We start from the raw sequence: 72089 nt of genomic DNA, 5'->3' as shown, positions 1-72089 counted from the left end.
GTCTCGGTTAGGATATCTGGCTCAGATATCACACCCTGGAAGCTGATGAGGCTGGGGTGGGGTGTTACTCTGATATCCAGGTCTGCCATGCGGGTTTGGCTCATGAGAGTTGTGGCTTGCTGCCGCGTATTGACCTCAACTAGTTTTTTGGCATTGTATCTCTTGCCAAGGATAGCTTCAAGAAACTTGGATACAAGGAATACGGATTGTGAAGAAAGCGGCTTGGATTTGTCAACAGATTCAACTATAAGAAGGCGGGGGTGGTTGTCGGGTATCTGGGGGTTGATGGCAGGAAGAGGTGGAAAAGCTACTTCGGTGCGGACCCTTTTCAGGTTACGATGATGTTTGGATGGGGGGTTTCGATTTACCATATGGCCTAAAAACAGCAGGGGACGCGGGTACTCCCTTCGCTCGGATTACCGTGATACCGAGAGAGGTCCCGGAGCCCATCCGCTCGGAGGACACGGAACCCATCCGCCGGAGCTTGACCTAGGCTCCGGCGGCCACCGTTTGAGGTTTCTACCCTTCACCTTAAAACACATCCCGACGATTCGTTCCAGCTTATGTTTGGGGCCTCGGAGTCCGCGGTGTCGCCAATACCGTCACCAATATTACTCAAGGTACCCCGTGCGAGGGACGGCTACTCTGGCTTTCTGTAGCACACGCGACCACCAAGTGTGGTGCGGCCAGTTCCTAGGCGCAGGCACTTCGCAGCAGGTGGCGGGCTGGAGGATTCAGGATAAATTGGGAACCATACTGTTTCGTGCACAGCTGCGTACTGTCCAAGCTTTTTGTTTTGTCTTAGATAGCGCGCGAACGCTTATTGCAAAGCATGCGCAGTTTGTCCTTGAAGTTTTTCCTGCAGGCATCCAATACCCGTCGCACGATACAAAGTTTCATTTCGATGCGTGCACATTCGAGGACACGCGACGAAACAAGTAAAATAGAGCGTGTCGAGTCGTGTTATGGAGGCACGTATTTAATAAGATAAAGAAATTGGCTAAGTTACCAAGCTTCCAATTTTGTCAGCTTTGCCTAAATTGCAGAATAAAATGCTACCGGAAACTCCAGTGTTGTTATGCAACAAAGCAAAATTTCCGCTGCAGAAAATATGTAGGTGATGATACAAAGGCTTGGCATAATCAACAATCTATACTTTCCTTTTTGTATTGTGTGGAGTTTGGCGCCCCTTCCCAGTCTTGACAGATAACTAATGAAACTTAGTCTAGGGTATAACAAATAACTTTAAACAATACCGAAATTTTCTGCAATGGTCGACTCATTTAGGGTTACCAGGTTATTTTCAGTGGAAGCCTATTCTGACCATACAGGATTCGACAGTGTGTCGGGTGTAACAATGTACAGTATGCTACATGGTAAAATAAATGGCTTAATAAAATGGTCATTTTATTCATTTACAGTTGTATCAATCGAGCAAAAACACCTTAACACCCTTTCATTTTATTCTTGGAAGTATTACGGGATATGTGCAGTTGCAGGAGCAACACACTGGGTAGCAGCAGTGGCGGGCAGCCGTCATCCCGGCTCCAGCAAGAACGTTTGTTTTTTTAATGCAAACCTGTGCGACGAAGATTATAATGACTCACCCGGAGCACATGAAGCAACCAGGAGCCCTGAAGAAGAACTTGTTTTGCCAAGGAGCCCCAGGGGTACATCAACCCAGCGACATAAACAAGGCGACCACCAAGCCTTACAACTTAATTTGAAGCGATTACGGTACCAAACTGGCTTCCATCGAAAATTGCGCTTTCGAACTACGCATTGGAACTTAAGAAGAACTGAAGGACGCAAAAAACCGCATCGAAATCGACAAGGAATTTCCCCAAAACGGGAAAAACATACCGATAGCTTTTTTTTCTTGATTTTTTTACCCCTGGGCGCAGCCATCGTGAAGACCAGAGTTGCCAGCACAGGTTTGCGCTTTCGCTAGGTCTGGTGAAGCTTGTTCTTTTACGTTTCCTGTGTGCTACCCGCATCCCTGCTGTCTGCGACGAAAACGTTTCCCGGCACAGGGGCGGAGTTTTCTGTTTCTGAGCCGGTCAACTCCACGACGTGCCTACAAGTGCAGGGTGTGTGTGTGCCTAACATCTCGACACTCCCGTGTTACAACAGGCCTGTGCACCGCGCCCAGGAATTCAGGTCCACTGCTCGCTTGACTGCGCATTGTCGCGGAACACAGTCATCGTGTGGAAGGAATCAGCGCCGGCAGACTGGTTCAACGCTGTGTAGCTGCCACCCGCACTGGTGACCAGACTGGATCGTCGCACGTGCCGGCACGGTCAACGATCTCATCGGGCTGCGACCAGGGGAGCGCGATCGGAAGCTGGCGACGTGCAACTGCGGTGCCTCCGCATCGCTGGGGCCTAGTGGAACAGCCTGCACCGCCCACCGTTTCACTTGGCCGTGGCAACGGCATTTTGCGGACATCGTCTAAGTGTTCTCCCGCCACAACGTCGGCGCTACGCAATTCGGCAGCGGTGCACAAACCGGCCACTCTGCTTTTGCAGGTGAGAAATACTATAAGTGATTTAATTTGGCTGTTGTTGTGCACTGCTGCCGAAGAAAGCGTAAATTGTTTTTCTGGTGATGGGGAAAAATAGTGGCAAGGGTGCTTGCAAGGATGCTAACAAGGGTACTGGCAAGGATGCTGAAAAGGAGGTGACAGATGTAAAAGAATTGCGGGACGTGCTTAAGATGTTTAAGGATTTTAAGAAGGATTTTCGTGCGTAGATGCGTGAACTTAAAGACGGTATGTCTTTCTGCACTGATATTTGCAATGACGTCAAGGACACTGCCACAGATATAAAGAACCTGAGGCTGGAAATGCAAGAGATGCTCAGGCAGAACATAGAGCTGAGAGAGGAGAACAAAAGGCTATCCGAAATATGTGATGAACTGGAGCAATATCAGCGCCTGAACAATCTCGAGGTAAAGGGCGCGCCCGCGGAAAGCGACCCCGTGACCGTCCTGCAGAAAATAGGACATACAGTGGGCGAGAGCATAGACGCTACTGACATCGATATATGTCACTCGGTTAGCACCCCAAAGCGGGGCGTGAAAAACATCGTTGTGCGTTTTGTTCAACGGAGCAAGCGCCATGACATGCTGGCAAAGTGCAGAAAAAAAGAGAGTGGACTGCTCTATCCTTGGATGCGCGCAAAAAACGCCGGTCTTTGTGAACGTACATCTGACCCAAAAAAACAAAGCTTTGCTCTCGGCTGCCATTCAAGAAAAGAAGAAGTGGGGTGGAAATTTGCATGGACAACTAATGGAAGGGTACTGGTGCGAAAGGACGAAGACGCGCCTGTGATTCACATAGCTCATGAAGGGAACCTGGCCCAAATCCGCAACTACATTGGTCGCATGAAAATGACAATTGCAACTACATTTCGCTCTGATGGACTCGAATGACTCTTGCAAGTATTACACTGTCTCGGAATTCAACTCTAAAATATCATCGCCAAAGAAGTCGTTCTCCATGCTACATGTAAACTGTAGAAGTATAAGAAGAAAAGGTGATAACATCACCATTTTCTTGCAGTCAGTATCAATATATTTTGATGTAATAACTTTCTCTGAAACCTGGATTAGGGATAAAGCCGATGCACCTTATTTTCTGGGCTACCGTTTCGAACTTCTCTGTCGACAAAAAAAGAAAGGTGGAGGGCTCGCTATTTATTTTAAAGATAGTCTAAACTATGAATTAGTAGAAAATTTTTTTCTTATCAATTAAGACATTGAAATCTTGCCGATGCGTTTTGGAAAGACCACAATCAGTCTGGTGTACAGATCACCGCACGGACATAAAACCAAGTTTCTACAATTTTTAGACAAAACGCTAGCATCGGTCACTTTCTGCAACGCTCCCTACATGATTATTGGCGACATAAACATCGATATGAGGTCGGGTGACCCGTACAGCCAAGAATTTCGGACAGTTCTATCAGCTTATGGGTTTACAAATCATATAACTTTACCTACTAGGCTCTCCAATCTAAATGCCAGTCTCCTTGATATTTGTGCAACAAATATAAGCTCGGATAGCGTTACAAGCGGAATAATTTCGTATGAGTTAAGTGACCACCTTCCGGTATTCTGTGTTCTACCCGTCAGCGCCTAATCAAAGTAAAGTCCGAACTCGGACCCGCCTTGGACGCAAAAAAAATACCGAAGCCCAGGAACACTTTTATAGATTAGTAGAAGCGCATGACTGGAGCTACGTTTATAACCAAACCGATCCTGATGATGCATATGATACGTTTCTCGGGTTCTTGCGTACAAGCTACACTGAAGCTTTCCCTTTACGGAGGCTCTCCCACAGGAGCATTAGAAGTTGCCGAAAGCCATGGATAACCACTTGTCTTTACGAGAGAATTATATCTAAAAATAAGTTATTTCATGCCTTTGTACGTTCACGAGAAACTGCAGCATTTTTGAAGTATAAAAAATACAGAAATACGCTGAAGTCGGACCTGAAAAAGGCAAAGCAAGATTATTACCAAAATACATTTGAAAGGATCTACCATAACCAACGCAAAATCTGGGAGGTAAAGAACGCCCTGACTGGCAAAAGTACAACTAGTGGATGTACCGAAGAATTAACAGTAAACGATGAAACTCTTGCAGTAAAGAGATTAGCCGATACTTTCAATGCCCACTTTATAAATGCGGGCTCCTACAAAATATTTAGCAATAGCGTAGACAACGCGTTAACAGATGGCCCCGGTGTGCCTCTGTCCATCTTTGGGCGACCAACAGACGCAGTTGAGATTGGAAACTTAACCCGCAAGCTTAAACCGATGTAGCATCTGGCATAGATTAAATAGGGCCCGCAGAGTTAAAACTGTTATCACCATTGATATGCGAAGTTTTATCCTTCAATATTAACCTCACCTTGGCCATAGGCATTTTTCCCAGACATTTAAAACTGGCCAAAGTCACTGCTATATTCAAAGGTGGGGAACGTAACAACCTGTCCAAAAATCGTCCTATATCGGTGCTTCCAACTCTATCTAAAATATTCGAAGGCGTAATCCATGAGCGACTCATTTCTTTTTTCGACAAGCATCAAATAATAGCAGCCAACCAATACGGCTTCCAAAAGCATAGGTCAACTGAGCAAGCTCTGGCATATATCAAGGAAAAGATAATCGTAAATATGGAAAACAGAAAATACACACTCGGTCTTTTCTTAGATATTCAAAAGGCATTTGATTCAATACATTTTGATTTGCTGTTAAAAAATTATCTAGCTGTGGAATTTGTGGGATCGCATTACAAAATTCTGGAAAACTACTTGCATGATCGATATCAAATAGTTGGCATCAATGACATATTATCTGCCGAAATGAAATTGAAACAAGGTGTCGCACAAGGATCCCTACTTGGCCCGTTATTATTTCTTGTGTACATAAATGATATTGTTAAAATACCAGGTTCTTCTGATATTATGTATGCAGATGACACGAATATTTTTTTCTCATCAAACAGTTTAGCATTTCTGGAATCTATTGTAAACGAATATCTTGGGCATCTTTCAAATTGGTTACAACAAAACAAGCTGTGATTAAATGACACAAAGACAACCTATATAATTTTCCGCCCAATCAATAAGCCCTTAAACGAAGATATCAATCCCAAATACGAAGGTCATGTTATTGCATGGGTACATGAGCAAAAGTTCCTTGGTGTTTAGTTCCAAGAACAGATAAATTGGACGGTACACGTAAATCATTTAGTTCCGGCTCTGGCACGAACAGTTGGATGCGTTTATAAATATCACACTTAGTACCGCTATGGCTAAAAAGAAACATGTATTATTCTCTATTCTATTGAAAACTAACGTACGGAATCTTGGTGTGGGGAACAACCTCACGAAATAATTAAAATAAGCTTGTTGTCCTGCAAAAAAAAAAAAAGATATTACGATGTTTCCAAAATTTTCAAGGGATTTCCAAGACCTGTCAACTTCACCTTTGTTTTCAAAACACTCAATACTTAGAGCTGACCAGCTGTATTTCTTTAGACTTCTGCAGATGGTACAGAAAAACAAGTTATATGTAGATGGTGACGCAGAAAACCGTCATTACTGGGTACGGCGTCCAATAAGACGTACACCTAAAACTAGGACTAATTACGGCAAACAATCGGCCACTTATCAAGCACCGCATGACTTGAACATCCTAGCGGATAATTTAAAATTTAGCAGCAGTGCGACCGTATTTTAGACTGAAACCAAGGTGTTGTTTATAGAAAAGAAAGGGAGATATGACAATCACTAGGCGTGTCTCACTCTAAGGAATTTAAACTGTATTGTGTGAAGACGTGATGTTTCATAGACATGAGGAACAATCAGTTCAAGTTCAAGTTCAAGTTTATTTCACTTTTTTGCATAACATAAGCGAGTACAATGACAAAGGAGGTCCCGAAGTTGAGAACTGTCGGGGGGACCTCGTTACATAACGTAATTTTAATAGAACAAAACGCAGCAAGCATTGAGCAGGTTTTAGAACATCCTAAAATATAATTAAGACAAGCAAAAAACAATATATCGAACAGGAACCATGCAATAACGCTTCATTGAGAATTAGCACACAAATATTCTGGAAAATCAATTATACAAAGCAAAAATACTTATAGTTTACTAGATATGTAGTTCTCTAAGAAGATATAATTTAAATAATTTACGAAAAGAATGTAATGCATAACTTGACTTAATTTCATCAGGTATATTGTTCCAAGTCGACACACCAGCAAATTTTGCGGTCTGTTTGCCGTAGTTCGTACGCACTTTTGTCGTCAAGAAATTGTTTTGGGCAGAGAATCGTGTGTTATTTGTGTTAATGAGATGCTCCCGGGGCAATCCATCAATGGATATGTGATTATGGACAAGGCGATACATAAATGAAGCCAGATTTAAAATAAATAAGTCGTTTACCGGAAGCACGCCTAGGTTAATGTAGAGAGGCATGGAATGAGACTGATAAGGAGCAAATGTAATGATTCGGAGAGCCTGATTTTGAAGGATTTGAAGAGGTTCGATATGGGTAGCATATGTATTGCCCCATGATGAAATGCAGTACGAAAAATTACTATGAATATATGCATAGTATAACGAAAGAACAATGCGTGGGTGAAAATAAGGGCGCGCTTTGATAAGAACATGAATTCCGAAAGCTACCTTTTTAAGCAATGATTGCACGTGATGATTAAACTTCAAATTTCTGTCTAAGACAACGCCGAGAAACTTCGTAGTATCAGATAAAGAGATAACATGGTTGTCGAGAGTTAGAAACGCGCGCGAGGTAGGGGTTTGGGGGGAAGAAAATATCATAAATGTAGTTTTTGTTGGGTTTATTTGAAGACTGTTTATGGCGCACCAACGATGAACGTTTAATAAGTCTGAATTCAATCTTTGCTGAATCTCATAGGCTGATTTATCTGATGTAAAGATGGTAGTATCATCGGCATAAATGAGGCTGTTTGAATGGGTAAGAATAGCAGGAAGGTCATTAATAAATAACAGAAATAGTAGAGGACCTAGTATGGAGCCTTGTGGAACTCCAGTGTTGATTGATTTAGAAGTGGAAGGTGTACCGTTAATGAAAACAATCTGACAGGGGTTCGTTAAATAACTACGAAGGAATTCCAATGCAGGCCCTGATATGCCATATGCTTCAAGCTTATGTAACAAAATATGGTGGTTAATTTTATCAAACGCCTTAGTTAGGTCAATGAAAACTGCTCCAACGAGTAAACCTTCGTCGATAGCCTTTTTAATTTGGTCAATAAAACTAAGTACTGCTAGTTCCGTAGAGTAGCCAGGCCTGAAACCGAATTGGTGTGAAGAGAGTAGGTTAAATTTCAGGAGGTAAGACATTAATCGGGTGTAACAAAGTTTTTCAATTACTTTACTAAAGAACGGAAGAATACAGATCGGGCGGTAGTTATTGATACATAACCGGTCTCCTTTTTTGAAAACAGGAGTTATTTTACCAACTTTAAGACAATCGGGAAATTTGCCAGCTTTAAACAACTTGTTAATGATTTCGGCTGAAATAGGCGATAATTCAAGACACACCAGTTTTATCTTAGATGGGTGAATATAGTCTAGGCCGGGTCCGGTCGTTTTAAGAGATGAAATAACATTGTAAACTTCTGCCGCCGAAGTAGGACGTAAATAAAAAGAATGAGGACAACGTGACAGAACGGGTAAAGAAGGATTAATCTGGGAGCTATCACATTTGGCAAAGTGTTCACTGAAAGCTTCTGCAATGTCACTGGGATCGGAAATAGAACAGTCATGAACTAATATTTTTGATAAATGTGGCGGGGTACAGTTGTTTAAAAATCTGTTGATTAATTGCCAGTTCTTTCGGGTATCATTGCCATTCTTTTGAATTTCTTTTTCATAGTATTCACGTTTGGCCTGCTTCAACAACATTAATAGCACGTTAGAATACTTCTTGAACCGATTTTTCAGGTTAATATTAGAAGATTGGGCTTTTAATTTTTTTCTGAGATTTTCCTTCTTAGATATGGAACGTAGCAATCCCGGAGTAATCCATGGATTCCTAGGGGAGCGATACCACTTCGTGATATGGGTTACAGATGTACATTCAGTGATGCACGCGCTTATTTTCATGGAAAAATCACGAAACGCTTTTTCTGCGCATTGCTCTACCGCTACAGAACCCCAGTCAGTACCACGTATCAGTTCTACAAATTTTGTGGAATTAAATACGGACTTCGTATGGACACTCGTTTGAAGGGGAGCATGTGCTCCTAGGCACAAAAAAACTGGGTAATGATCAGTGAATAAGTAGTCAATAACACCAGAATTCAAAATGCAGTCGATATTACACAGGATATGATCGATTAACGATGATGAGCCACTTGCATCGCATCTGGTAGGATAATTGATGAGAGAAGTCATTCCATAGCCAAGGTAACAATTCACATATTCAGCACAGGTCGTACTATTTGTGTCAATAATGTTTATATCTCCACAGATTATAATATTTTTGTGTTCATTTGTTAATCTATCTAAAATGGTTGTCAATTGGATGCAGAAATCTGAATATGAAGAAAAGGGTGACCGATAGATGGACGCGATTATTGTACTGCGATTATTCATTGGAAGGACGGCGGGTTCGAATTCTAGCCAGACAGATTCGCAATTGATGTTATTAAATGAGATGTCATTGCGACGCCTGTATGAAAGTGACGAAGTAATTAGTATAGCAGACCCTCCTGCACGATGGTTGTCCCGGTTACAGTATTCCGAAGCGTATCCTGGTAGCGCATACAAATTACCGTCACCGATAGACAACCATGTTTCAGAGAGACATACGATTGAAAATGTGTGGTCAACTATAGAAAGGAATGCTAGCAAGTCATCATAGTGTTTGCGAAGGCTTCGCATATTGAAGTGTATGAGTGATAATGCGGGTGATTGCTCACGGAGCAGTGCTTTGGCCTCCTGGCATGTGAATACACACGAGGCCATAAGGAAAAGAACAAATGGTCATCAAGAGTGCATGCCCAAGCCTAAGATATGAATCTGAGGTCTTCCACGCCAGAGATGCGACATACGCGGCTGTCATCAGTTTTCCTAGCCTTGATAGCACCATTGTCTGTCCAAAGGTGCTTCCAACTGTGTTCTTTCTTCAGTGATAGCGCCTGTGCGAAGAGGCGCTTTTTTTCTGGCGTGAGATGATCATTGACGAAGATAGGTTTATCTGTCTTAGATTGAATTCCGATGTCAGTAGTTGTTAGTCGGGCCTTCCTAGCTTTACTGGCGAACTCTATTTTTTTGGTCCTCGAAACAAACCGCGCTATGATGTGCTGCGTACCGTTCTTCGCAGGAACACGATGCACAACATCAATGTCCGTAGCCGTTACAGGGCATTCAACCTTGTTGCCAATCTCTTCGACAACTTGAAGGCAATTTTCGCCTTCAGAAAAGGGCACTCCTCGTATCTCTACATTGTTGATGCGCGAGTACTGTTCGAGATCGCCCATGCGCTTAGCCAGTACTTTGTTTTCGGCTTTCAGAAGCTTGTTTTCCTTTATCAGACCTTCATTTTCCGCCTTAACTTTTTCACATATCTCATTGAACATTTTGAGGCTCTCGCGCATTCCGGCAATTTCGGTACGGAGATCACCGACTTCCTTGGATAACTCAGCGTTAGTCACCATTTCAAAAGTTGCACAGACAACGTAAGGGCAGCAGTGAGGGCGGCAAAAACTCGCACAATTTCAGAAGCAAAGCAATTCGTGTACACACCTGCGTACGAAGAAACGACTGATTGAGTGCGATGCTCGTAGCCGCGCACACTGCTGCCACAGTGAACGACGATGCGCCGCGGCCCTTGACTTTATAGCCCTCTTGTCCGGATGAAGACAGGCGCAGTTGACCAGTTGTGCCGGCGAAGCCGTCAGCCGGTCATGCACAGCAGTTGACCACGGCAGGCGTGCGTCAGGAAGGAAATATGTCGCGTTGTATTGTATCTGCTGAAAAACGTTTAATGTATATTGTATAACTTGGGATTCTCGTTATTGGAAATATACGATTTTTTGTATTTTTCTTAATTTACTTATTTTTTCTCTCTGTATTGCTGGATCTTATTACTAAGCACGCATATTTGATTTGAACATGTCCTCTGCTGTGAACTCCAGAGGGTCAGGAGCCCTCGTCAGGCACTCAATGCCTTTAGCTCCGGCCCCTTCAGCAGGAATTGCAACAACGTCTGCTGAAAAATAAAGCCTTCTTCATTCTGCCTCTCAAACCAGCTTCAAACGACCGGCATCGAATGGTGCGAAGAGACCCTTTCAAGGATAGGTGTTTCGTATCTCGGTCACATAAAGTGAAGGCTCTAAGTTCACAGCGGCTATAATGACGATGTCCTCATCCATGGAAGTTGATGACAGTCTGCTGGACCTCGCTGCATGCGAGATTCTCTTTTTATCTTTGTACGCCCAAAAATTTATTTTACGTGCGCCCTGGCACAACCGATTTCGGCAGCAATTTCCCAACACGCCTACCCGCCTACGGCTAAGCCTATTATTCATAGCTAGTTCTCTTTACTTATTACTCGAATTACTCGATGGCTGAAGAAACTCGTCCGGATGGCTGCAGACGCCGCCGGGGTCCAAGGACTCCTGGCTTCCGCCTAAAATGGGGAAGAGGACCGAGGAGGATCTCCAACCACTTCCTTTTCCCACCGGGCAAACAATAAACTTGTTCTCTCTCTCTCCCGCATATACCTTCCTACTACTAAAGAAAATGAAACCCACCCGCTTTCTTGAGGATATATGGCCAAATACCCATCATACTACAACCCCATGGGCCGAAAGCGCAGTTGATCACACGCGCAAGGTATACGCGTCAGTTTCGCGTGCCAAAAGCATTCATGGTCTTCAGTGCCCGCTTTTACGTGGTTCGTTCATAAACAGCAGGTGGATTTAGAAGTGAAGCTTGCTCTAAATGCTGATACAGATGTGCGCTAAAAAAAGAAAGAAGCTTACACCAATGCGTAAGACTTCAATGTAGCGAAGCTCTACGCAATCGTCATGACCATCATGACGGTTCAAGCTCACGACTACAGCCGATTTGTTTCTTCTTTCTTGACGCAACGACCTTAACCCCATCATTGCTGCCATAGGTGTTAGCTTCGTTCACTTTTCTGGAAGTGATAATCATTGGGCGTCCTCTTGGAGGAGCGTATGCTATGACGTGGCTTTCTCGTTCCGAGCACGTGTTGCCACGATTACTGCGAATGCTGCAGTTTTTTTATGGGGGGGGGGGGGAGGTGGGGGGAGGCTAATTTTGGCCAATCTTCCTAAGTGGATATGTTCGGCTGGCCGAACGTGCGCTTGGGACGCTGCAGCGGTCACCGCGAGGCACGCACACACGAGCGCTCGTCATTTTCTTGGGCTTTTAACTGCCGGGTGGCGGCCGCAAGTTTGGCCACTCTCCCTAAATGTGTATGCTTGGCTTCACAAAATGCGAAGGGGACGCTGGGCGGTAATCGCGCGGCATCTATACACGAGTGCTAGCCATTTTCTTGATTTTGTTAACTGTCAGGCGGTCGGCGCGATGCCCGCGCTCACGTGATAGTGCTCAGAAATTTTTGGTATTTTTAACTGCGGACAGGAAAAATTACGATTTGCTAAAAAGCTTCGCTCTTAAAAATCGGCAGACAGGGAAAGACGGTAGGTGACGCAATCACAGTGAGTCCCGTCGATTGGAGGAAATTGGAAGGCAGTTTTCGTTTTATTTTAATAAAATTTTCAAACTTCAGCACCTCATTTTGTTTTTCGTTCGGAAACTAGCTGAGTTCAGAAAAACCTGTTTACTTTTCATGGAGTATTGTCGAATTACGAAATTTAACAAGTAGATCGAGTTATTTGCAGGGATTCTGAGGCCATACGCATTGCGAGTAGTCAACTGAGAAAACCACGAAATCGCAACAACGCGAAATCACCCAGCACAGCGTAATGAAATATTAATATGCTGTTATAATTATGCTGCGCGTGCATTATCACAGCCTTTCTTATTTATTTATGCTGTATTTATTTGCTGTAATATTGATGTTAGATTTTATGTAGTATATAGTTCAGGTAAATGTTTTCTTTCCTTCCTGTTATCGTCCGAAATTTGGTTTTGGCTTCTCCTGGTGTCTTGAAACGCGGACGTAATAAAAGGAATCTTCAGGGAAGGCAATTTTTTTATTATACGAGACAAACAGACCTCTATCTCAAAATGGTCAGCAATAATTCGGAGTTCTCAACTGATCTCAATCGCTCGTTTCATCTTCCCTCGCTAGGTTATGCGCCCTCTCCCCCTCCCTGATTCTACTTCAATACGAAGCACCGCGCTAAGTAAACCAACCGCCTATCCTAGCGCGACCACGTGCTCTCACGGTACGGGGCTCATTTGCTGTCATTTAAAGATTTTACTCTGTTCGCGGCATGAATCGGTCGGTCGAGTTCATTGTTGGGATGCTAAACCAAATTGACAAAAAAGCGCTGCCCGAAAGTGTGACATAGTCCTCGTATGCAGCCGTATTTCAATATTTTGTAATATATCTGAAGTGTAGCTGAACACGTGCTCACTAGCAACGACTGTTGGAGTGTAGGTTGAGCAGAGAGGTAGCCACAACATCGCTTCCTTGTAGGCAGAGACAAACGCTTACTGAACTTATAAATAAATTATCTATTCCTCCTTGTTTCCAAAGTACAGAGAACACCCAAGACTCGAGGCTGGTCCAAGAGTCGATTACCATTTCACTAAAGAAAAACATTTTATAACAGCCAGTAGCGGCATCATATCGACGTGGCAACAGAGGGGAACTTATCTGGCGGCACAACGCAACCATGCGCACCACGGAGGCCACTGCCCACGAAATCGTGTGAGCTTGTTTTGCTTTGATGTTAGATTCATGACGTAGGGATGAGGAAGAAAACCACCGAGAATCGTTAAAATTAAGGAGCCATCCTGCCACACACAGGTGTATGACCAGTGAAGCTCTTGGGAATAAAACCATTCACCGATTATTCACTCTGAACAGAATAATAACGTTAAATATTTGCAACTAATTTTTACGGTTAGGTTGCAAACACACTTCAAACTTTCAAATTTTTTAAGCACGACAGATGGCGGCTACCGCTGCCACACTACTTGTGAGGTTCCGCGGTGTTCATGGTCTATCCGCTGTATCTCGTTCGGCGGCTGGCTGTGCACGTGTTCCTGGTCGAGCCCTGGAAGCTTTCGAGTTTCAGATGTTCAATTTGTCATTTCCGGGAAACCCTACGCCTAGGCGTACTCATTGACCTTGAGGCGCGTGAGCGGCTGTGTCGCGAGCGGGCTCTAAACACCGGGGGAGCGCGTGGGGTATGGCAGTTAACGAGTTTGGAGAATGAGACAGAGAAACAAAACTTTCAACAATAAAGCTGTTTAGGCCGACACAAATCCATCTGGCGGAGTCAGAAAACCCCCAACGTACGTGAGTGCGTGCCTCGCGGGGACTGCCCGGCGTCGTCCAGTCTTGCGTGTGGGCTTATGGCATGTGAGGAGCTCGCGCCTTCGTCGTCGTTGTGTAGCGACCTGTGCGCCACGGGTCCACCACGCCGAAGACGATCATGACAATCTGTGAAGCCATTCCTGTACAATCCACACGTGGAGATGGCCACCGGACCAGTTTACAAAGAAGTGGAGGTCTACCGACGCGAGGACGCGCTACACGAACATTTGTTTTAAGTGGTTGAACCGCCGGTAAACGATGACGGAAAGTATGACAGGTATAGCTGCTGGATAAAATACTTTACGTACTTAATGGTCGTTGCTTTTCAGTGCCGTCACAAAGGGCTTTGCACTTCTGGAGTCAGGCTGCTCCCTCTCTCCTGGGATCCGCTGTCAGTGTGGAGAAAAGCTACGTCGAACTAAGTTCTGCTGTGTCTCTAGCCCGGCACCACTAGCGCAAGCTGCACCAATTTTTGTTCCCCCAAGGGCTAATTCTGGGCACGGGTGGTGTGCGTTCTCGCCGCCGCACGCACACTTCCCAGCTGCTCTGGCATTCCATCGGTGAGTGGAACCATCTGGATCTCTAGAGTATTTCTTTAATGCCTAGCTTCAATGTTATTGTTTTGGGCTACGGTTAATCTGTATGTAGTGTATTTGATTTGCACGCTGCAATAAATGCATCCCGTGATTGCCCTGTCGCCCCCGGCCTTTGTCTCCGCCAACACCAAGACCTTCAGCCCCGATAGCGCCGGGGTTGGGAATTGGTAGGGTGAACTACTTAACTCCACATTTGGTATTGGGTGCCCTGTTGTAGATCTGGGCCGAGACCACTACGGATTCTTCATTATCAGCGAGTACGATAACGCGATAGCCTTCCACGATTAAAGGCTAGGCTTGGGCGTCCCCGTGTGTTTCTTAAAGCGAACTTTCTAATCCGGACCGATGGCGTCTTATAAAAAACTAATGGATCTGCCCCTATACCAGTCGGTGGACCAAAAAGTCTCATAAGATCTCTGGACAAACGGCGCGGGCGTGAAACCGGGTTTTCTATTTTGTAAAGCGGTTACTCGAGAATCGCGAGAAAGGTACGGTTCTAAACTAGACAATGCACGCATCAATTCTGAAGAAGGAGCACAACCGTATACGCTTATTTCATAAACCACGTATCCGTATACATTTAAATCTTTCATAGATGCGTGTACTTAGTGGGTGACAAATCGCCGCATTTGTTCGTTCTTCGTTGGCGGTATAGCTATTCAAAGGTTTGACGATCGATAGGATGCACTTTAAGCGAACGTTGGACGCACTTTTAACGAAGGTTTTGGCGCACTTTTTATGCAGTTTTATATGAGCTTGCGCACTCCGATCACCTTTGCTTAGGCAGGGATGTTAAGGCTTACACTCAGCTCAAGGAAATTTTGATGACAGGCCCAGGCCATGATAATCTCCAAGCGCCATTTTCTGTGCTAATTCAGCCTTGTAATGCGGCGTGATGACCACACATCTAAACGTCGTGTCCCACTGAACTCATTAAAGACAAATTCTACCGAGACACACCTTTACAAGTTAGGGAAGTTAGAACACTCGCTGCAGAGATAGGAAAGAACAACTGTAATAATTGCGGCATCAGGAAGCTTAGAAAAAATGATAATGATGCAGGAAAAGAGTGGAGAGTAGAAAGAGAGCACACTAGAGGCCTTACCTCTTGTAACTAAGCTAGAATTTGACAAGGGAGTTTTGAATACGCTTAAACTCATACTCAGACCGAAAGAAGCATTGCTACATTGGGTGACAGTTCCAACAAGTCTTTTCCAACAGACAACAATTTTAATAATTCCAACAATTCCAACAATTCCAACAATTTTCCAACAATTCCAACAGAAAAATATTTCCCGTATTGATTTCATCCTGTTGAGGGTTTCATTGCTGCTTGAATTCTAAAAAGCTTGATGGGGGTCCGACAGTATAAATACAACACGGAAAGAATTTAAAAATTTGCGCTCAACTAAACTATATATATATATATATATATATATATATATATATATATATATATATATATATATATATATATATATATATATATATATATATATATATATATATATATATATATATATATATAAACCTGTCCTCTTTCGACGTGTTTCATTTTCTTCATTATACTTACCGGTGTCCAAGAAATTGTTTCCCGCTATATATATATATATATATATATATATATATATATATATATATATATATATATATATATATATATATATATATATATATATATATATATATATATATATATATATATCAATGGCAAAAGTCATGTAGACAACGCTACATTATTCATGCCTTCTAGTGCACATTTATGACGGTAAAAAGCCACACAAAAATATTCGAGGAAGCCTTCAGAATTTTGCAACCACTTTCTATAGATCTATAGCTGCTTCAAAATTTCACTATATGATTCCAGCAAAACAATGCAGTAGTCGCACGTCATATGCCGCGCGTGGAATTACGCCACTTTCAGCATGCGGCGTAGACCTCAAATATAAATTATCATGGCACAAAATAATAATTTGATAATGGGGCCCCCTTGTCATGCTTGGCTATGTTTCGTGTGGCTGACAGTTGCAGCGCGAAAGGACAAGTACAATCTTACGGGTAGATAGAAAAATATACTGTGCACCCACACAGCGCCAACTTTCTTAGCGCCAACTTTTTTTGTTCATTCCTACTTGTCTAAAACGTCTCGTAAATTTGGTTAGCAGTGTAATTTTCCTGTTTACTGTTTGTTACTAAAGTAACATAATTTAAAAGTATGCGTGGAATATTTGCGCCGCTGCTGGAGATCGCTGAAAACCCGCTTAGTGTAGGTTCATTCGAAGTAAGGAACAGTGGTTGTACCAGGCTATTGCACTTGGCCACGGCACAACGGGGGGATCGTGCTTGGCGAAACGTTTACGCCGGCTTCAATAGGAATTAGGTTTGAATTGAACCGCGATGTAAGAAAAGAAAACCTATGTTCCCCCCGGCAGTTTACAATCGTCGGTGGGTCTAAAAATTATTGCATAGTTTGAATCTTTTAAGGTAGCATACCTACTTGTGAGTGGCTTACTCTGCATCTCTTTTTATCTGCCAAGATATTGAACAGAACTATCCGTGAACAAATTCGCGTACAAGGCACAAGGTAGCACTACTGTTGTTAGGATGTGGGCCAGTCAGCTTTGAGTCCAAATAAGGGAAATCTCTCTTTAAATAAATTGTGTTCCTTGGCTACAAATGCTGCTTTTCGTTTGGCCCTTTCTGAATTGTTTTATTACTGAGCATTGGCTAACAAGTCACACTTAACAGCCTAACTCCAAGGCCACTTTCTGTTACTGAAAAATAAAAGGCACATTTTTATTGCCACATGAACTGAAGAAAAAATCAACTTAACAATCAAAACGAACAGGCTCTTGTCTGGTTACACACCATGCAGTTCAGCGTTTGGTAGTCATGTGGTAGAATCACAAATATTAAAATACTTTTCAGCTAAAATATTTATCAATTATAACCGAAGCATATCCGAAACACCGTTTCCGATCTCTGCGGAAATTCCTACAGGTGCCTGTTTTTAATTCCCTGTAAGTAACACGCTTTATTGGTGTGATGGTTGCATTGTGTTTTGGGCATTGTATTGACGTAAAGTAGCCGAAAGCGCTAGCCTCTTTTTTCGTGTTTCCAATAAAGCCACGCAAACATCCTGCGCCGGCTTGCGACCTGAATGTGCGTAGTAACGCGTAGCAACTTTCAGTCACAAAATAACAGAGAATACATCACTCGTATCCTATCAGAATAGGCTGAACGTATGCATTGTCTCTCTTTTTTCTGTTTACTTACCACAACAGTAGATGTTTCAACGATAATGACATGGCCCAAGATCGGTTTGCATTTATTTTTTATTCGACCAACCCGGAAAGAAGAGTAGGGGGAAAATTAAGGATGATTCCTTATTTCCATCAGAATAAAATTCACTGCTTCCAAACTGATCTTACTGCTTTCGTGCACGCCGGGCACCACTCACAACATATGAAGTGTGAACTTCCGAAACAGGGCCCGTTGTCAGTACTTCCGCCTTCTCATATTAGCATACGGTCAAAACCAATCCTACTGCTGCCATATTTAAAGTACTCTCTAATTTAGTTGATAGATCTCTCTATTATGCTTTGATAATGCAGCGCACAAAATTTATAGCTATTCCACGAGAAAGTTTTATGAAAAGATCTCGTCCCATGACGTAAGGAGAGACCTTTCTTGAGAGTAGGTTGTCCTCGACATACCGACAAGTGTCCATTCCCACCCAATCGAGCCCCTTGTTTGTTTTCATTGTTCATTGTTTCCGTCACACCAGTTTTTTTACCGGATGCCTGTAATTTGGTGGATAAGCCATTGACAGAGCATAAACGCTCCATGGATAAGTCATTCACAGAGAAAAAACGCTCCATGCAAAACAAACAGTAACGTAGTTCGCAAACGTATCTTTGGTTGGCAGACAGGCAAGCTATTGTCTTTCCCTCGGTTCATCTCGCTGTAACCGTTGTTTTTTTTCTAGGTAGCATGAAGGATCAATTAGAAAGTCTTTGTGCACTTTTTCAGTTCATGCCAATAGCACTCGTCATTACACCGTTAAAGCGGCTTCTTTTGTATCACGCCCCCGAAAGCTGTTATATCTCGAACAGCTTTTATTTTATTAGAAGTTGTACAGCAATTTTGACATTGGGCAGAGTATGTACCCTTTTTTGTGTGGTTTCTCTGCTTTCTTACACCTATATGCGGTAGAAGTAAATAATTATGTGCGCATTATTAACTCATATAGTCAGAGTTAATCTTGACCGCTTGGCGTATCCTGCGAGAAAGAAGTCTCATAAGTTATTGTGCAAGTACACTTTTCCCTGCAGAAACGTACAAACTGTCAGGAAATCCGACAAAGATAAGGGCTGCGTCGCCCACTGCACTGCTCTCCGTGTTTGTTACTGCGGATTCGCGAGGATTGCATTGATTTGGCAGCAATGGATTATTTGCTTGTTATACTGCCCGCGACCTCACGGAGCTGGCTGACCATAATATACTAAGGCTATCACCAAGAGAGAACTAACCCAAAAAACATCCCCGACTGATACAGAACTGGTAGCTGTAATGGCTGGAGTTAATTTTTTTGGCGGACATCACGCCTAACAAAAGGTGGTTTTCGTCCCTTCGCATGGTGCCTTACAAGGTCTCCGAAAGTTATTTAACAACCGTACACGCCTTGGCCCGTATTCATGGAGAGTCACTAACTAGGGACTGACTAAACCTAGTAGCCCCGACTACTTAATCACGACTCACGCAAATGAGCGCTCACTAGGGCCTGACTAACCGAAACCGTATTCTCGTCACCACCCAAACGTGTTGACTAAGTAGTCAAGCGGTAGCCGCAACTGTGACGTATTCAGAAAACGCTGCGCATGCGTCAAAAAGATTTTCCCCTAGCAACTGGGCAGGGGCTGTAGCTACGGCTAAATATGTGCCTCAACATCCGACTTCCCTCGTTTCGGTTTTCGTTGCCTGTCTCGTCGTTTGCTTCCCGCCTACTCCAATCGGTGTGCTTGCGCGCCTGCGGCTTTATGTGCCTCTTTTGTTTGCGCAATCCCTGCTACACAGTGGCCGTTTGCAGAGTTTTTAAACCATTCAAATGGCTCCTTTATCGCTCAAATTCGCGATGAAATGACCGGCGTTTGACGGGTGGTAAGTGCATTGCGGAAGGGATCGGCGCCGACAGATACCCAGCCCCGTTGAATCGACCCTTGCTTTGCTAGCGTGGCGACAAAAACATCTATTTTAAGCGCAGAGCACTTAAGGCGCTCACCTTGTCTCCCTAGCTCGCTCGCTGGAACCAAACATATCGCCACGGCGTTACGGTGTAGCATATCACGGTCCCTTCGCCGCGGCGTAACCCAGAGGCTTCGAAAGCCAAGCGGCTATGCCAGGATATACGTAGCGTGAGCTTAGTTTCCGCTGGTTATTCTTAGCTTTCCTGGTTGTCTAGGATTAGCTCATTATCATGCTTACTGCTGCTTATCATCCAATCCAATCCAATACTATCATATCCTCTCCTATCCTCTCGCATGCTCAGCACAGCTCTCCAGGAGCTACGCGAAACTAATTAACCTCGGCAAGTGTTGCCAATCCAGTCCAATCAAATCCAATCCAAGTAACGCTGTTGTTCGCGCCGTACCCCAGAGGCTTCGAAAGCCAAGCGGCTTATACAGTTACAAGCGTTAGAAACTCGTTAAACGCTGGCGTTTGTCATACATCTTTTCGTTGTTTAGCTCAAAGAAAACTATAGGTACATTTGAGGAAAAATATACGTAATTAACCAGCAGCGCCCGCGTTCCTTAAAGGGGTCCTGAAATGCCTTCCGCCGATGCATGGATGTACATGTAACCAAATAAAGCAATGTATTAGCAATCTCCTCCTGCAAGAATTTTGTTAAAGCGATGAGTATTAGCTGAGAAATCGTAAATCAAAAACCGCGCATTATCGTCGCGCCGTATTTCCTCCTCCTTTCAACTGTTTCTTCGCTGTTGGCCTCCCCTCCCATGATGCTCCGCTCCTCAGCGGTGACGAACTTCCGCTATTGCGCTCCCACAGACTGCCGTCTGCTACGGGCCAGCTCTTTCGGCTTTTTCATCTTTGTTGACCCCATGGACACTCCTCTAAAGGCTGGAAAAGTGAACGAAGGACCTGGCCGCATGTGTGCGGCCTGGCCTTGCCCTTTCGCGGTGTACGTAGCTGGCGTTGGTATCGGCGGCGAATTCGCAGCCGCGCGGGGAGAATCGTGCGCTCGTTCCCTTTGGTGCACCGCGCACTGTTTATCCAAAAAGCGCGGTCTCAGATGTGACCCCGCTGGTGCCGGGTGTTATTTTGCGGCGGTTGTAATTCCTACTACCGGCGGCATGTGAAAAAGGACATTTTAAACCGACACAGAACCCGTGCACAAAACGCGGATCGCTTTATCAGCGGCGATGAACGGGAAGGCGCAGAGCAAATTTAACCAACGCCGCACTCGATCAGCGAGAACCCGTGTTCTGACAAGCTGCACCCATGTGTTGCATTCAACACTGACGGGAAAGCGTATGTTTGCACTTGTTTGGATAGTCGTAAAATGTCCAAACACTCCAGCACTCCGATAGCAGATGAGCCGGCGAGACATTTCGGAAAACATTTGACAGATGGCGCCGTATGCATTAGTGTGTCGCTACGCAAAACTGATTAGACGCTCTACCGCTCTACTAAAACTCCCCTCGCAGTGTTTACGTAGCGGGATGCAAAAATTTAGCGTTTAGCGTATGCAAAGGCCACAAACGCTGTACTAAAACTCTATTAGCAGCAAAATAGCGTGCGTATGTGAGGCCGCTTGCGTTTACAAAGCTGCACGCCGAGCGCGTACGTTTCAAACCTAGTGACATCGTTTAAATACACTGGCAAGCAGTGTAACGTAGTCAGATATAAACCGTATGCTCAGGCGATAAGCAAGAGCTTGTTTTATGTGATTCCGCATAAAGGCCCGTTCGCACTTGCGACGAAAGCGAGTGAAAGCGGCAGGAATTCCGTCGCTTTGTCGCGCGACGATCGTTTTTGTCGAATGGTCGGGACAAATTTTCGTCGCGCGACAGAATTTCCGTCGCATTCGCTCGCTTTCGTCGCAAGCGGGAATGGAAAGTTCTGCCGCTGCCGTCTGCGCCGCAGCTCGGAGGTAACCGCGCGATCTGCTCGGGCCGAACGAACGCGCACACTCCCGCACGGCAGCGCCCCAAGCTGCAGCCGGCCGCGTACATCGCTCCCGGCGCCCGCCTGGAGGCCGCCCTCGGCACACTAGCCAGTATATTTCAGGCACTATAATGGAGGACATAATTTTTGCTTCCGATTAACCTAGTTCTTTGCCCCTGTGTTTTTAAATACGTGAAGTGGTTAGCACGTCGTCCTCACGCAGCTCTGTATCGTCGTAGCATCGCTGATTGTCCGAACGAAGCTTGCAGCTAAGCCAATGCAGTGACCGAAGCTGTGTGTGTGTGTGCATCGCCTCCTGTGTGTTGTGGACGCGTTCGTTTCGCGATGAAATGCGGCATTGTACTTCTGCGGGTGGAATCGGTGGATAGTGCTTCCCATGGTCTGGATTATCTTTCTCGAACGACGTACGACTCAACCTCGCATGGGGTATGTGTAGTGTGCCTGGCTAAAAGCATTCTCGCTTGCGCGCCAGAGTTGTGACTTGCCGTTCGTCCACGCAAACCGGGTGTGAGGTGAGTGCCGAATTTACGACGGGCAGGAGGAGGCAACCCATCGTCTGTCAATCGCGGTTCAGACTTGCAACGCATGTTGTGACGTTGCGTTCGTTCGAAACGCATCTCTGGATTGTTTTGAAGTTGAATAAAATGTACGCGTCAAACCCTGGCATTCGGCTCAGGGCGTTCTCTGCGATTGCACCAAATAAGTGTCACGGGGCTTTCTTTATGGTACGTACTCATGTAACATAAAATCCATGTCGTGCTATGGCCGTGTTGCATTCAATACAAACGGTTAAGCGTTTGTTTACACTTGTTTCGTTTGTCGTAAAATGTCCAACACTCCGGCACTCCGCTGGCAGATCAGCGGGCGAGCCGATGCTGAGCAGACGACTCATCTCTTTGCCGGAAGTGCGTGAAAAAGCCGCCCCATAGCAGGATGTCTAGCTCATGAAGAACATATGGGAATCGATGATGTAGACATGTGAAGATGGCGGCGTCCAAAAACACGAAGGAAAGGGTGAGAAAAAAGCAACAAACTTTGCAACAAAAGTGTGAGCTTTCCGCTGCGCGTAAAAGAGTAATACTTGGCACAGATGATGTTGACGACCCTATCTAACGATTGCGCTAGTTCATTTAGTGTGCTCAAAATGCCTTTCAGGGCCCCTTTAAGTTAAGGACGCCCGTTGGGTTGGTTTTTACGATAGTAAACGCAAAATGTGGCAGTGCAACGCCGGAACGTGCGGGGAGAAAAGCACAAAGAGGACAGAACTCCCGCTGGCGCAGTTTCAGGCAGGGGGCGCGCGAGCACTGCGAAGGCGGGAAATTTGAATGGGATGGGGTGGTAGTAGTAAGCGGATAACGTCGCTGCAGCCCATTATGGCGAATCACTGCTCTGCACTTCCGACAGCTTTCACATTAAGTAGAACGGCTTTAGTTTTTACTCCCCTCCACGCGCTGTCATGACCAACCGTGCTTCAGCTGAGGGCGAAAAAAATCATAAAGAAAGCAGAGGGCGAAGGCCCCATCCTTGCTCCCCTTGCTCTCCCCTCTCTCTCTTCAGCTAACACGACCTAACTGACCTACCCTTGATTCTGTGGAATGAGCCTTCGTTTTTGCCGGTTTTTTTAATTGAAGGAAAAGTTCATATTAAAGAGGAAAGGATGCGATGCTCGGCCTGCAAGTGTAGCCGACGGAGTTGCATGCGGCCGACCATTAGAGCCGTGAGGCTGCCATAGAGAAGCAAGTTTTTCTGTGCTGTTCGTTTAGCAGCCGCATATCCACCTTTATTGCAGTGTTACGAGCTACCATGTTTCTTCAGTTTATGCTTTTTTGCTATCAGAACTAGTTGTTAGGGGTTCGTAATGATCGTTTTTGCAAACAGGTATCTCCTATAGCGGAAGTTCGTCCAGCTGAAACAAGCGTCAGCCGACGAAGATTTCAATGCGGAAGAAGGACGTTACCCCTATAGCAAGTCTTCCGATGAAGTGCTGTGTGGCTGGCGCAGGTTGCTGTGAAAATAGCCGTCTCGTGGCAGCATAGGATGAGCTCGCCCCTGCTTACAATATTTCGATATTTAAGGGAATATTCAGGGAACACCGAAGTTTTTGTGTTATTTTCGAGTGTTGTCTATGTTTCTTAGCCACCTGCAGTTGTAAGTAAAGACATATTTTAACTGTAACTTGTGCCGGCAGCGGTCGTGTCAACCGCGAGCAGATGCGCTAAGTGCTTATCACATTGTTAGTTTTGGTAGGTGGTGTAGCGATTGTTTAAATGGAAGATTTTGCTGTATTTTTCTCTTTAATGTAGCATTCTGTGTATGGAACGTCATGCAGGGTGCACGGAAATTTCGTTGTATTCAGTTGTGGAACAAAATAGCAACGAGTACGTGGAAAAATTGTTCGTGTTTGAAGTAGGGTTGTTTTAGGTGAATGTTTTATGCTTTTAAATTATCATCGGGTATGCCGTAACTAAGTTCGATTGTTATTGTCTGCATTCCTGATGACCCAACAAAAGCAATAGAAAGTTTTCGTATCGTCAAATAGCGCAGAGTGTATTTTTTGACTGAGAGTGTCAGAACTTTAACCCATATAGTTTCTTAATATTATCCGGAGTGGAAGCTATCGCTGCAATCACCCGCCGCCATGGGAATGTGGGTACCGGGAGAATCAGATTGGCAGCAAGTGGCTAGTGCAAAGAGCTAGGGATTAGACTTGTCTGCTCTGAAGTGTTCGTTTTAGTTTTGTTTTCGGCATGCTTTCTCGTTTTCGGAATGCCATTTTCTTTCATTCAATGGCTCTCACAGATATGTTTAAATAACAACGTGACTAGCACTTAGCGTATCTGCTCGCGATAGCAAGCAGTTCCTCAAGATGAAAAGGTGACCGCATACAGCGGCGGCGACAAACGAGGCGGAAAGCGTAACTCAACAGGCACAACAAACGGTTAGTGTGCGCGACAGCGACAAGCGAAAAAAAAAATTAGTATACTGCCGCCAATGTCCTCCATCGCCGTCCTCGGCGCTAAAGTTCACTGTATCGTCACTGCCGCCCGCTTGGGGGCTACTTCTGGCCGGCCAAAAGCGACCAAGGGTCCCGGCGGCCTGTGTATGCGGCTTCGCGTTGTCGCCCATACTATCCTTTCCCTGTTCCCATTAAGTTGCGATTTTTGCGTTGCTCGTCGCCGTCGCTGCGTGTGGTTACCTCTCGAAGCATGCCCTGACAGGCGCAATGAGGCATAATACATGGTGACTCGGCAAGCCGGTACTTATGTGCCATTTGAAGCCTTAATGCAATTTCATAGTGCTTTGCACGCGTGATTGAAGACTTATTTGCGGTAATAGGCTTCTCCTGGAGCTTTATTTATATCTGCTCTGACAAAACAAATAAACACAACGCTACTAAATCACTTTTGCCCCTATAGCTGTTGCATCTGCTTCGCCTGCAAAGCGAAGCACACCATAATAAGAGTATTGAGAGGGAGCATGAACACAGTTCAAGACAATCTAAACAATTAATTTTCAGCTAAATATCTCAAGAAACGAAGAATACAGCATCTAGTTTGGAGTATGTAGCAATTTATAAATATTTACGGGACGACCCGCTATATACGGCGGCTTGAGCAAAATGAAAGGCCACTAATTTTTTTTTTCGAACCCCCGGCATTATTTCTTAAACTAAGCACTCTAACACAGCAGTTATAGAGAAAGTAAACGTCGCCAATCACGGTACTTTTGGCAGGAGTTTTTAACAAAAACTGCTTTTGCGCAGCCACAAAGTCTTTGCCGGCCATGCCACGCCGAACTTCCGGCCGAACTACCGGGTATGGCTGCACACATGGAGACATGAGCGCTTTCGCAGAATCACGTCATAGACACTAGCGCCCGATTCCACTCTAAGTAAGCTAGTAAAAAACCCGATGCTCTGAACTTAACCTTTACGGGTTTTCACCCGGCAATTATTATAAAAGATATGCGTACTTTTCTGGATTTTTATTGGCGTGTGGGTTGTGAAGCCGCTCCGCGGTACTCTAGTGGCCCGGACGGCACATTCCTATGAATTCACCGGTTGGTTGGAAACTGAATTAGGACTGGTACCTTCACCCAATGCAACGGGGCTTTGCGCACGATATTTGATTAGGTAAGTTGAAAAAAATGAGTACTTATGCGGACAGCGCTTGTTGCGTCGGGGAGGACTCCATCGCTCGCCGCAGTTTCGGAGTCGAAGCCTACTTTCGTCACGATTTCTTAGCCCACAGACCCGTTCATACGTATTGCCGTTAGAAAAATGAGCTTAATTGAGACATTTACGGAGCGTGTCGTGCGCTTTGAGGTGCAACTATTCGCCTTAAAATTGGGTGAGCAAGCTAGCTAGCCCTCTTTGTACTCACAACTGGCAGCCATATTTAGTCACTACCAAACCAATCTCGGGTGCGACTAAAATTATCCTGGTCGCGCGCTAGTTAGTCACCGCTACTACACCATCACGACCTCTGAATGCGAGCAGCACTATTAGGGGCTACTAAATGTGGTCACGGATCATATTTAGTCCGAGGCATAGGATAGTCGGCCGGTAGTCAGGTGTTAGTCACAAGACGGGAATACTGGCTGTTGTGTCTGTAATTACTAAAATTAACACAACGGCAGTACACGCAGGCTATCACATCGTCAATGGCTGCCTGCTCACTCGCGAAGAAGGCGCAAGATTCGATTTTACGCAGCCGCCAGCGCAGGCCTCTTGCTACACAACACGAGACAGTTCCATCTCTCGCGACAGGACCGTCATGGCCTTATCTCTGAAACTGGAACTTCATAGATGTTGGTGCGCCAGGACCCTCACGGCAGGTATTCACCTCTGCAGGTCATTGACCCCCACTGTGAATTCTGTTTTCTACGTGGCCTCTGCGAACGGTCTGAAGGCGTGCTGTACTGGCTGCGTCCCAATGTATACGGTTTAACCGAAGTGTTAGGTTCAACACAGGCTAGTACAAATCACCACTTTGCCCGATATGCGCTGTGCATGAGACTACGAAGAAATTGCTGCTCGTCAGCTTTCTATTCGCTGCTGCGCGAGCAACTTCCGTTGGCTCCCTGTCTCGTGTACGACGTAGAGGCATTCTAGAACTCAGGCATTTTCACGGACCCTGCTCCAACAGTGATGATAAATCCTTAGGAACTAAAACTTTGATTCGCGTCCTACGGGACTGAGAACTAGCCATGATTCTTTAGTTTCCGAACAGTGCAAGTAACTCAAGGTGTGTACTCGTTCGCGCTGTGGTATCCATATTGTTCTTTTCTTGATTTGGCATTCTTCCCTTTCTCGTTACCTAATTTCTTCAGATTTTTATTATGTGTTAACATTTAGAATTTCGTCTCCAAATTTTGTTTCAATTAGAATTGCTTCTAGCATTTTTCTTCGTCTCCTTTTCAGTATATTTTTTGCCCTCTAACAGCTGTCCACACAATGTCCACTATTCAGCCCGCATCACCTAAGTCAGTCATCCAGATTTGTCGTAGCAAGCCCTGCGGCTGGAAGAGCTTCCCTCACTAGTTCACATTAAAGAGCTATCTCCACCTCTGTCCCCGGAACAAGAAAAATACGTTCATAATTGGGCTTTCCTCGAAAGTCGCACTTAATTGGGAAAATGTTTCCCAAGAAGTGAAAGGCCTAAATGGCAGTTTCTAAGAAACAATATCACTAATTAGGGACGAGAGGCAAAATATAAGAAACAAAATTTCCGCATAACAGCCGCATAACATCTTCCTAAACATTTTAGGCATCACATTCTGCTGAGCCGAAGCAAATAGAGTGGGCTCATAAAATATTAAATCTTGGGACCTTTATTTGCATGTTTTCGGCCCACAAAGAAACTGTTGCTGACGCAGTGAGTGAACGTGTTCAGCTTCATAGAGTCACGACAGTGGAAATAGGCACGGGAGTTAAAGCTTGTTTTTGTTTGCGATGTCATTCTGTAACGCAAAATACCACGGTGGAAATTCCTTGTTCGAGTTCAACATCAACTTAGGGAGCGCCATGATTGTGTCGTGTTTTCCTTAACTGGGACGATTTTGTTTCCTAATAAGAAGATAATACCCTCTTAGGTCAATCCTTAGAGAAGACAATTTTTTTCGAAGTGCGAAAATGGAACCATGGAACTAGCCGATGTCGAAACTACGGGTGGTGAGGCAGAAATTCCATATGCGACCTTTATTATTATGCTGTACTAGCCACTTTGCTAAGCAGTGCGTTCTGACTTAACGTAACTTCGAGCCTTTTGTTATTGCATGACTCATACACTAGCACACAAAATGCAGACACAACGGCCATAAGCGCAGCCGTCCACAGGCTTAGCTGGACATATTTTTACCCACTTATCGTCTCCTTCTGCTTTGGTGCAAAGTAATTTAGTCACCTCTGATGCATTTCTTACACGTTTAAGGGGGCTCTTAAGTCCTCCACATTGATTTGAACACTTCTTGTAAGGAACGTCTGAGATATCAAACACTGACATCAAATGTAACGATCCAGCTAAGCCTGTAGACGCCCGTAGTCCCACGGTAGGGCACAGTCCATCATTTGCTCTGTTGGAGCATGCTTGCTATGGTTAGTATCCGCGTAAAAAAATAAACTCCATGCAGCGGCTCTCCAAATGAAAAGAACAAGACCACATTTTCTACGATGTGATCATAAGGACTGCATTAGAAACATCAGGCAGTCTTAAATGAACCTCACGGACACCTCAAAGTTCTAAAAGCACTGCTGCACACTTGATACTGAAATGAAAACCAAATATGTATACAATCGCAGCTCAATAGGAGCCACATCGAATCCAGGTCGGATTAAATTTAGGCCTAAGTACACTGCAATTACTTCAAACCATCTCTCGAAGCAGCAGTGTCCCTCTGAATCCCCCGCGAAAACGAGACCCCAGCACCCCTCTATCAAATATCACCATCCGTTGCGCGGGATGTGGTTCCAGGAGGGCGCAATAAAAATTTGTTTCCTTGCCCGGCCACCATCACGCAACCATTGATAACCCCTCAGGATGACTGACCCAGAAACAGTTCAATTTCTGGCATCTGTATATCCAGAAGACTTTGTTAAAATGAAAGGCCGACTGTGACGTGCCGCGCCAATCTTCAGCACCGCATTCAACTGTGAGCGAGACAACGCTGAGCAGTCCAATGGGCGCCCGCGGTTTTCGCCGGAGAGAAACCTGTTGGAAAGCCCCCCCCCCCCCTGCCCTTCCACCCTCCCCACCCCACCCAGCATGTGGCACCGCCAACCCACGCTTACAAGCGCGGGCCAGCGATTGAAAGCGTCCGGGCACGGAGCCTGCTCTGACGGTGTCGGTTACATTTCGCAGTTCCTCAATGATCCTTCCGCCAGTTCACCGACAGGTGCACGGAATTTTCGGTACTGTTAGGGTCAGTGTTGTACGGAACTGTGTTTCATGGAACGACGTTCCTGGAACTAGTTCTTTTGGGGGGAACAGAGGAATTCCACCGTCCCGTTAAGGGCCGTTGGAACTGTAGCGGTAACTCGTTTGATTTACGAAGGAACGGCAGAGAGAATGGCATTCTTTCTGAAACGTTTCATCGCTAAGAGAGAGAGAGAGAGATGAAACTTTATTCTGCAGCTCAAGTCCGAGCCGCGGAGTTGTGAGTCCTCGGAGGAAGGGGGTGTCCCATGGTCCTCCGACGGTAACGGGCTTGGCGGAGGTGCACAAAGAGTTTCAATGTGGGCAGCCAAGAGGGACCACAGGGCTGCCCGTAGGTTTTCAGGGGGAGCGGCCCAGCTAGACCACGAGTAGGGAATATCAGGGGGGAAGGGGTTGGTCGAAAGAAATGTGGAAGACGAGGTCCCCCGTACACAGCGCCAATATGTAGGTTCATTGTCCGGATAGCCACCGCATACCTGACAGTGCGGACGGCCTGGTGAATTTTGTATGTAGTGGAGGAACAGATCACAAGGGAGGGACAATGTCTGCGCCTGTCTAATATATGTAGCGTGTCTCCGTGACATGAATTTAGATGGGGAGGGGAGTACCATTCTTGCTTTGCGGAGGTTGCCGAGATCTTCGCGGCGCCTTTTATGCTCTTTTGGATTGTATTCCTCAGGCCACGGCTGAGGGCTGCCCGGGAAATGAGCGTCGCGGGCCAGAGCGTGAGCTCGTTCATTACCCTCTATGCCTTGGTGGCCAGGGATCCATTCGAGGAAAACGTGTAGGTGGGGATGAGCGTGCATGTATGTTGTCAGGCTAGTGTGGACAGGGGATGGAATGTCATTCCAGGCGAAGCTTCGTAGTGCTCCCTGACTGTCCGCGCGGACTGTAATGTGGGCGGTCCGATGCTGGTGAAGTGTAATGGCTTCTGCGATGGCTTGAGCCTCTGCAGCTGTGGGCGAGGGGACGTTGACGTGATGCCGTACGTGAGCTGTGCAGGGGCCAACCGATGCCGTATAGTCGTTGTATGGTCCACAAAACGGGCGTCCGTGTAGTAGGTGTCATGGATTGGTTCGGGCAGATGTTGAGCGCGAGATGCTCTACGTTCTTGATCTGTGGCTCGACTCATGTGTTTTGGTATGGGTAGCACAGTGATTCTTGGTACGCTTTCCCAGGGTGGCAGTGAGGGAGTGATGGGTGGGAGGTGGTCGGTGGGATACCCGAGGGCGCGAAGAATCTCCCGCCCTTGCATTGAAGTTGTTAGTCGGTGGTGCTGAGCTTCATGATAAACTGAGGCTTTTTCTTCAAGGGTGTTGTGGAGGGCAGCGTCATTAATTAATGCCGTGGGAGCGTAGAGAGGCACTCCCATTTCTATGCGGATGCATTTTCTAATGGCTGTTTCGATTTTGTTGGCTTGTGTCTTGGTAAGGCGCTGAAAAGGGTATGCATACATGACGCGTGAGAACACGAGGGCGTCCACTACTTTGCGTAATTCGTGTTTTTGGAGGCCTTGATGGTGTCGCGTCACGCGGCGGAGCATTTGGTGAATTTGGTTAATTTGAGAAATGACGGATTTGACCCATTCTGTACTTTTAGCGTCTTGTTGGAGGATGAAGCCCAGGACCTTGATGTGGCCTCGGCGAGGGATGGGCAAGCTGTTTACTGTCAGAGTAATTAGGTTGCGATATTGGTTATTTTTCTTGGTTCTGTTGTCCAATACAACTACATGTTCTGATTTCTCGTTTGAGCAGGTGAGTCGTACGTCATGGGCGTGCCCGCTGATGATGTCGAGACCCTGTTGTAACGTGTATTCCTGCTTGCCGGGGCTACCCTCTGTACACCAGAGTGTGACGTCGTCAGCGTATATGGCGTGTTGAAGATTTGGGATAGCGTTCAGTTTGGCAGGGAGATTTTTCATCACTTGATTGAAGAGTGTTGGTGATAATATAGACCCTTGTGGTGTGCCTCTGTGAAGTGGGTAAGGCCGAGATGGTTTCCCATCGGGTCCCAAGATGCAGATGGTTCAGTCTGTTAGAAAATTTTTAACGTAATTGAAAATACGGATACCAGGTCTAGTTTCCTTGAGACTGAGAAGTATCGCGTCATGGAGCACATTGTCAAAGGCTTTTTTTATATCTACTCCTACGATGGTGCGTAATTAGGCTGCACTTGGCTGTGCGTATACGTCCTCATAGATGCGCTTGGCGATGTCCTGTGTGCTCACATGCTTTCGAAATCCCACCATTGTGGCTGGCAGGTGGCCGTTGTTTTCGAGGTGCCATTCCAGTCTAACGAGCACCACCTTCTCCATTAGTTTTCCAACACACGATGTCATGTAAATAGGGCGGGGGTTGGCGGGTGTGTTGGGTGGTTTTCCTGATTTTAGAATGAGGGTAACATGAGCTTCTTTCCATTCGGGGGGGTAGGTTTCCTGGTCTCCAAGCCCGATTGATATGGTCGAGAAGTCCTGCACGTTTCTCGTCACGCAGGTTGCGGATCATTCCGTATGTAATTTTATCGGGTCCCGGGGCCGTGTTGCGAGTGAGTTGATGCAGTGCCATGTTTAGTTCTCCGGAAGAAAAGTCTGAGTTGATTCCTTCATCCTCATCTTCTGGGGCCGTTTCTATGTAAATGATGTCGATGCGTGTGGTACTACAAGGGGGGTACAGTGCGTTACGGATCTGTTCTGTGATATCATGTGGTGTGCCTCCCATTGCTAAGTGAAGCCGTTGGGCGGTGTATTTTGGTTTTTGTTGTCCCAGTAGAGTGCGGAACAGTTGCCAGACCCTTGCCATATGAAGCTTGCCGTTGAGCCCTTCGCACACTTGAAGCCAATTCTGCGTGGCTAACTTGTCGGCATACTCTTGGGCTTCGTGATTGAGGCGGTAAAGGCGTTCTTTGAGCACGCCGTTATGCTTGTCACGTTGCCAGCGTTTTACAATAGCACGACGCTTTCTCCAGAGGGTAAGGAGGTGCTGGTCAATTTAGGCATTGGATTCGGTGCGGGCTATTCCTTTGGTGTGTTTACGCACGACTGTCAAGATGACGTCGCTCCATTAAGCAAGGGGAATGCCGCTTGTGTCAATTTCTTGCAGGCGTTTACGGACATACGGCCAATTCGTTATACTTGTTGTGGGCCTGTTTGAACGGTTTTGTTTTGATGACCGAGTGAGAGGGACACTTATTTGGATAATGTTGTGGTCGCTCCCGAGAGTTTCTTCGGTGTTGTCCCAGGCGGCGATTAACGGACCTCGAATCCAGGTAAGATCGGGATTTGTGTCACCCTCCTGATTGGAGCCAAGCCTAGGTACGGCTGTTTTCGATACCAAGTATGACTCCAATTTTCCCGCCCTTCCGCGGAACGTGCGTCCTCGAAGGTCAAATGCCGCGGGCCGCAGCCTGTCGGGCAGGGTGCACAGGGTGGGCACAGCCTTGTCGCTGGGGTGACTGTAGGCGCCAATAAGACAGGTACTTCGGCGCCCTTTTGATTCGTCTTCCGCCGCGACCTATTCTTTGTACAACCGTGAACACAAAAACTTGGAAGACACTTATGCTTCGCATTTAAGAGTATAACGCGACTGGCCAGCAGGAGCAGATGTGGATGCACGATCTGCACTCGTAAAAGACGCCAGCTCGGTAAAGCATACCTCACACAGATGGACTGCACTGCATTCATCGCACACGTGTTCTCTAAAGGCAGCCGAGACAGCCGAAGGCGCCGTACGAGACTGCTCTGCTATTTGTCAATGGAAACCTGAGTGGCCAGCTTGGCGATCAACGCGTATAAAAAGGCGCCAAGTTCCCGGCCTCGGATTCTTGATATATTGCCGTTAACGCTCAAAGCGAGGCGAAAGCTAGATCTCATGCGCGACAGATCCAATGTGGCAGCTTGGCTGTGGTGGACGTCGTTGGGTGCGGACGTGTTTTTCATTCGCTCCCGCACGGCCGCAGTTTTTCGGGATCTTCGCGGGCCACACGTCATGGGTCTGTGTGTTTGATTTTGCGATGGGCGCTCCTCTGCGTGGGGCGTCGAGCGTTGAGCTCCCGCTCGCCAGTAATCGCCGGAATCTTCACCGAGCAAACTCCCAAGGTTTAGGACCACCGTGGACTTCGCACTTCGCACTGCAGCCTTGCCTCCACGCTTCACCTGTCTTGTTGAGTTCATCTCCCGGACGCAGAAACACGCCACACTGTGAACTGTGGTGTGTTCGTGCGCGGCAGACTCATCCAAAGTGGCAACCCTCTAACTTCTTTTATATCCTCTCGTTACTTCTCTATACTTTTTTTCTGCCCTATCATATTCTCCTCTTACATTCCTTCCCCCAGACTGGGTTGAATGCCGGTGAGCCTCCAGACTGGTTGAATAATATCCCCAGTCAAATTCATTTCCTCTTTCTAAACCGAACCGCTTACTACTACATCTCATGCACGCGAAAAAATTCTTTTAGGAGCGTTTTATTGGGTTCTTTTTATCACCTGCAGCCGGCGGTGTTCATGTTCGTATAATATACGTAGTTCAATGTGAGCTTTCAAATTTCTCACTTTATTTCGCCTCAGGACTATCTCACATAATATCTTAATTAAAAATCAATTGTAACCTTAAAGCAACGTCACGTTCCAATGTTGTAAGTGTAACTGGAATGTATTCTTTTCGCATTAAAGGGACACTGAAGTGATATGTAAACATTGCGGGATTACTAGCGCAAATTGTAGTCCGGAGTCCCCAGGCCATGTTTCGACCACTCTAGGCGCGTTTACGCGATTTTATTTAGTAGAAAAACTAATTCGAAAATGCTGTCCTCCTCTCTTTACGCTCGCCCATTTTCTGTGGCGTTTTCGTGTGACGTCAGGAGGGGATGAGCTGGCAATTGGCTGCGCTACTGCACGGCTCCCCGGCCTTCAGACAGAGTCAGTCGGCCCAGCGTTTCGTCCGCCGGCCACCGGCGGGTCGTCGCAATCAAGGAGGTTAAAAAAAAATTGCTTGGTCGCAATTCGTTCGCTTAGTTGAAACGAAGCCAGGACACGTTTGGGAATGAAAGAATGTGCCTTTCTTTACTTGGTTTGTTTGTACACTGTACCTAGCTCCAAGTCAAGGTCGCTTCACACAAGCGCTGCACAAGCGCACATGCGACGCTTCGCTGACTGGTACGCCAGTAGGAAAATATAAGGCCTCTTGAAGGCGGGAGAAGAGTCAGCGAAGTCAATATAGGTACTAAGGAAATAAAATCAACTGATATTTTTACCGTACAGCGTAAAACTAGGGCGCGGGAAGCACTTTTTTGCGCTGGGCGAACAAGCACAGCGGTCAGCAGCACGACTACGCATCTGCGAACGCTTTTCCGTCTACGAAATGCAATTGCTAGACGTGAGCTACTGTGGAAACTCGGGCGACGCTTACTGCACGAGCGCAGTACAACAAATAGTCACCTAAGCTGCTTGAAATGACAAAACTGAATAAAAGTGTAAACCGGTTGTACAATATATACCCTATATTAGCAAGGCTTCGATTTAGGCGTACCCCTCTCGCAGTTTCGCAATACTGACTCGCATTGGTCGGAGCAGGCGGTGAAGCTACAGCGCCAAGTGAATGACTGGCGGGGACGGCAGCTGTCCATCTTTTCTCGTGCTCGGGCGTGTAACACGTTCCTTGTGACCCGACTTCTTTATGTCCTACAGGTGTTACATTGCTCACGACTCAAGATCCAGGCTTTTCACCGGATTTTTGCAACCTTCATTTGGTGTTCGCGTAGTGAGCCAATGCGTCGAGATAACCTTTTTCTTCCGGTTGTGCGAGGGGGGCTGGGGCTTGTTCACCTGTTTCTTTGGCAGCTTCTTTCTCGTTTATTCTACTTTCGAGATGTTCAACATCCTTTTTTGAAAGCTGTACTGCAAATACGTCTTGCACATTTTCTCCCAGATATTGTGGTGTCTTCGCTGTCTGTGGACGCAGCCCGAAGCCCGCGAGGTTTCCTCAAAGAAGTGGTTGATACAATTCGCTTCTTACAAGCTCGGTTTAGCCTTGAGTACATATTTACTGCCACGCGCGAGTCTATTTGTGATGCCCTGGTTTCTGGGCTTTTTCCCACACCTCTATATCGTGTTCTGTACCTACAGTGTCCGTACCAGGATGTCCTCAATAGAGTGTGTAAAATGTGTGTTCCGCCAGGTGTTAAAACATTTTTCTTCAAATTACACACTGGCACGCTCCCTGTTAAAACTTGGATGAAAGATCGGGGTCTGTTTATAGCTTGGTCGACAGACTGTCGGCTCTGTACTCGACCAGAGACAATTGATCACTGCTTTGTAGACTGCAGAGATGCTGTCTTTTTCTGGGACATTCTACAGCGAACGCTGAAAAAAGACATGGATATTACGCCTTTCTCTATCCGATTTTTGCCATTCGACTATCCTGGTGAGCCACATTATGACATGTTCGTGTTGATTGGTTTGTACAGTCTGTGGCGATGCCGCTTATGTGATAGGCATGCTGAGCCACAAAAATCAACTAAGTCTTATTTCCGAGAAACTGTGGCATTTGTACATAGTGTGTATAGTTCGCTTGATCAACCACCTGACTGGTTCCCTCTTTTGAACGCTTGTGTGTGTTTGCCTGAATTTTGATGTATATTTGCTTCTCATAACTTCAGGGTATAATTTTGTTTGCTTGTATTCGTCGTACTGCAACGTCCGAGCGTATTTTCCCATGTAATAAAGAAAAAAAAAAAAAAAAGCTCCGTGGTTCAGTGGCCTGGGGCGCTAGGTATGTCAGCGCAAGTGTTTTGCAAGTCACGAGTTCGAATCCCCGCGGGTACGTGCTTTTTTTTTTGCCAGTTAACTTTTTTGTTTTCCGCCGATGTTTTCCATATTGAGTTCACCTTTTTTTGGGCCGCAACGTTCATGGCTACACGAACTAGTTCACAAAAACGCGCGCAGGCTGGCACTGGCGCGCTAGCGAGTTCTCGTTGGCGTGCTGTTGCCATAAGCACCGACTGCTTGCAGGCAGTGGGCACAGGCCAGAATGAACAGACCCTTGGCCTGGTGCGAACACGCTTTTTACGATACAGGCATGAGGGAGGCAAGCTCCAAATATGGGGGAAAAGCGCATGACATTTGGGCGTCTGCGGGTACGCGGAGGGCGTTCATGCACTGCGTAGGTCTCGGCTAGTGAATGCTACGACTACAAGCCGTCCTGGGAGGCTTATCTTGTGCATTTTACAGCCGACAACATGGCAGAAGCGCGGTACGATGATTACTGAGATATTCAGAATGCCGATCCAACAACGCCATTGGTTATGTTTTACAGAACCGAAACCGAAACCGAAACTTGTTTGATTGCTAACCTTGGGCATCGTCCAATCACGGCGCCCCTCCTCCCAACGTCACAGCCTTAGTTGGTGCGGCCGCCGCAAACCGCGCATGGTAGTTTTTCTTCTTTCGCGCTTTGTAAAATAATTACCGATTTGTCAACCGGATAAACGATGAAAAGTGTGCTAATTTGAGCCAGTCTACGCAGTGCAAGCAAAAACGGGAGCTTGACAAATTCACTTCAGTGTCCCTTTAAAGGAACTTGTAAAAAGAACTCGTTTCAAATCCGGAAAGGAACGAGGACCGAGCTTTCATTACTCTTTTAGAGGAACGTGTACAACACTGGTTAGTGTGTGGTGCGTTGCGGGGGTTGTTGGCCGTGCGGGGCAGGCGCTGGTCTCGCGAGACATGATTGCACGAGAGAACCTCCCGCAAGTTGGCCACCGGCCGAAACGGTTCTGGCCGCACGCGCCTACGCCTCTGTCTTACCGACGATCTCGCGTTGCTGACAAGGTACCTGTGGTCGCAGAGAATACTTGATGGCACTTTGTTGTGTCGGGGCGGCAAGCCGTACCGAGCCCGACCGGTGTGAGGGATACCTCTGCCTACCTTGGCTCGCGTTCGTACGGGCGGTAGTTTGGTTAGCTTCCCAAATTATAGTTACCTTTCCATTTCCTAGATGGTGCTGGTGACTAATCTGAGAGAATTGGATCTAGTCAAGTCGCTGCAGAGGAACGGTGCTCTCGGCGTGCTACCCACAAAACGCACCAACAGTACAGCAGACCTCACATGCAGTTGCTCCCATTCCAGGCACCTAGAAGACATCACCATTGTTGCCCAACACTTGTTGCCCAAGAAAACTACCGAATGGCAGAGCAGACCACGTATGAGTCTGCCCCCACTGCCAACGGAAGATATAAAATGCTTATCAGGTCGAGACAAGAACTATCAGTAAAAGACCGTAGAGCGGTGGCAGTTACCCAAGCCATAGCAAGAGCATGTGTAAATAACAAGCAAAGCCTACATAACCTAATTATCAGACCACGACTAGGTCAGAATATCCTTATACTCAGCACCTCCAACATGAAGGCAGCCAGTGCGCTATGAAAAGTACGAAGCATAACGCTTAGAAAGGTGAAGTATGAAGTCGCTGCCTATGTGGGCTTTTCGGAAAGCGAAGTGAGGAGCGTGGGGAACTGATTCCCGCCAAATACTTCCGCAGAAGAGCTGATGGAAGGCCTCCGAATCCGCACGTCCGATACTAAACTCATTCAGCCGAAATGTTGGGCCAAAGAAAAACAGCTCCGCTCACCTTACAAAGAAGGACATGACTACGGGCGGTGTATTTTTACGGAGAGAGCAGGCCTGGTATCTCTACCGATCCACTCGACAATACTGCTAGATCTGCATGACGGGAGGACATGCAGCCGAAGTTTGTCCTACGCCAGATACACTGAAGTGTCCTACGTGCGGAATAGCAAACCCAATCGAACACCACCCCTCCACACCAAAATGCGCTCTTTGCAAGGAAAGTCACGTCACCGAAGCGAAAGAATGCCGTCAAAAATCACGGGAGGCGTACATTCCATCGGGCAATCAAACCAGAAAACAACTCAGACTACGCTGGTTCGATAATGATTGGCCCACACCAGGAAGGCCGCAGGAACCGGTCAACAACGCAAGATCAGCCAATCACGCCAACTACAAAAGGATTAGGCCAAAATCACCAAAAACCAAGGCAAAGAAAAAAAAACTCAGGAGAAGCCCTCTCCTGACGAACAACCCGACAGGAAGAACACCACACCAAAGGCGAAGTAAACCCAAGACAGGTATTACGACAATACTTCAACTAACGAATAGCAAAATCGACCAAATACAAGCACAGCAAGCTCGAATGCTTCAAGAATTGTGCAAACAGGTCGCACAACAAAAATCTAGAAATAACCCCAGGAAGCACAGGACCGTTCGGCCTAACTCAAGCCGATGTACTGTGGCTAGTGATTTTCCATCCGGCCTTTTTCCGGCAGACGTTTACGGCCCGTGTCCAAATGTGGACCTTTTGGGTCGTACTCCCATGGCTATCCAACGGGCAGTCGATGTCCGCCGGTCGACCGGCTTACGTTCAAACGCCAGATTCCCGCCGTAGGGCTCCGGCCATTCGAAAGCCACCCGTGACGGCCGAAATACGGCCACCGGAGGTCAGTAGAGATGCGGTTGTCCGACTCCAACCGGACTAAAGCTGCCGCAAGTTCGGGCATGCTACAGGCATTGGAGTTCCGCCACAGTACGTTAACTGTACTGAGGCCGGTGGACGACCACTGCATGCAGCGCAAGCAGATGACTCAGTCGCACTGAGCAACAGCACAAATCCACCATTTTTGGAAAACTTGTTTGGCGAGTTGGCTCATCTTGGCGAATAAACATGGCCTTAGCACCAAAAAATAACACATACAGAAAGGACGGGACAAGTGCAAACTCTTCACTAAGTTTTATTGGACAGAGCACACACATTAAAGTACACTTGTCATCTGGAACCTCATGCGCACTTTCTACAATTATAGCAATCTGTATCCCAAGTGTAGCTGAGGTCAGCATCGCGCACGGCAACTAAGTTAAAATCCACGCTTCGCAGTTGACAAGGCTCTGTTGTTATCGGGAATATAAGATAACACTTGTTTTTAAATAGGCAGTCATAAAATCACATGAATAAACAGTGCAGGGCACGAAGTTGAGCCTACAAATGCACGAGCTTAGCCTCTGATATATTTAGTACGAACAACTTAATGCAAAAATTGTTTTTTGCAGCATTATTACCAGAAGAATTGCCGAAAACTCGCGCTTTTGCGCGCCCTTGCCTTTCTTTGGTGAGGAGCCCTTGACGTGGCGCTGATTGAGCTCCTGCGTGGTGACCGCTACCTCGACGTCCTTGTAGGCTAGTTATTTTCGGGGAACCACCGCCATCTCGGGTCGGACATCGCTGCCGGGTCGATGTCTCCAATAGTCTCCATTTCTTGATGGGGCGAATATCCTCGAGCTGATGCGTCGACGAAGCCGACGGGCGAGGCGTTGTAGCGGCTATGACTGGTGAGGCTTAGCTCACCCGTCGGTGTTGCACAGTCTTCTTGTGGCAATAAATGGCATTTCGATGGCCTATACGTTTCCCTGGTAATGTCCAGTGAGTCCTTGCACCTTGCCCGTTCACCTAGAACACTCATTACTGTTTGACAAACGTACTTCGTTTATTTAAAACGCACAAACACCGAGCGGATGAAAAACGTGTCTGCGCCATTGGACTCCCTAACGGCTCTTTCTTCACGCAGGGAAAAACGGGTCCTACATCACCGGGTCTTCTTCCAAGCACGTCTGTGCATGAATTCTCGGCGCCTAGACGCGCGCCGTTGTTCTCATAATGACGTATAACCTGATACCTTCCGAAGGCCGGTCTCCTCTTGAACACCGATTGCCGAAAATTCTGCGGCCGTTCGCTCACCGTAATTCGGCCGAGGACCACTAACCAAATGAAAAACGTACATTCTGAGGCCGTAAGTCGGCCGGTCTCCTTTATAACACCGGCTGCCCGAAGAAAACGAATATTCTGCCGCCGGACGCGCGGTTCACCTTTGAAAGAGCGGATGCGCGGCAGCCGCGCTACGCCCGGTCTCCTTTCGAACACCAACTGCCACAAGAATACGGATATCCTGTGGCCGGTCGCTTGCCGTGCTTCGGCTGAACACCGCTTCCCGAAGGAAAAACGGATGCCCTAAAGCCGTACTCCGGCCGATTTCTTTCTCAACATCGGCAGCCGAAAGGCAACTGAATATCTGGCAGCCGGGCAGCTGCCGTTGTGCGTCTGAACACGGGCGGCCGGAGAAATACCGAAGCGCTGGTTGCCGAATGTTGGCCGTTCATCGTATGATCAGTGGCTGCGAGAACCTGGATGCTGGCCGGACTTGCCAGAAAGCGGCCATAGATGGGCCGGTCTTGGGACACACTTTCTGTGCCGCCTGGGCAAGAGCCACGCGAAGTTACCCCGGCGCAGACATCGACCTACTGCAAGCCCTACAGCACAGATACGGGGCCCTGGGAAGAACGACAGAACAATCACACATGTATGGAGGTATGAAAAATGATATTCTAGACAGGGACGTCATTCAGGAGATCATTCATGCGGTGACAAGTATGGCCGTATGGCCAGGAACAACTCCCCCGGCCGAAGCAGCATCACGTATAAAATACTTCGCAACCTAAATGACAGTCATACACTAGCCCTCGCTCAATACATAAATAAAGAACTATAGCAGCAGGGCAAGGTACCATCATAGTGGAAACACTCCAACATCACCATCATCCCCAAGCCAGGCAGTCCCCCACGATTGAAAATTTAAGGCCAACCGCTATGCAAAGGGACTATGCAAACAAAACACAAGTTTGCTTCATTCGAAAGATCACCTCGTTATAATCATACTGACACCACTTTTTACACACACTTCGCTCAAATAAGCTATATAATTAGGAAAAACGAGAATGGCCATGCGACCCACTAGGTCACTTCCCGCGACAGAACCGATGTTGTCATACCAGCCAGCTCGGCGATGGGCGGAGGCCGCGAGAGCCAACGAAAATTAGGCAGAGCTTATAAGCTTACCCAACGGGCTATTTGCGCTTATATTTAGGGCACATTCTGTTTATAGCAGTAAGAATGGGGGGATAAACAGTGTAAGTTACGAAATTGCACGTAAACTTAGAAGTACCGATGCGTACTGTTGTTGGTACTGCGTGCACTGTGCTTCTTTTAGCTGCAGAGCAGTCCGCCGCTTTTCAGTTTTCTTACAAACGCTGGCCGATTGGCGTAAGCGACGTTGTCTTAAGTGACCCTCTTTGTTTATGATATTTCATGTTTGTTTCACGAAACTATTAGTTTCTACAGTAACCAAAACAAGCCAGGTGCAAATACGGCCAAAGACAAAGCAACGGCAAACAAGTCCGTGCATGAGTATAGTAGCGCCATCTGGGACGACTGACCTCAAACAGCGCTGTAGCCGAATCACGCAGTGCAAGTTCGTTTGTATACGGGCGCTTATGACTTCATTGTTGACGTCCCGAAAACGCACGATTTGGCGGGAGAATCAAAGTTGTAACCTAAACAGATTAATTTCTCAGTGAATACGGCATCATTTGCTGCCGGACAAGCGCTAGGAGCCTGCTGTTCCAAGCTCTGCTGTTCCAAGCCTCACATCTCAGGTGCAGCTACGGTGCGTAAAACAAACCATATTTTCATATTTATAAATATGAGATATATCGCTTGAAACTTTTAAAACTGGCTAGGATAAATGCGCGACTATTGTCCAATGCTCATCCAAGCAATACGTCATTATTTTGTTTGGATAATGCTTTGCTAAACTATTAGTTGAATACTCCGGGACCACCGATAATTTGAAGCATACCTTCAATGCTATGCTCTTGAGAAGAAGGACCTGTTCTATTCACCCTACCATATAAACGTATTATTTCCTATAGCTGGTTGTGACAATGTATACAGAACTATGTTATCAGGCTTTAAAACAGTTTTGAGTGTGAGGTAGCTTTGTCTCCGTTGAGGACGATGCACAAGAGAAAACATTGTGATGTACTTGGGAGATGAAAAACAGAGCCTAAAGGCATAAAGGTTTCCAAATCCTTGAATAATTGACTGCAGCAAGACAGCAGGGGCAGTTTCCTTTTCCGGCAGCTCATTTGTCTTATCGTATTGTCATTGTTTATTTAAAATTCGAAAATCATGCCTAGAAACTGGAAACACCAATGTGTGCCTGTTTTGTTTTAGTGAAAAAATGACAATGTTACTAACTTTAGTACCGCTTTGACGTGTTTTTGATTGTTTAACTGCATGTGGAACTAAAGTTACAAGAATTATAGTAGTCGGAAAAAGTTTTTCTAACGTTTTTACGTTTTCTACTTACCTTGGAAGCGTTGTTTACGAAAGATAAACATTGGTGTCAGAAAGAGTCATGAAAACATTCTGAAATTCTTCTGCAGCATACCCTTTGGCTATTCATCGTAAGCCGAAGCTTAGAACAAAACTACTTGAAAGCCTCAACACAGCTGGAGCAGATATCCAAAAAAATAGGATCCTTGAATTTCAATAGAAACGTTTATGGACTCACAGGAAACAAGATGAACGCATTTTCAAGATATGTTTTTGGTACGCGGCAAAACGTCTTAGCGACGTATGCGAACGGTAATTTTTGGACAGCCCTTTCAATTCCGTGCATCCGTAAACGTTTACACAGAATTTCGCCAATTCACAGTAACTGAAAAAGTGTTGTAAAGTCTTATGTGCTTTTCAGGCAATTTTCCTTTAATATTACACTTTAACAAAAGTGTAATCGGTATCATTGCATTATCGGTATCGGTTATCGGTTATCGGTTATTGCATTATCGGTATTGCGTTATCGGTATCATTGCATTATCTAAAAAAATTTGAAGGGGCAATAATTGCTGTTATGGTCGCTGAATTCGCAGATCAGAAGAACCGATATATTACCTCCGTAAGTGAATGCTTTTCTTAAAACAAATTACGGAGGGTGCGGTATTCTCTCCAATGTAATTCTATGATTGCCCCGTCTTCTCACGGTAATTAACGGTGGCCTTTCATTAAATATGCAGGATTGTCGTTTTTTATTGGTTTATTGGGTGTTCCGGTAGGTGGTATCAGAGCGTGTTGGAATCACCACTGACAGATGGCCCAGTAGGACCGATCACACACAGGTACCCGATACCATTCCTGCTGATAAGGTACCAAGGCTGCAGGGGCAATTTCCTTTTCCGGAACCGAGGTACCATTTAGCAGCCTTGTTAACAATGTGCTGATTGTGGTAAATTATGGAGACTGGAAAAGGACGTCTTTTTGTTTAGTAAATCGAAAACCCCCAAAATAATTCACAATATTTTTCTGCCTGTGTATAAAGGACTTGTATATAAACCCCCCGGACGTGAGGTCTGTTGGTAAATGCCGCGATTTTGTTATGTGTGAAACAAGTTATAAAATTCCCATACTCAAAGCACGAGTTAAACTTTATTGCCAATTCTGGATAAATCTGCCCCCGCACGCCGAGACAAAGTTTTAGAAGTGCGTTTGTCTCAGGCATTTTGTGCCTAAATCATGAGAAAGCGTTTAAAAATAAAGCCCCAGTTGATGAGGGATGCAGCGCTCACTATTGGTTCTTCCTCGAAGCAGTTATGCAGGGCAGCGCATTGCAGCTACTTAAATTGTTATACACAGTTGTTCCAGTAAATAGAGGTTAGAAAAGGTTATCCTTAAATTTAGGAAAACGAACTATCTTCACAGGGTAATATGTGAAACTTCAAAACAGGACACCAGTATCAACAGTTTATATTGTCTCGAAAAGGTGTGACAGAACTTCCATATACTAGTCGGAAAATTTCTAGGTTTGTTGAAGGTTGGTTGCAAACACGATTCAAGACGCACTGGACCTGTCGCAACATGCAAAATGCAATGGCGCTTCATATAGGAGTTCAAACGAATCTAGAAAATCCGCATTTTTACAAAATACACAAAATAAAACCAGGTGACAGGCATGGGAAAAAACAAACCCGCAACACGCAAAAAAAAATTATTACGCGTATTGAAGTATCACCGCCAGCAACACTGAGAAGTATGAAATACAAAACCGAAGTTCTATTAGTTGGTAGAGTATAGCGACTCTGTGTCTCCTAGCAGTGCGCTCAAAAGAGTTGCGTGTGATGTGGCCGTTCAGTAGGTGCGTTTAGAAGTTACCGAATGCCGCTGTTAGCGCCGGTTATATATCATTGATGGCGTAATTCCTGGTCGTTAAATTGCAAATACCTCTCAGTGAGCTGTTGGCCCTCCAGCAACAAGTTCCTCAATGATTAGGTTATTGCACGTGCCCAACAATTTTAAACCTATGGTACATAGAACTGCCTGTATTGGTTGTCGACCTTGAAACACGTTGTCGACCTTGGTTGTCGACCTTGAAACACGTCGACGTTGCTGAAGGACACAACGCACTCACTAGTTCAACCTTTGATCAGCTATAATCATGTATCCTAAGTTGTTTCAAGGGTGCGTGCTCGATAAACATTCCGCAAGGCCAGCGTTCCATTCTCGTCCAGCCCAGCTTTCCTCATTTTCTTTCGTACTCAATTGCATTACCTTTATTCTCTTTTTGCCTTCGGCCAGTTTGATTTGATTGTAGGGTTTAACGCGCCGACGCAACGCTGGCGATGAGGCGCGCCGTAGTGGAGGGCTCCGGATTAATTTTGACCTCCTGGGGATCTTTAACGTGCGCCGAAATCTCGAACACACGGGCGTTTTTGCTTTTCGCCTCCATCAGAAAAGCGACCGCCGCGGCCGGGAACTTCGGCCAGTTTAAGCGCCGCTTCGTTGATACAGGTTCTAGAGGCTCCGAATGGTGGCTTTTCTGCGAAATGGGTGGTATAGTGCTTTCGCTTTTAAAAGGGGCAAACAATAGACCGTTAGGCCCCAACAACATGCTGAAGTTGTGGCGAGCCTAAATTCCGTAAGGAGGCTCGATTGCGGAAGCTGGGTGTATTCATCACCAACAGTGCGCTGAATGAGGAAGGACGATACTAAGTACGTAATTTATTGTTCTCGACATCAATGGGTCATTTGTACCACCAAGTAAAACGAGCTGAAAGTGGCTTGTGTGTTGCAGAAGACTATAGAAGTGTTAATTCCATTTATATTGCCGGCATTTGGAATGTTTTTGACAATTGATATTAGCAAGCTAAAAACATCGCAGGAGATCGGAGGGAATTTGCATTGACGACAGTGAACTAGCTCATTTATTTGTCTCGATGTTCACAGGGCTTTTCTGAGGCATTGCAGAGCATATGCATATACTGTGTTGGTTCCTCCCACACATTGCCCATTAGATGACGATGCTTGCCGACAGCAAACTATTCGCAGAAAAAAGCTACGGAGCCAAATTCAACACAAGGAGGGAACAAAATTATTTTATACACACTGCAGCTGCCTAGAGAGTTCTCTTCATGAATTGCAATGCTTTTCCGGAAACAACAAGATGGGCAGCCCAAATGATACCACACCCGGTTGCATCAGCCTGATGCACAACAGATTAATTTTTTTTGTTTTTATTGCTTGATTTGTTTCGATGCTTCAAATATTTCAACAGGGTTGCCAAATTTCTAAGAAGAATTTCAATGTCGCATTGTGGTAAGCTTGTATCTGCGTGAGAACGCTCACATGATTTTCTTTCTTAAGCATGGTTGCCATGCTTCACATAATTTTTGTAAGTTTTGTTAATTTGGCAAAGAACGAGCGTTTTTTTTTTGTGCTGTTGTTGTTCTATCACTGAATTCTGCAGAATTTTTTTTTTTTTTTGACATACGCAAAGGTCTTCGACCAAGCCTGTTTGGGCGATTCTTTTTTTTTTTTTTTTGAAGAAAGCCAGTTTTGCGTGCGTCATTACCAGTTCAGAAAACGTGGCGGAAAAATAATAGCAAACACTGTGCAGTTTCGCCCGAAAAGAACTGGTAGGTGCTCTCCACGAGAGAGAGAGAGAGAGACAACTTTATTAAGGCCTGCACTTTACCTACAGGCGCCCGAACCCCGGTGAGGGGGCAGCGCCGTCGGCTGCTGGCGTTTGAGGGCCGCCAGCGCTAACTGGACAGCCTCCCGCTGTGCGTTAAGATCGGTATGTGTTACAGCACTCGCTAGGCGTGGCGGTAGCACGTCCGTACCACTGTCTTCTACTGCACAGTTCCATAACATGTGCGCCATAGTGGCACGATCGGCACCGCACACCGCACATACGTCGCTTGTGTATAAGTCCGGGCACACATGTTTTGCGATTACAGGTGTCCACATTGCGCGAGTTTGTAGTTGCCGTAGCATCGTTGCCTCTTGCCTGGTGAGCTGTTTGAGAGGCGGCGGGTACTTCCGCCTACCTTCACGGTACCAGCTCATCACGTCTTTGTAGGAGGTAATTGGCTCCATGTCTTCGTCGTTGATTTCCTCCGCGGGTTGGTGGTTGTGGTCTGCGCTGCGGCTAGTGAGCGCACGCGCCGCCCGAACTGCCCCTTCGTCGCGGTTCTCTCCTGTATTCATTGGTCCCATGTGCGCCGGGAACCATTTAAGCACCACCGGCATTGCTCTTTGTGTGAGGCCCCGCACACCCTGGCCGCGCATGGAGACACGTTGTTTTTGGCAAAGTTCATAATCGCGCTTTTCGAGTCGCTCAGTATCGTTGTGCAGTTGGGGTTCGCGAGCGCCAGCGCTATGGCTAGCTCTTCGGCCTGTACTGGGTCCCGTGCCCGCACGCTGCCAGCCGTGCACAGCTTCCCGGAAGTCGCCGCAATCACGGCCGCAGCATACGTACCCGGCCGACCCGGGTAGGAGGCGAAATCGACATAGTAGGCGCCCATGTCTGATGTATGTGTGGCCGTGAAAGTCCTGGCCCTCGCTAGCCGGCGCTCCCGATCCGCTTCTGGGTCCATGTGTCGTGGAACCGGTGGGACCTGCAAAGAGCGCAGCAGCCCGCACGGCAGCGGCGACCTGCCCCCACTCTCCCGCAGCCCCCTGAAGAGTCCTAGTCTGAATATTATAGATCTACCTGTTTTGGTGAGTGCTAGTCGAGCAAGTTACGCGGTGCGCTGTGCTTCTGCGATTTCAGCTAGTGTGTTATGTATTCCTAGTTCTAGGAATCGTTCGGTGCTTGTGTGTGAATAGAGGCCTAATGCTACTTTATATGCTTTGCGTATGAGTGCGTCAACCTTCCGGCGCTCCGCCGCTTTCCAGTTGTGGAAGGCCGCGACGTAGGCTACGTGGCTGATTGCGAACGACTGCACTAATTTTCGCAGAGTATCTTCCTTCACGCCTGCATGTCTTGTGGATACCTTCCTCAGGAGTCGTAAGGCTGTGGATATCTTCGTGTCGAGTTTTGCAATGGTAGTGCCATTATGTTGTGAAGCTTCAATGTGGAGTCCAAGCACTCGGAGTGTTTTACCGTGCGGGATGTTTCCTCCGTCTTTCGTCCGTAGGTTGATATCTGGTTGGTCATGTTGTGCCGTTGTTCCACGTGGTGGTATGATGAGAAGTTCGGATTTAGCCGGTGCACATACGAGTCCCGTGCCCTGGTGTTTGTCTTCTATTTCGTCTATTGCCTGCTGCAGCGATGCTTCGATCTCGCCGTCGCTGCCTCCTGTCATACAGAGAGTGATGTCATCAGCGTAGACGGTGTGCTTGACGTTCGGGAGGCTTCGGAGGCGTTTAGCTATCCCGATCATGACCAGGTTGAACAGCAGCGGCGAGATCACTGCACCCTGCGGCGTCCCGATGCTCCCGAGGCTTTTGCTTGGGAGTTCTATGCGGCCAGCAATGATGGTTGTAGTACGGTCCGTTAAGAAGTCTTTAATTTAGGCAAAGGTGCGTTCTCCCATATTTAGTTGTGATACTTGTCGAAGAATGGCTGAGTGATGAACTCTATCGAACGCGCTCTGTAGGTCCAAGCCCAGCACGGCGGGGTTGTCTAGGGTGTGTGTTGGTCGGTTGAGGACTTCATGCTTGATGAGGAGCATGGCGTCTTGTGTGCTGAGCTTGGCCCTGAAGCCGAGTATCGTATCTGGGTAGAGTCCTTCTGCTTCCAAGAACGCCTGCCAGCGATTCATTAGCACGTGTTCGAACACTTTCCCCATACAGGATGTTAGAGAAATGGGTCGCAGGTTCTCGATGTTCCGTGGTTTGCCTGGCTTCGGAATCAGCACTGTTCTTGCGTCCTTCCAGCTTCTGGGTAGCTTGCCTGTGCGCCAGCATGTGTTGTAGTATGCCGTCAGCGCCGCCACCGCAGCGTCGTTGAGGTTGCGTAGCGCCTTATTCGTTACCCCGTCCGGCCCCGGTGCCGACTTGCAGTTGATTGTTTGAAGCACTGCGCGGACCTCCCATTCCTCGATGTCTGCATCCAGTTGAGCATTTGAGGCACCCGTGTAGTTCAGGAGGGGGTCCGGCGGGGTGGACGGTAGGTATTTGTTATTTAGGCGTCTGCAGACCTCTGCTTCGCCAAGCGCTTTCTGTGCTTTGTATAGAGTGCGTACTAGGACGTGCTGTTGCGTTCCTTTCGTCTTATTTTCGTCAAGCAAGTGTCGTAGCAGCTGCCAAGTGCGACTCTTGTGCACTTGGCCATCCGCCTCTTGGCAGACCGCATGCCACTGTTGCTTACAGAGCACCGCACTATGCTTCTCAATGTCCCGATTAATCGTAGCGATGCGTTTGCGAAGCTTGCGGTTGTGCCGCTGACGTTTCCATCTGTTATTTAGTGAATTTCTTGCTTCCATTAGGTGTGCCAATCGACTGTCTACGTGCGGGGTATCTTCGTCTGCCTCCACTTCTGTTGTGGCTGCTCGCGCTGACGCATTGAGAGCGCGCGTCCATGCCTCGATGTCGTTGATTTGCGTCGGCAGGTCAGTGAGGGCTTCTCTGTATTTGTGCCAGTCTCTTACGGTCTGTTTGCGGGTTGTTGGCGTTCTGCCGTGCAGGGGTATTGTGATCTCTAGGATACAATGGTCACTGCCCAAGGTTTCGCCCGGGTTTCGCCACCGAAGGCCGGCTGACTTACTGAAAGCCAGGTCCGGGTTTGTATCGCGTTGCACGGACGTGCCATGTCGCGTAGGTACTGATGGGTCATTCAGGAGTATAGCCTGCTTCAGTGGTTTCCTCAAGCAGGCTACGTCCTTTTGCTGTAATTTTCGAGTATCCCCACGCTGTGTGTGGGGCATTGAAATCTCCGCACAGTAGCACGGTGTGGTCCTCTGCTAGCTGCTCCACCTTGTGTATGAAGGTCCGAAATCTTTATTGATGCTGCTTCGGATTGCTATAGATATTGAAGATGAAAGTGCCTTGCTTTTGTTTTCGGCCTGTGACGACTTCGACTGCCAGGAGTTTGAGAGCGCTGTTGTTGGGTAGGTCGTGTTCGATGTAGTTAAGTCCTTTCCTTATTAGAGTACACACTTCCTGCCCAGCGCCCTTCCCAACCGCTCGCGCGCTGGGTGGGCTAGCGTATGAGCGGTAACCCGGCAGGCGTGGGGGATCTTCGCTGTGCGTTTCTTGTAATAGGATTATGTCTGGTCGCCGGCTGGACTGTCTGATGTGTTGTTGTAGTAGTGCTTTTTTTCCGCGCAGACCATTGGCATTCCACTGCCATACAGCTAGCTCATGCGTTGATGTTCCTCGGGCCATGTCGGGCGGCGGTTTGGGTGCTGGTGGTGGGTACAACTATTTGCCTTGCCATGGCCGCTTGTATGTTGAGTAGTGTATTCTGTACTGTCTGGAACATTTGTTCCACTTGGGTCAGTCGGGTTGCGATGTCAGCCGTTGATGCTTCTAGTGCTGCTAGTCTTATGTTGGTCGATTCTCTTTCAGCAGTGAGGGAGGCTTCTGTATGGGTGAAGCATTCTTCGAGATGTTGAAGGCGTGTCTCATTTGCTTGAGCTTCCACCCCGGTCACTCGTCTCCTCTTCGCTCTAGGTTCGGGTGCGGCAGCTGCGGTTTCCTCTTGCGTTTCTTCTTCGAGCGGCTCTTCAATTGGTATTTCGGTGGGCTGCACAAGCGTTTGCACTGTCACTTGGCGTTGCCCCGGCGTTGATTCCTGTTCTTGGCCTCGGTTGGAGAGGAGCAGGTCAAGCTTTCTATTCATCTCCTGTAGGCGCCTGTCCTGCTCTCCTAGTTGCTTCCTTAAATGTTCGTTTTCTTTACGAAGTTGTAGCACTTCGGGGCTAGCTTGGGGTGCGCTCGCCCGCTGTTGGTGCTGCGCGGCTCCTCGATTCGTTCGCTATCGCGCCACGTCAGCCCACGACGCCGCGCCTTCCCCGAATTGGCTTTTGCAAGTGATTTTGTTGACCGGATTGGCTGCGCCGTCTGCCATTGGAGCGCTGCCGGTTGCTGCCGCGCGGACGTCAGTGCTCGCCATCTGTGCCGCTGCGCCGCTCGGCTGCAGCTGCGGGAGTTGCGCTAAACCTAATGGCGGCTGTTGTTCCGCCATGTGCTTCTTCTCCCAGCGGCGGCGCGTCACCACGTAGGGAATTTTATAGCGGTTCCTGCAACCCGCGACTCTGGTGGGGTGCGTTCCGTTGCAAAGTTTGCAGTGCGGTTTGCATTCTTGGGTTTGGCGCCCCACACGCAAAGTATAAATTGTGCCCGGGAAGCGTATTCCCAAACCATATCCCGTAGGGGCCCAGGCCGACCACACCTCCTAAGCAGGGGCGCAGCCAATGAAGTTAAAAAATTGCAATTTTTTAACCTCCGTGGACGCAGCACCGTGACGTCTCTACCTATATGTGCGCGACTTCATGCAAGGTGGATTTTTTCTTTTTTCCCCCTCCCCTCGTTTCGGCTGCTTTGCGGGCGGCCGATGGTTTCGCTCCGCGGGCAACTTGTGTTGTTCTATTTATATTTTTATTCCTGCTATTTCTTGTTTATACATTTGTATACTTTTTTGCGTGTGTTTGGCTTACAGTTGAGGCATGAGCTGCGACACAGTGCTGGCGAATTAAAAGGCGAGACACTACAGAAGTATATACATGTGGTAGCTAAAAATGCGTCGCAGGAAACAGACACAAACTGCTCATCTATACCCATCAGTGGATCTCTAAAAGTGACAATTTTTTGCCGCCAAGATCACTATCGCAAAAATAGTGCGCCAAGGAGATAACTTTTTTACTTAGTTTTATCTCTGCTGCGACTACCGTGACTTCAAGCTCATGGGCAACTACTCATTAGTCCCAGCGAAAAGAATATACGTATCTGAGTGAGTGTAAAACTGCATTAAATGAGAGGCCATGGGGCCCTGGGGGGGCAAGGATGAGGAGAAAAGGGGAAGGTCACAACTCGCACAATGAACACAGTTGCAGTCTTGGGGTCCTAATCGCAAAATGAACACATTAAAGTCAGTCAGTGGCAGCAAAACGCACAGTTCACACTTAAATGTATAGTTCACACTGTGGACAATGCGGTTCACACTGAAAACAGTGCACGCTGCAGACAGTTCACATTGTATACCGAACGGAGAAGTTGGCCAGGCTGCTACACCAATTTGTAGAGTCTGTTTTCAAGGGCGTACTCGGTAATTGCTTTTAGTGCGGTGGGATCGTCACGGACCCGACTAACATGTTCCTGTTCACTCTAAGAAAAAAGGGTAGAAAAAAGGAGGAAATCGAGGGTTTTCTCCCCTGGACCAGCGAGATTCTCCCTTTAGCTAATTACACGTAGCGCCCTCTGTACGGCCTCTACGAAACACCGAAATCGGGGAGGAAATATTCTCCCCTGTCGTCTGCGATCTGCTGTCGGCGCCGGCGCCGAAAACGAAACCGTTCATCGTTGCACCAGAGTCCGGTTGCACTGTGGCTTTCGCCGATTGGGCGCATACGGCGACTATGACCAACACCTCCCCTGTGATGTGCTGCTTGCTTGTTTTCTCGCTGTCTTTCTTTTTATTATTACCATGTGCCCGCCACGCTAACGCACGGCTCGCCAGCCGTGTGTTTGAAGCACATTCTGTGGGCACCGCTACATGCTTGCTGTGTGCGACTCGCCTGTGCCCTGTTCAACGTTACCACTGCATTTGTGGACGTTTTATACTGACGCCCAAGGGTAAAAGAGGTCAGCGATTATAGCAAACTGCCCCTTTTTTCGTCAACGAGCACGGACCGCAGCATATTGACGCAGCAGTTACCAACAACAAAAGCCCCCATTCGGTAAAATTGGCTGAATGGTTGCCAGACCAGTGGTGCGCTCTACGGTAAAATAGCGAAGGCGAGGCAATAAGTATCATTACCCAAACATACCTTCCGCACTGTTTCGTGAAACGTTTTTTCTTCTTTGAGCTATTTTACTGCTTCTTACAAAACCTCAAATTAATAAAAGTTTGCAATTGCACGAGTTTTATTTGATAAAATAACAAAACCCACCTAAGGCTTACGCACTGCCGTGGGGTATCGAAACAAGCAACGATCTCACTGTTCCTACCTGCATTCTCGGCGATCAGGGTTATAAATACTTTTTCGCCGTTTTAATGTTTAGTTGTGGCTTGTGATCATGCGGACATGTGTGATGTTGTGTAATATTGTGTGTTGCGGACATGTAATGTATATGTTGTGGTGTATTATGCTTGCGATGTTGTGTGTTGCGTGTATTGTGCGTTGGCAGTGCCATTAATGAAGTGTATGTCGCTGTGTTGTGCTATGTTTCTTCCGGATATGTGCCCGCCCACATGCGACCTCTGTTGTGTTGGCTGTAATAATATACGTTATCCATTAAGGAAACCAAGGAACACCTTGATGTAAGTGTTCACTGATGGTGATGCTTAGTAGCTGCCCCTCCCCACCTCTACTTTTTTTTTTGCGTCATCTATCGGTCATTTTTAAACGTTTACGATTGCTTTACTTCGAACACGCCGGGGGGCGAGCATTGTCATCTCCTCGCTCGGACGGTTGCGATGGTTGCGACAGCGACGGATACGTTTTTCGTGTTGCCTGCATTGCCTTTGCACTGAGATTGCAGACGATCCGCGTTTTGATGCATCGGTTGTAGCAAGGTAAGACGACTAACAACAACTGGTTGTTTTCAAACGGCCGCACTGGATGCTTGTGATCTCGAGTGCGGTGAACGGCGGGGTTACGAGCCTTTCGGAAATAAAGGCGGCATTTTGGAAGCAATCGCTATGACTTCTGCTTTGTTTACGGCGGCGCGTTCGCTCTGAACGCGTAGGCGGGGCGCGCAGCGAGACGAATGCAAGAATCGCTTGCTAAACGCAGTTCTGGTGCTCGGTAGGTAATGTCTTTGTTATTTTAGCGCATTTTAAGCGCACACAACCACGGTAACCTACGTATTTGTACTTCCTCGATCCTCAAACCGATCAGCTCGCTAGGCCTTCCTCGCATGACAAGCCTTGCTTGGGTGACGCTGCCAGGGAGGAACACTCCTCCATTAGCTCACGAAAGGGGGAAATCTTCCTCCACTCCTAGGGGTAGAAACGCGCTCCTCCCGCTTAAAGGGAGAATCTTTCTACCTCTTGGGGAGAAATATATGATACATTCCTGTTCCATCCTTAAGGGAGAAACTACCACACCCTTTTTTCTTAGAGTGTTCAGTCGCAGGGGCGGGACCTAGAGTTAAAAGCTGGTGGCGATTACGGTCGAGTAATGGACAGAGCCAAATTAAGTGGTAACGATTTGGTGTGCATTCCCGATTACAGGGGGGGGGGGGGCATCAGCGCCATTCGGATCCTGCTGGAGCTGTCTATTTATAAATAACGTATCTTATGCAGCGAAATCTCTGTGTGCATGGAGCACAAATTGTTAAAAATAACTAATCGACATTGGCAACAGCGTGAGTGGTAGCACGCATGATTACTGATATCAAACTCGGCCTGTAGGCTTCAGTGAAGAGACTGTGGTCAATAGCCCTGTACAGAAGACATATATCAAACTCCTCAAGTACTTCAGTTGCTGTACAATCCAACTATTACTTAGCCCTTGGTTGGTATATATTTTCGATATTGTTTCCCTAAATTGTTATGACCAGCAGTGTAAATTATGCAGAATTCATGACCGAGTGTAAAACGTGTACGTTTGAGCTGGTGTCTTTCTTATCAATGTATCACCCTTGAAAGAACGATTCACACCTTTCATTGCTGTTAACAAAATGTCAATGCTTTCCTTAGTGCCCCTGTTCCTGATAAAAAATAATGCAATGAAGTTATGTTAACGCAATTCAATGTAATAGTGCTTATGAAAGTGCCAAAATGTAGCAGCTCATGCAGCTGTAATATTTCGCAAGAGTAGGACAGTTTGTAAATGTAGTCATGGGTAATTGGCTGCCTTTCTTGTAATCCTTACCTGCAGCACCGAATCGTGTTTTGAGTTGTGTATGTAGTTAAAGAGCACCCAACTCAATTGTATACCCTTCTGTGTGCTGTAGAATGAGCTTGCAATGAAAGTGCTTGCTTCCGGACCGTGTATAATTGCCACATGCGCGTGAAAGCGTCCATCCGCGCGCGCGCACTTCGAGCACCGAGTCGAGCGCTTATTTAGGAACACGATCGGAGGTCAGCGTCAACTTGCAGGTGCGCAAGAAGAGCGCGGAGAGATCAGGAGCTCAGGTACAAAAGGTTAGCTTCTACCACATGTGCGTTAGCTTCCCCAGCGCCGCAGGCCAGCCCCGCCCACGGAGCGAAACCATCGGCCGCCTGCCAAGCAGTCGAAACGAGGGGAGGGGGAAAAAAGAAAAAATCCACCTCGCATGAAGTCGCGCACACATAGGTAGAGACATCACGGTGCTGCGTCCAAGGAGGTTAAAAAATTGCGTCTTTTTTAATCTCTTTGGCTGCGCCCCTGGTTAGGGGGTGTGGTCGGCCTGGGCCCCTACGGGATATGGTTTGGGAATTAGCGCCCGGGAAGGGGCATACATCGGTTCTGTGTCCTACCTTGCCACAGCAGTGGCATACTTCAAAGTGCTGGCGGTATAGGCTGCACTTGACTAGCATTGCACCGTATTTTACATAATTGGGCACTTTGGTGCCCTCAGAAGCTACAATGACCGTGGTTGAGTTCCCTATTCTATGTGCTTCTAGTGCTAGCGGATATGCTTCATGTATTATATTATCCTGAATTTCTTGATGTGAGTCGGATAACGATATGCCCCTAATGATCCCTTTAGTTGTGCCGTTTGGTGCCGAGAAGTATGCGTGGACCTCATATTCTCTGTCTCCGATTTTTAGTAGACTGATTCGTGCATATTTGTCGGCCCTTGCCTCTTGCGGGGTGCTTACTACAATGATGTATTGTGCTACGTTAGTACATATAGTATCCTCTCGTGACTCTTGCAGTGTTGTGCCTGTCGCCGCGAAAATGGCGGGCATTAGCTTTGAGACCTCAGTACGTCCCACGTTAAGTCCGCCGCGGGGCCTGATAACTATATTGATATCCTCTCTCGGCAGCGTTCGAGGCATGCGCGCTGCCTTGCTAATCTTAGTGGTTATCCTTTTAACAAATTTTGCTTGCCTCGCCGCGGGGGCTGCGAGAGTAGTAGTTGAGGCCGGTTCACCTTTTGCCGCGTCGGCCGCGCGCTGTCGATGGCGTCTGCCGGCCACCTGCCAGCCCTCTGTGTCGGTTAGCGCCAGGTCAGTGCCGGCGACCGCCACCGCTGTATTTCCCTCGTTATAGTTCACGATCACGTTCGATGGTTGAGAGTCGTGCTTGGTCTCCGTGTTGTTGTTGGTGTCCATCGTCGCGTTCTCTTGGGGGGTGGTGTCCATTGCGTCGCGTCGGCGGCTGCCGCCGGCGTGCCCCGAGCCGAGCTCGCGCTAGGCCTAGGTTAGGCTTAGCTGGCCGTCCGCGCCTGGGGAACTTTGTTCGTCGGTGGAGAGAAGAGAATTCGTTGCACCTCACCGAATTTGGTGTCAGTCGATTCCTTGGGTCAATGCGCGTTGCTCTGTAGCGGAAATTATTCGATGAGATGAAAGCGCACTGCACAAATGGGCATATTCTACGGAGCAGACGCAACACACGTCTGCTCGCCGTGGCGACCCGCTCTCCCCGAAATGCCAGCACCGCAACATACAGACGTCAAATGCCGTCTGGGAGTGCGATGTCAGCAGCCAAAAAAAGCGTGTAGGACGTGTGCACCAGTTTGTTTGATGCTGCATAGTCATAGCTATAGTGCTACGAAATGCACAAGTGGCATGGAGAGATCGCGCCAAAAGTATATTATTTAAAAGTAGCTTGAGTTATTCTCGGGTATAATAAGGCAACAAAAATTTGTCTAAAAGGAAAGATAATAGGATTCCACTGCACACTTGAGTGTCCTTACATGCTGTCAAGGCCTAAGTATTATGGCTTCCCCTCGATATATTTATCCAACAGTTCTGTACTGCTACATCATCTTTGCGTCTCGTTCTTCCATTTTGTTTCTTCGTCTTTTCGCGCGAATTACTTCAACCTGCCGACAGCAAAGCTTCTCAGGCGCCAATGCTTCCCCAGAATACGAGTCTCCGTGGCTCGCGTTCGCCCGTTGTACTCACGTGCCGGTACACATTTAGATCGTTCGTAGATGCGTTTACGTATTGCGCAAAAAAATCGTTGTATGGGTGCACTCTTCGTTCACGATATAAGCCTTTGAAGGTTTGCCGGTCAATTGGACGCACTTTCAGTGAAGGCTGGATGCACTTTTAGCTTTCACGCGTCTCTCAACTTTCTGTAGGAGGGGCGTGGTAAATTTTTCTGGAAAGTGGCATGCAGCGGCGCCTTATGCTAAGCGCAGAGCCAGCGGCGCGATTCTTGGCAACGGTCGGCATGCAGCCACGTAACGGTCACTCCTTTTAGCTTCTGGGCGTTATTCTCGACTTCATCTTTTCGCGTGAATTCCGCTTTTATTTTTACATAACCGGTTACGCTCAGGTGGTACCGGTAGGCGCCTATTCCTCTTTACTCAATGTCGGCTCAGTGGCTGTGGCATTCTGCTGCTGAGTCCAAGGACGCGGAGTCGATTCCGGCCACTGCGCCCGCTTTTCTGATGGAGGTGAGAAGAGAAGATGCCTGTGTGTTCCAGATTTTGGCACGTTAAAGATACCCAGGGCGTCAAAATTCATCCGGAGCCCTCCACTACGGTGCGCCGCACTATAGATGTGTAGCGTTGGCGCACTAAATTTAATAATGAATCAATATTTTAAGGGATTACTTTTTCTTGGAAACATATTGCTCTTTACAAAAACATGACGGCTCCGTGCTGATGTGGTAACACAGACAGCTTTTCTTCAACTTGGGAAGCCAAATCATCAAAATTTATAAGGTCTAGTGAACCCTCTTAGTGTATACCACTCTTAAACATAGTTGGTTGAATTAAAGGTTTTTATTCATATTTATTTATTTGCATTGCCTGCAACACTGATAACCTATTGCAGCAGAGAGATATACACAAATACATGAAAATAACTCGCCTCATGGAAAAAAGAGAAGATGGTGTGTGACACAAATCAGCACAATAGCGCGTCAGATGTAGAAGCAATGTCATCTGGATCTGAAAGTGTATTCGTGCATATTGCGAGAGCTCCTTCATGATGTCTATTTGAATACATATGTTTCAACTACATGCCTAAGAACACTACCGAGAAGCTGTTTCTTAACGTTGTGTTAGCATCCTATGAAAGGAATTTGGGTTGCCTTTCATCCCAGATTACCCAGCAAGCCTACCGCAACATTCTACGTGGGCCCATCTCTCTTCCCGCCTCACGGATACTTATTTCAATCAACCACCTCCGCGACCTCTGCTTCGTCTGGAACCGTGGACACTCGTCCCTAGAGGAAAATGAGGCGGCTCACTCCGCTGCCCGCTACTCTTCCACACCGGACATTTCGCTCAGGGTCAGAACCCACGCCCCAGCTTCCTCCGCCTCCCGCTCTTCCATCACGCTACCACAACCCAACGGCCCCTCAACTATCACTTCTGCCCCTCTCTTAATACTACGTAATGGTGTCGGCTTACCAAAAAACCCTATTGCTCCCTCCCAATCCCAACCTTTCCACTGAGCAGTGGGAGGGCCTGCTGACCATCCGCCACAAAGCTGGCCTGATTTCCTGGTCACCCGTGCTAGGGCTGTTTTCGAGACCAAGGGTACCTCGCTGAGGACAACCCACCCCAGCGAGTGACGACTCAAGCCCCACCGTTTGTTTGCTCGAACATTTATTTTCGTCGCCTGCCATGGTATTATAGGCCAGTTTCTAGAAATAAGGAGTAAATACGTACCAACGATCACAATACCAGGCTGGAAGCAAACACCGTTACAACATGATACTAATGAACGCCTAAATTTACACATTTTTCGCCGCACAAGCTACAAAACAATGTTGTTCAGTTAATTGAGAGTTTTAGGGCCTATAAACGGTACCTCCGGCGAGGTCGTTCCGTTCCGGCCAAAATCATTCCGGCGGCCGGAACGCCCGGCGGATGGCGGGGTTGAAACGGTCTCTCCGTCACACCGCGCACTCCGGCGCCGCTAGAGCCATCTTATTGGCCGGCGAGTCCAATGACGTGCGTGCAATGCTTTTACTTTTTTTTATTAATGCGTGCTCGATTCGAAGACGTTTGTTGTGTACTTTCGGCGTTGAGAGGCCGCGATATGGATTTACGCGAACTTCAGTAGTGTGAGAGCAGTCTGGAAAAACTAACCTGACCTGGGTAATGGTCGTGCTTGCGCGAGAAACTCGCAGCGCCCCGCGTCGTGTGTTGCACCTGGGCGTCAATATTTGTGTAAAGCACAAAGCTACATAACAAGCTGCCAGCCGGCGCCCGCGCGACTGCACAAAGGCAATCGTAGGTAAAAACTGTCGGCAGCTGATTTCAAGCAACGCACGTACATACCGCGGTTTGCTGTGCATGTTTACGCCATTTGTTTAGATACCCTTATTTATCATCGCTAGGCAGCTACTCCAGGATACTGATTATTAAAACCAAACAAGCCGCGGATCTCGTTAGGGGCGAACGGATCTGATAGTACAGTGAAGCTAGAAGTGTCTAGTTCATATCGTAGCATCGCCCCCGCTCCCCCGCCGACCTCCCGCTTGTCATATTCGACCCGTAGCCGTAGGACACCGCGAGACGCCGCCGCTTCCCATCACTTATTTAGCCTCCGCAGGAATTTAGATCAAGGGTCATAATATAGTTTTAAACCTACAATTTCATTACCCAACAGCGCTTGCGCAAGTTTATTCAGATTAGATTTTAAGTGACCCCAGTTTGCGAACTGTTCAGTCAACTGGGGCGGGTGGATCGCCATATCCCCCCCTTAACAACAAGTACCCATCTTCCAGCCTCTCCCTCACACAAACCCCTAACAACTCCACAATTCCGTAAATATTTTAAAATGACTGCAAACCAAGCAGCCTCATCAAGAAATGAGCATGACTAAGCCCTAGGAATACCCATGTACGCTCCAAACGAAAAACATGACGCGTTGGGTGTGCGCAACACTTTCGAAGAACAAATCAAGGCGCAAGCCGTGCAACACAATGCGCACCTAGAGCACCTCACCAAGACAGCCGCGAGCAGACACCTATTAGACAGCCTGCGCATTTTATACGAGAATACCGTCGGCGACAACATCTCCACCCCTGCGGAGAGATCTGTGAGTCCAGGAACTTGAGGAAATCCGCACGTTGTTTGTATTGACACAGCCACGTGGAGCTATGGTTTCAGCCGCTACCGACTGCTCGAGAAAAGTTCTTGAACCCTGCTCCACCCAAACAACTAAAGGAGGACGAAGAACTGGCCTTTGCCCTAGCCCTATATAGCAGCTACCCAAGTGCGGAAAACGATTAGCGATTCCCATCAAGCGATCTGCAAAAGGAAGAATTTCCAGCGGAAGGCGCAGGATCTTTACCCGCCATGAGACGAACCAAAACACCAGACCCCCGCACATGTGGCACTACAAGGCAACGAACGGGCCAACGAGGCTGCCCGAGATTTCACCCACCAAGATTTCGGCGCACGATAAAGATCCTCAGGTGGTCAAAATTAATCCGGAGCCCTCCACTACGGCGCGCCTCATCGCCTGCGTTGCGTTGGCGCGTTAAACCCCACAATCAATCAAATCAATCTCACCCACCAAGAGCCCCAGCACACATTCCACAGACAACTCCAAAGATCGCGTCTGTTCTTGCCGAGACGTGCTTGTTCACTACAAAGGGGAAAGACGAAGCCACCCGGCTGCTGGCCCCTCGCTCACCAAGAAACAAGAAGTGGCGTGTAGACGTCTCAAGATGATCACTTATCCAAACCCAAGGCTGTACTGGCCCTTCCATTTGAAATAGACAACGCTGGATGTAAACACTGCCCAAAGCTTGCGACCTTGGCTCGCATGCTATGGGAACGCCCCAGTATACAGAGACATGGGTTCGAAAATTCAAAAGGAACATTTATTATCACTAGTAAGGAGCAATGGGAAACAGTGCCGCACAGCGAAAAGCCTGAAATCCAACAGTGGGCCATCCAAAGGAAGACATCGCCAGGTGTTAAGGCATCTTGGCTGTCGTCTAGAATGCCACAGGCCTAAATAGGCCTCCCCTTTCGACCGCATAAAGTTATTTCCTCCTCCTCCGGATCGATCGAAGTTCAACATTTTCTAAACTAGCCATAGGATTTACTTGAAGTGAATTTAGTGCTGCAAAATATCACGAGCTAATTGCTAATTGGGCATATTTCAGAAAACTTCAGAAAACTTTATTTTGAGAAAACACTCAAAATAAATTCAACAAAACCCAAATTTAATGTCCACATGTGCCCAAATGCCCAGCTGTCAGTTGTACCACTGATGACGACCTTTGAAGGTTGGAATTCTGCAAATGCACGCAGCATTGTTTGCGAAACAGGGACTACAAGTTTATAGTGGCATGGGAGCACAAAGGGAAAGACACGTGAGCGTGGGGGTGCAAAAAAACATCTCTTGGTGCAACATCATCCACCCACCAGTTACGTATCCAGGATTTCATTTCGGGTGAGGATTGGGGCCAAAAAAGGTAATAGAAGAGCATGAAAGGATGAAAGTGCACACAAAAAAAATACAAGCCAGAGCAAGGAATTCATTACAAAGAAAAACAGCTTTGTTATCTAACTCAACAGCCCGCACAAGCACTGTTTGAATTGCCTGCACAGTGGACGAGCAGATATCACCCTCATACCGAAGATCCACAAACCTCCAACTACGCCTGTACCTCTTCTGTTGGCAAAACATTTGAACACTTGGTACATACAAAAATCACCACGCACCTTGAACAAGCGGACAGTATCCTTATGCCATGTTTGGCTTTTGTACCGGACTGTTGGCTCAACACGCGCTGTTACAGCCAAAAAAGGCGAAGAAAAAATTCTGGAGGCTCCGTTACATCACCTCTCTTTTTCAATGCTAATTACTCCACTCACCCATAAGACTTCACCAAATATCAGACCTTCACCAAATCTCAGACCTTCATTACACTCTCTATGCCGACAACATCATACTGTGGACAATTCAAGGTCAGTCGGAGCCGACACGACACCCTACAGCAAGCTATAGATACAATCAACACGTATCTCATACCAAAAGGGCTACGCTGCCAAGCCGAGAAGTCTGCACTACTGATGCTTCGCTTACGCACGCGAGAAAGACCTGCCGAAACCCCATCAAATTCTACTCTGGCGATTAAAAACACTCCTATCCCCCAAGTTTCTGCTCTGTGTAATCTTGGCGTTCCTTTGCATCGTGATGGCCCGAGTGCTGTTCTTAGCCTCCAACTCACTAAAGCATGTTCGCAACTTACATGCCTCACTCAACGTCTAAGACACCAACACGCAGTACTCAGAGAGGATGAATCTTGCAAGCAAGCTCAAACAGGCCCTGCTGCTTAGTCGCATCACCTACAGGATGACTTATACTCCAGTTGAACATGGGTCTTTGGGACCAAAAAATTGCCCAAAAAAGCATTTTTTTCAGGTATCACTTTTCTCTTGATTTGCAGTTTTTCCCCCAAGAATTCCATATGTGGAACAGTGCCACCGACTTATAAAAGCCATAGAAGCCCAATTTTAATAAAGAAATAATTATTTTCCCATAATTCCACACTTTTTCGCCTCGAGTGGTATCGCAGTGATACAAAACTCTCGAGAGGTACTATCAGCATCAAATGAAACGCTAACACGAAAATATGAACCTGAACACACAAATAGCACTATTTCTTTCCATGCAAGTTAAATGACGCGTCGCTTAGTTACAAAAACAAAGTTCGAAACAGGGATTTCCAAACATAACAATAGCAAGCCATTATATGAACTCTACGAACAGTACTTTTCAATTTTGCACGTTCTGGTTCATATTTTAATGTTCGCGTTTCATTTGACGCCAATAGTACATCCCAGCATGTAGTGCAGCTAGAAATGATCGTTTCTTTCGCACTGTGAAGCTGAATGTGTAAGCCATGCGATATGGGAAGCAGATTTTGCATTTTGTGTTTCAGTAGTTGTTTAATTAGCATTATTTTTAATTGGTTAGCAGTAGTAGTTCAAACCTAGAAGTTAGAGTTGGTGTAAACTTGTATGTGATTGCAAAACAAAAAAACTGCTTCACGTTTCATTCTCCACCACTTCTGGTATCTATTCATGTCTTGCTGGCAATCTTTTGTTGAATAGTTTTTTTTTATACTGTTCTCAAAAACAATCAAGGAATTCTTTTAATTAACACAGAAACTAGTTGCCTCACATCAAAACTAATTAGATATTTGAAATCAGCTAAAAAAACTGAACAAGCCCATGAAGTTTCATCAGAATTGGCTGGAAAAAAAAAGTTTCTGGAACCAGTGTTTCCATGGAAAGCCTACAAAACGGCCCTTCACCTGCCCACCTTTACACCCTCACAAAAACTCTTGGGCACCCACAACACAAACTCACTCAAGTTCACCTTCAACTTGCCACCTAGCATAATCAGAAGTTCCAAGCAGGAAAATTGACCCAGAATGCAATACTGCACCGGCTAAGGAAATGATTACACACATGGTGGAGGGGCGTGTTGGCTATTGAAATGAACTTTACATGAAGTTTTGTTCACCTCACATAAAATTAAAGGTAGAAACTAGCAGGAGCAGCAAAAACATTTTTCAAGACAACAATCAGTGTAAGTTCTACTGCTTTTCATTCAACTTAACAATTTTAGGCTTTCATATTTCCCAAAATTTAGGCTTTCATATTTCCCAATTGCAGACAGCCGGCTGCTGTCTGCAACAATCTTCGTGGATGTCTAGCTTACTGCAATAAAATTTAAAATCGTGCGCGCGCTTACACGAATTGTCGCGGTCATTGCGGTGAACAGCATCACGGCAGCACATCACATACAACCAGTGGCACACAACAGTCGCCCGTACACAGCGCATCGGCGCGAGACCCTGGCCGTAGTCGTTGCCGCACCGCGAACTCCCACGGGCCACGGTCGGAACTTTTAGAAAGCAGTGGCACACAACAGTCGCCCGTACACAGAGCATCGGCGCGAGACCCTGGCCGTAGTCGCCGCACCGCGAACTCCCACGGGCCATGGTCGGAACTTTTAGAAAGCAGTGGCACACAACAGTCGCCCGTACACAGCGCATCGGCGCGAGACCCTGGCCGTAGTCGTTGCCGCACCGCGAACTCCCACGGGCCACGGTCGGAACTTTTAGAAAGCAGTGGCACACAACAGTCGCCCGTACACAGAGCATCGGCGCGAGACCCTGGCCGTAGTCGTTGCCGCACCGCGAACTCCCACGGGCCACGGTCGGAATTTTTAGAAAGCAGTGGCACACAACAGTCGCCCGTACACAGAGCATCGGCGCGAGACCCTGGCCGTAGTCGTTGCCGCACCGCGAACTCCCACGGACGCACACAGAACTGACAGCTTGCTCGTTTGTCACTCCTTGGTCCATTTTGGACGATGGCGAGTACAAATGACGCTGTCAACTTCTTCAAGCACACTCACGCACACCCAAAAACAAGGACAGGTCAGCCGTCACCAACATATACATCGGGGTATGCTTGCTGCCATAATATCGCGGCACTGCGGATCTCAAACTAAGCGCAGTGCAGGTATGCTTCCGCCGGCACAAACAAATGCTTCGTGGATTTATACCTCGATTCAAGCAGTCACAAAATAGTCGCGACGTACTATAAGCCGGTGCGACTATTTTCCTCCGCATCGCTCCGCTTGAGCAACGCCGCCATGTTGTTTAGCCTGAAACCTTCTGATAGCCATCATTGGCCAGTAGGAGATCGGTAGGAACCAATCAGGGCGTTGGATGATGGCTGGCGAAACGCGTCATCATCGCGGTCCGGCGAAAAGTTGAAGTTGGCCAACTTCTGGCGGAGAGCGATTTTCGGCCGGAAGGCACCGCGTTCCGGCCGCCCGAATGATTTTGGCCGGGACGGAACGACCCTGCCGGAGGTACCGTTTATGGGCCTTTAGCAGACCGTCCGTTCCGTCACGTACGTTGCTACCGGGTTGACCGGAAACCGTCTACGCCTGCGCGAGCGGAAGCGCGAGGAGGAAGGGCGAGGAGGCGCGGACATTGCGAAGACAGGCCAGCGAAACTACTCCCCCTACCGTGACGAATGCCCGAGTGCCCAGACGGGTCCCGGCCAACACGCTAACTACGTACCGGACGGAACCGACGGACTGCTAAAACTCTCTAATGTTTGTGGGAATCGTGGAGAACCGCGTCCCGCGATCCCGAGCCGGCGCGCGCTTCGGGAGAGACTTGTGTAGGGTGCCTGGATGTTCCTCCTCGCCCGCCCCTCCGTGAAGGGTGGAGACATTCTTTGCAGGGTCCCTCGCCGCCGCGACCGGTTTTCGGAGCCGCCGACCGCCATTACGAATCCCGCTACTGCGGCGGAACCGCCGAATTGTGCAGCGGCCGACGTGCTGTAACTGTCTGGCCGCGATTAGCGGCTCAAAATGCCTGGTTGCTGCGTGCCTCTGTGCACAAACCACTGCAGGAATGGTTGGCGAATGTTTCTGTGGTGGTATCTTGTGCAATATTTTTAAATGATCAAGTGGAGGTGCTGAACCAGACACGTACTTTTGGGATTTCATTGCATCATTTTGAGTATTATAACGAGATGTGGCTGTGTGTAGCAAACTGGGAGACTTTCTGTTGTAATCAGTTCCCCTTGAATTATATTTCATGACTTCTTGCTTTGTTTGGTTGTGTTTGTTTGTTTTAACTTTTTACCAAATGATTCCCAATTGTGAATCGATTTTTCTTTTTTCTGATAGTTTTCTTACAAGTTCCCCTCCTCCATTTTTGGAGGTAGGTCCACTAGAGCTGTGCACGGGCCCGGGCCGGCCCGAAAGCCCGAGCTCGGCCCGACCGCGCGGGCCGGGCTCGGGCCGGGTAGCATGCAATATTTCGGGCCCGGGCCGGACTCGGGCTTGAACCAAAAATTTTGTCGGGCCGGGCCGGTCCCATCCGGCCCGGGCAGTTCCTGAGGCACGGCTATCCTGTGCAGCAAATTCTAAATTGTTGGCAAGAGAAAGTTTTTTTATATTTCCGGTAAAGTGAAACAAAAAAAAAGGAAGTGCTGATTCCCTACCGCGCCGTTAAAAGATATGATAAAAAAACGATTGCACTTAGAAAGCCTTCACATCAATAAAAGAAACGTCTGGGTCCCACCAGCTTAGTTCGTGCTGCTGAGCACGAGGTCGCGGGTTCCATTCCCGGCCGCGGCGGCCGCTTTTCTGATGGAAGCGAAAAGCAGAAACGCCCGCGTGTACGAGATTTCGGCGCGCGTTAGATCCCCAGGTGGTCAAAATTAATCCGGAGCCCTCCACTACGGCGCACCTCATCGCCTGCGTTGCGTCGGCGCGTTAAACCCTACAATCAATCAAACCATCAGCTTAGTGGGAGAGAGCGGGCCAGGAAACGAGGACACTCCAGCCACCGACTACAACATGATTGTATTTGCTCTCTCCTTTTCAAACTAAAACAAACAGAACAAACGTGGCCTGGATTTCGCAGTGTGTGCAATGTTTGAAGAACCAATTTTCTAAGCAGAGCCCATAATTATTTCCCGCAAGAATTTCTTTAGAGCCATGACTAAAGGCAAGAAAGAACTGAAGCGCAGATAAAATCATGCTGCCAACGTAACTAGAAGGAAAGACAAAAATTTCAGCAAGGAATGGAAGAACGCAAGGTGCGATATCTGTTGAAGAATTACAATAATAATAAAAATCACCTTACTCGGAATCATTTAAGGTATCCTCGGATGTGCCTTGATTTAGAAGGCTGGCAAATGAAGTTACACGGCTACCGAAAAAAAAAAAGCTTCTAAGTGAGGATAACTTGTACAAAGTTCGGTCCAAGTTTAAAGGAAATTTAAATCTTAGACAGTCGTATTCGCTTTGTGCTTACGCTTTTTAGGTTAACAACAAACATCTTCAAGTTCATGTTAATATCCTGTCGGACTAGGAATGATATTTAAAAACACTCTGGCGGGCTCGGGCCGGGCTCGCGCTCAGATTTTGAATATTCGTCGGGCTCGGGCCGGGCTCAATTTTATGAATTTCTCGGGCCCGGGCCGTGCCCGGGCCGTGTCTCTATCAGGGCGGGTCGGGCCGGGCCTAGAAATTTCGGCCCGTGCACAGCTCTAAGGTCCACCCCCTCACCCGAAATTAACTTCTACATGCTGCGCCACTATTTACTGTACCTATTAAATGGCTTCGCCGATTAGGCATTTTTGTTCATTTACAAAGCGTTTACATTTGGTGCTTCTTGGCAGATTTTTCTTTTTTTTTCTTTATGTGTTAACCGCGGTGCTTTAGATAAGCCTCTGCTATTTCGTCCATTCACTTTTAGCTTTTGTTTTCCCCTTGGAGATACAACTACATACACTACTACAACAACTGAGTCTTCGCTTCGCCATTTGCGCATTATCTTGCATATACAAGGTATGCTTTTTGCGGCTATGATTTTCGGTAAAGAAGGCTCATGATTAATATCAGTTAACTGCGAAATCAGACAGACTTAGTGGAAGAACAGGGCGATTCATGTAACATACCTCTCCCGCGAAGTCTTTTCACAATACATTGCCGGTCGAACGCACTTATATAAGACGCAACTTTTTCGCAGATGAGATTTAACACCAAAACTAACGATCAAGAAGCGAGCCTCAGTGATGCATTATTATGCGTGTTACATTTAAAAGTGTAGAGACATTGCGCTGACTTAAGTTTACAAAACAAAAAAGTAGGAGACGCACGTATAGGCGGTAGGCACGGATGCGCCTCTGTGTGCCGTGTTTCTCCCGCTATTTCATCTTGTCGACTTAGCTAGCGCAGTGTTTTCACTGTTAAGACGTACAAACAAGCCCACAAATAAGTTCTCCTTCCCTCTGGAAGCGGTTTGTGGCCACGGAATGCTGTGCATATAAGAATCCGATAGGACATCCCCGTGCTTGCAGCGCGCTGCCCCAGCGGCGGGGATCGACATGGCGGCTTCCGTAGCAGACGACGCAGTTGTCCCCACCCGTCACGGAGGGGCGGCGAGGAGGAACATCCAGGCACCCTAGACTTGTGCGCTGAAACGGGTGCGGCGCTCCGCTGGTTCGTTGGCGTCCCCCGAGAGATGGCACCACCGATCTTTAGTGCGGGCATAGGAGCGCGGGCCCGGGCGGCGCGAACGTGTGCGCGCGGGAGACAGGGAGAGTCTCGTCGGAGACCCGGTCGGGGCTGGTTCGGCGGAACATCGCGGCGGTGGCGGATACATGTATCTCAGGTGGGAACTTTGTTTGTCGCGCGCCGTGAGTGCCTGCCTCCCGTTCGCGGTCACGACCCGGACGGCGTGATTCGTGAACGCCGTCGAGCCTTGTGCTCGCATGCTTTGGGATTCCCCAAATAACCGGCTGTGCTTCGGCACTACTGTCTACTGTGTTCTCGTATCGGCGAACCTCGCTGGGCTGCCGTAGGCATGGGAGCCCGCGTGGTTTACACGCCGGGAGCTAGCGTGGGGGCCTACCCCAGAGTGCTGGCAAGGTCCCCGAGGAACCCCTCAAATATCCCACATGTTACAGCCACCGAGCATTGCATTTCATAACGTTTGGATGACGACGTTCTTGAAACTACCTCGCGGAAAACTGTATATTCAGAGTCAATACTTTTGCGTTTAGCATGAAGTTCAGTCCTGGCGTACGTGCATGAGTCATTATATTTTGCCTCCACATTTAAGCCTTCACGGAATTAAGCGCCAATTGTGTTCCGATTGAAACATTCAAAGCGTAAAACTGTAAAATGCCTTGTTGCTACGGAACAGTAGCCATAGATGTTTCGAGCTGTTACTGTGGTTATGGCCGCGTTGAGATACCCAAGCGATAACCTGATTCTTTGAGTTATAACTTTATTGAATTCCATGAAGAACGGCGACATGTCGAAGCAGTTTTACATGCCCAAGAAGAACATTTTTTGCCAACACTAGCAGAGTGGCGACAGGGTAGCGCAACCAACTGTCTCCCTGATGTTTCTCCGGTCGATTACAACTTGAAAGGAATTTGTCAACGCCAGCTTGACATACATAAACTGTGAATTTGCTGTATTCTGACGAAGCTTTGTCACTAGAGCGTCACGAGATAATTGTAGCAAGGCACGTTTTCCGGTGTCTGCAAGAACAAGATATCCCAAGAAAAAGAAGATATTCCGGATTCAACGCACATCACCAGCACTACTACTAGTGTCAGACGGGAATGTCAACTGGTTACCATTCCGCTGCTTTCCACAAACCGCATTTTAAGTCAGAGATATTCCAGTAACAGAACCTCCTGATTATCTTAAATGGGAGCAGTCAAACTACACTACACCAGGAAAACGATAAACACAAGTGTGGAATTTTCGCAATGTGCGTAAGAGAACAACGCACGTTGCATGAAAAAAAACGACAGCAAGGGGAACCGAATACCTGGAAGAGATAGCGGAATGGTTGGAATAGCCAAAGGAAATTTATGGGCAGACAAAAAAGAAAAGACATTGATGCACCCATGCAGTCCATTGGCAAAGTGGATATCGAAATATAGCTCAATGTACGTGTGTACAGTTCTTCACGGACCTGTTGCTCGGTTTAGGTGAAAGAAATGGTATTTTGGCGTAGCTACATACAGTTTTTTTCACGTTGAAAAAGAATACCTATTCCTGTTCTTATATTGCATAGAGATTGCCCTCCAGACAGTTTAATAGAGCTAGCCGTCGTGGGAATTTCAAAGGCACGTTACGTTAATTGTGAGAGACGGTGCGCCATCCTGTAAGAGCTGCGCTTGAATAAAAACAACCACGTCCTACGGGCGAACTACACCAACATGAAAGCTGAAGTGGACTGAAAACTATTGAGGGCAAGAACACTGGGCGGAATTGGTTGACTTAAGAAGGGTTCCTCTCTGGCGTCGTTCCTTTTCATGCTATATGTTGCTCATATTTAGGAACAACAGGAGGCATGACACCCTAGCTCTTAGTTCGAGCATAAGGCCGGTGCGCCGACATGTGAAGGTAGATCCTGGCGCTGAATGATGGGGATGTGTCTTTCCTGATTTGCAACTCCCCAAAAGAATTAAAAGCTTACAATTAGAGAAGTAAACCCAAATGAGCAGCGGTGGAACAAATAAATAGGAGGATATTTCTGGGGTTAAAAACTTCGCAAAGCGACGTTGACTACTCGGGGAGGCATCATCCAAGAACGAGATATTACCGCGTACATGGAGCTAAATATTATAATTGCGGGATGAGAGTGCTTCAGTACACACTTAAGTAGAACCACTAGTCTGGTGAAGAATGAAAGGAAAACAGTGTTAGGGTCACTGAACCCTTATAAATTAGAGCTTTGTGAAAGGTGGGGCAGTGACAGGCCAAGCATGCGACAATGCGTTACACCCTGCCATTCAATATGATGGAATACCCGTTTGATCGAATAACTTAAAAGGGGCAAGAAGAGCACTGAGTTGACAACTCGCAGAGCAGCGCTTTGTTAGCTGAAGGGATGTCTGGTGCCCTACGTGCGCGCTTGTCACGGGTTTCGAGGTGATTCTCTAAACAGGGAACAAGGTAAGGAACACGTGCACCACGTAATCATTTAGTTGTCAAGCCCCCCCCCCCCCCCCCCCCCCCCCAATAGGTGCCAGCTCATCATCGCTACATGCCGCCATTAATTAAAGGGCAAAATTATGTTCTGCGAGAGCAGTTAATGTTGCAAAAAGCAGATTATACCCCTGAAGGCTTGGTGCGTTCAATAGAAGCAAGGCAACAAACGTTAGGTAAACTCGAGTTTTATGGACCTTGTTTTCGCTCCGCCGGGTAACAAGGCAGCGCGGCGACGCAGTACAAAGGAGGTAGATCAATTTGCATGAACATCACCTGGTGAAGCCACAAGGTAAGGAATGCCTCGGAAAAATTCTACCTCGTGTAACAGAACAGCGGCAAGCAATCACCCTCCCTCTGGCTGCATTCTAAAGCTGACCATAAGACGTCTTCTACAGAACAATCGCCTCTTGGGTGCTTGATTACGATGTCTGTAACATGCACACGTTTACGTCTTTGCTGGTGCTCTGTAGCTTAAGTACTGAAAGGTGACAAAAACAGAGTGGTCGTCCGCTGTTTTCTGTTGGTAATAGCTTCCGAAATTCCCGTGAAAAAATTTGAAGATCCGAGCAGCAGTCACAAAGACGCAAATGATATCGCTGGAGCAGCTCGCTCGGGAATAACCAGTGTTCAAACTGCAGAGAATTTATACCAAGATATTGTTACGAGGCGAGGATGCGGAAGAGAAGAATGTATTTAAAGTATTTACACTATTTACAGGAAGAAAGGCTGGGCTACCGCTAACATCCAGAACGACCCACAAGAGACCTCGTCGTCTTCCTCTACCAACAACCGTCGCTGGACGCATTGTTCTTGCTTGTGGACCAATCCCTCAGAACTACATCGTTCGTCATCTCCTAGTTTGCGCCGTGGCATTACCCCCCGGCGGAACAAGCGCCGGCGCGGCGCTACGGCGAATCCAGGAGGGGCGGTTGGTACGGCTTCAGCCGGACTACGTGGACAATGTCGGTAGAAGGTGCACGAGTCAACGAGGGTGGAGAAACTGGGAAGATCTCATACGTGACATCCGTCACTTGACGTAGCACACGATACGGGCCACAGTACCGGGGCAGCAGTTTTTCAGAATGCCCGACTTTGCGGGTAGGACAAGGGACAAGAGGAGGACAAGGGATCCCGGTGTGAAGTGGACCACGCGGTGTTTGCGGTCATAAATCGTTCTCTGGACAGCTTGCGAGGAATAAAGTCGGTGGCGGGCTATCTGCCGCGCGTGATCAGCGCGGGCAATGGCTTCACTGGCGTACTCCGACCGCCGTAGCGGTAGGTCGCCCGACGTGGGGAGGAGTGTGTCCAATGGTACAGTAGGATCACGGCCATATAGAAGGTAGAATGGTGAATATCATGCGGTATCATGCCGGGATGAATTATAAGCGAAAGTCACATAAGGCAGCATGACGGTCCCAGTCGCGATGGTCTGCAGAAATGCAGCAAGAGAGCGTATCTGTCAGGGTTCGATTGAGGCGTTCCGTGAGGCCGTTAGTTTGGGGAGATAGCTTGTGCTTAGCAGAGCATGAGCGAAGAATATCGTGAATTACTTGGGAGAGGAAGTAACGTCCGCGGTCAGTGAGCAACTGTCGAGGTGCGCCCTGCTGGAGAATTATATCCCGAAGCCGAAAATCGGCTACATCTGTAGCACAGCTGGTCGGCAATGCACGCGTGATGGCGTAGCGCGTGGCGTAATCGGTCGCGACAGCAATTTACTTGTTTCCCGATGAAGACAAGGGAAAGGGGCCAAGCAGGTCTAGACCGACACGGAAGAAAGGTTCTGCCGGGATGTCAAGAGGCTGGAGCTGGCCCGCTGGAAGCGACGTT

This window comes from Haemaphysalis longicornis, unplaced genomic scaffold (assembly GCF_048455015.1).
Source record: "Haemaphysalis longicornis isolate Haplotype H1 unplaced genomic scaffold, Haemaphysalis longicornis Haplotype H1 scaffold_5, whole genome shotgun sequence".
Taxonomy (NCBI): domain Eukaryota; kingdom Metazoa; phylum Arthropoda; class Arachnida; order Ixodida; family Ixodidae; genus Haemaphysalis; species Haemaphysalis longicornis.
The sequence above is the reverse complement of the archived record's forward strand: the minus strand, read 5'-3'. Positions refer to the sequence as shown.